General features: G+C 38.6%; 1 protein-coding gene across 1 annotated transcript; it reads right to left on the bottom strand.

Annotated features, from left to right (window-relative positions):
• Positions 1-29,961: 29,961 nt before the first annotated feature.
• Positions 29,962-59,753, bottom strand: LOC131237358 (uncharacterized). Its single transcript, XM_058235076.1, has 4 exons — positions 59,361-59,753; positions 59,078-59,236; positions 58,902-58,972; positions 29,962-30,400 (listed from the first exon to the last, which is right to left on the bottom strand). The coding sequence occupies exons 1-4, from the start codon at positions 59,592-59,594 to the stop codon at positions 30,067-30,069; spliced, it is 798 nt and encodes a 265-aa protein (XP_058091059.1). The 5' UTR covers positions 59,595-59,753; the 3' UTR covers positions 29,962-30,066.
• Positions 59,754-72,089: the final 12,336 nt, after the last annotated feature.

Raw genomic sequence — 72,089 nt, 5'->3', positions numbered from 1 at the left:
TTCTAATCTTTTATATCATTTATTAAATATTTAAACTATTTTATTTTTCGATTAGGCTGACCATAGTGCTCAAATCCTAGTAGTGTTATCTAAGTCATCATGATTTTAAAACATTAACCTATGTGTGGAACTTTGAAACTTGGGTGTTATTTTAATTCAATTGAATTACATCCATTCAAAAATCCCAAAATCAAATCATCAGTTTAGTTTTTATTACTTAGTTGGTTTTGCGTTTGATTTTCTCCTTCTCGTAATTCATCTCCTTATGGGATCGACCATGTATTCACGGTCAAGTTTTTAGCGCCATTGCCGGGGAGAGATTGAGATAGACCAGATTTGTGCAAGATAGCTAAGGTAAGTTTTTTTCTAAGGTAAGTTTTCTTCTAAACCCTCCAAATTTTTTGTAGATTTTTTTTCTTTGAAAGTAAATTCAGTTGGGTCTTTCAAGCACTAACTATGACATAAGGTTACCCTGCTTGGGATTTTATCACTCAAGTGCTATGGTTGTCCTACAGTTGTTGTTTGATCACAAAGATCATCCGCTAAATCTATTTTTCAGATTAGCATAGTTTAATTTATGCATTAGTTTTACTTTTGTTGATTTATTTTTTTTATTTTTTTGTGAATTGAACCTTCATGGACGGCCCTGCCGCTTGGGTTGTTGATTTATTTTTGCTTTGTGGATTGAACCCTCATGGTCAGCCCTGCCGCCTGGGTTGTTGATTAATTTTTGCTTCGTGGATTGAACCCTCATAGTTTGGCCTTGCCGCCTGGGTTGTTTATTTATTTTTGCTGTGTGGACTGAACCCTAATGGTCGGCCCTGCCACCTGAGTTGTTAATTTATTTTGTTTTGTGGACTGAACCCTCATAGTCGGCCTTGTCGCCTAGGTTGTCGGTTAAGTTTTTATTTTTATTTTAAGTATCATACTTGCTATTTGAATTAGTAGTATTTGTTGTGTGGTGTGGATGGTTTATGTCTCGTTGGAGTATGAATCAAAATAATCGACTCTCATCTGAAGGTGGACTAGTTCCAGGCCTTGATCATTCACTTAGAAGAGGCACTCAACATCACTTAGATTCCATGGCATACTTAGTTGATAATTCAAATCCAAATCTGTCAGATCTAACTATAAATCAAAACAGAGAAAATTAACCAAATCCTTCTCTTGAAGATGAAAATAAAATTCATAGGAATGTGTTAAACCAACCGCGGACTTTACGTGAACATTTACACCCTGAGAGATCAACTTTACCATCTTGCATAGTGTTTCCTGCTCACATAGGGAATATTGATTTTAAACTAGGTGTGATTCAATTAATTCCTAAATTTCATGGCTTAGATTCTGAAAGCTCCTACTTGCACCTCAAGGACTTTGAGAAAGTAATTGCAACGTTACAAGTAAACAATACAATAGGGATATACTTAAGCTTAGGTTATTCTCATTTTCTCTAAAGGATCGGGCTAAAGCATGGCTGAACTCTTTAAGACCTAATATCATCACTACATGGCAAGCTTTAAGTAAAGAGTTTTTGAAAAAGTTCTTTCCCGAGCACAAAACAAATTGCTAAAACAAGAAATCATGTCATTCTCTCAAAAGGGGAATAAGCTTGGAAGCACTTCAAAGACCTTTTAATTACTTGTCAACATCATGGTTATGAACCTTGGCACGTGATTGATGCGTTCCGAAAGAGGCTCACCATGAATACCCGTCAGTTCATAAAGATGATGTGTGTTGGAACCTTTCTTAATAAAGATCATAATGAGGCTTGAGATTTTCTAGATATGTTAGCAGAAAATACGCAGACATGGGATATCTCTGCTAAATCAGACCAAACTAGACTCATTCCTAAAGAGAAAGCGGGGATGTATATCCTAAGAGAGGAAGACGGCCTTTATGCAAAATTTGCTGCATTGGCTAGAAAGGTCGAAGCCTTGGAAATTAGAAATGTTGATATGGTTAAAGTAAACACTTCCTTAAATAATTTTTGTAACATTTGTGGTGGTATAAACCATGACACAAAGGATTGTTTAATAATCTTAGTTATACAAAATATCATGCATGAGCATGAGAAAGCAAACACATATAATTCAAATTGGCGTAACCATCCTAATCTTAGTTGGAGGAATTGACCACAAATTAATGCGTCCAATGCACCTCAAATGCCTCCACAAAACAACTTCTTTGGGGCATCTAATAATGCACCATATGTGCCCCCACCAAAGCGATCATTTGTGGAGGATGCATTGACCGTGTTCATGAACTCTCAAGTTCAAATGAATCAGTCTCTAATCCAATCAAATCAGGAATTAAAGATGGTTGTGGCTTGGATTGAGACTCAACTAAATGCTAGGGAAAAAGGCATCATTCCTTCTCAACCTGTGCCAAACCCTAGAAACACACATTTTATTGGAGACTCAAATCCAAGTGAGCTACATCATGAACAAGTTAAGGCCATCATTACCTTGAGAAGTGGAAAAGAGGTCGATAACAAGATAATGCAATCGGTAGAAATACCGGAGGATGAGTCACTGTCTTAAGAGAATGATAAACCGGCTATAGTTCAAGAGTCGTAATAACAAAAGGATAAAGAGACTAAGTCATATGAGCCTCAGGTTCCGTTCTCATCTAAACTTCGGAATCTAACTGTCCCCATGAAATATCAAGAGGTGTTGGATGTGCTCCAAAAGGTTACTGTCAATATTCCTCTGCTTGATGTCATTAGACAAATTCTATCATATGCTAAATATCTCAAGGACTTGTGCACTATAAAGAGAAAATTAAATGTGGACAAAAAGGCATTCCTTACTAAGAAAGTGAGCACTATCATTCAACAAAGGGTCGTACCCAAATACAAAGACCCGGGAAGTTCCACTGTTCCTTGTATTATTGGGAATTTTCAAATTGAGCATGCTTTGCTAGATTTAGGTGCAAGTGTTAACTTAGTACCTTATTCAGTTTACAAACAAATGGGGTTAGGTGAATTTAAACCAACCACGATTACACTCCAACTCGCTGACCGCTCCATTAAGGTACCAAGGAGAATTTTAGAGGACGTGCTAGTTCAAGTGGAGAAATTCTACTTCCCCATGGATTTTATTGTACTAGACACTGAACCATGTGTAAATACCAGAACTCAAGTTCCCGTTATTTTAGGCCGCCCATTCCTAGCAACTTCAAATGCAATCATAAATTGTAAGAATGGAATGATGAACTTGTCTTTTGATAACATGACTCTAGAGCTAAATTTCTTCAATCTATATAAGCAGCCCATTGATAATAATGAGATCCATTAGCTGAATTTCATAGACTACTTGATAATAGAAGAGGAATTGAAACCTAGTCTGACTAAGGAATTGATTCAAGTCTTTAGGGACTTGAAAAATTCTGATTTAGAAAAAGTGCTTGCTGAAATTTGTGATGATAATAAGAGCACTACCACCCAGGACATTGGTATGTACCAATGGAGACCGCGCACTCAAATCCTATCTATCGATGACTCGCAACCTCTGCCATCACCAACCAATGTTACAAAGTTTGATTTAAAACCACTACTAAATGAGCTTAAATATGTATACTTAGGTGAAAATAAAACTTATCCTGTGGTGATCTCTTCATTTTTAAACAAGGATCAAGAGATTAAATTATTGAATATTCTAAGGGACCACAAAGAAGCCTTGGGCTGGACTATTTCTGACATCAAGGGTATAAGCCCTTCCATATGCACCCATCGGATCCACCTCGATAAAGACGCCAAACCAATTAGACAACCTCAAAGGTGTCTCAATCCAAACATGATGAAAGTTGTAAAAAATGAGGTGATCAAATTATTGGATGTAAGAATCATCTACCTAGTATCCGATAGTATTTCGCTGAGTCCAACTCAAGTAGTCCCAAAGAAATCCAGAATAACTATTGTGCATAATTCTAATAATGAACTCATACTAACTCGTGTCACCACAAGTTGGCGTGTTTGCATTGACTATAAAAAATTGAACCAGGTCACAAAGAAGGACCATTTCCCTCTACCATTCATTAATCAAGTTTTACAGAGGGTAGCAGGTCACTCCTATAGTTTTCTTGATGGATATTTTAGATATAACCAAATAGAGATAGCCCTAGAAGACCAAGAGAAAATCACGTTCACTTGTCCATTTGACATATTTGCTTTCAGACGGATGTCATTTGGATTGTGTAATGCCCCAGTAACTTTCCAACGGTATATATTAAGTATTTTTTCAAATATGGTTGGGAAGTTTCTTAAGATTTTCATGGATGACTTCTATGTATTTAGGAGTAGTTTTGAGGAATGCCTTAACAATTTATCTCTTGTCTTATCTAGGTGTGAAGAGAAGCACCTTGTCTTAAATTGGGAGAAATGTCATTTCATGGTTCAAAAAGGAATTGTTTTGAGCCATGTTATCTCCAAAAATGGAATCGAGGTAGATCGCTCAAAACTTGACATTATTGCTAATCTACCTATCCCCTGAACTGTTAGAGATATTAGATCACTTCTAGGGCATGTTGGTTTCTATAGAAGATTCATCAAGGACTTTAGTGTCATTACTAGACCATTGACTAATCTTCTTTAAAAGGATGTTCCATTTAAGTGGACAGATGAGTGGGCAAGTGCGTTTAATAAAATTAAATCATCTCTTACCACCGCATCTATCATGTGTCTACCAGATTAAATATTTCCTTTTGAACTAATGTGTGATGCAAGTGATTATGTCATAGGGATTGTTTTGGGCCAAAGGAAAGATAAATGGCTCTATGTTATTCACCATGCGAGTAGAACTCTAAACACGGCCCAAGTGAATTACTTAACAATTAAAAAAAAGTTACTTGCAGTAGTTTTTGCTTTGGATAAGTTTAGGTCCTACTTGCTGGGTTCCAAATTGGTCATTTTCACGGACCACTCAGCTTTGAAATATTTGTCATCTAAGAAGGATATAAAGCCGAGACTTTTGAGATGGATCCTCCTATTCTAAAAATTTAACTTAGAGATAAAATATAAGAAAAGAGTAGAAAACGTAGTGGCCGATCACCTTTCCAGATTGGTGTTAGATGATTCCACTGAGGAGATACATATCCAGGATACTTTCCCTGATGAACAATTATTTGTGATCTCCAAATTGCCTTGGTATGTGGATATAATGAACTATCTTGTAACGAGAAAAATGTCATATCATTGGAAGTCACAAGATAGGAAGCGTTTTGAAACCGAAGTTAGAAACTTCTTTTGGGATGATCCGTATTTATATAAATATGGGACTGATCATATTTTTAGACGTCGTGTCCCAGAGGATAAAGTTCAGAGTGTTATTTCATTTTGTCACATGGAAGCATGTGGTGGCCATTTTTCTGCTAAGAAAACCACTGTAAAAATCTTACAGTGTGGTTTTTACTAGCCCACCATGTTTAAAGACACCTATACTTTCTGTGTTGCTTGTGATAGATGTCAATAGTTGGGAAGAGTGTCCCGATGCAACATGATGTCTTTATCCCCAATTTTACCATTGAAGATATTTAATTGTTGGGGTATTGATTTTATGGGCCCATTTCCATATTCTTTTGGATTTCTTTATATATTGGTTGGTGTGGAATATGTCTTAAAGTAGATTGAGGCAGTTTCAAGTAGGACCAATGGCAACAAAGTGGTCATACAATTCCTAAAGGAAAATATTTTTTCTAGATTTGGAACTCCAAAGGCCATCATTAGTGATGGTGGGTCTCACTTTTGCAATAGGACATTTGAGGCTTTGATGAAGAAATATGACATCAAGCATAAAGTGAGCACCCCATACCACCCACAAACGAGTGGGCAAGTTGAGATTTTTAATTGAAAAATTAAACACATTTTGAAGAAAACTATAAGGCCAGATAGGAAGGATTGGTCCCTCAGACTATCCGATGCTTTATGGGCTTATAGGACTGCTTATAAGACCCCGATTGGAATATCTCCATACAAATTGGTGTATAGGAAGGCTTGCCACTTACCTGTGGAATTGGAACATAAATCCTACTGGGCAATAAAGAAATTAAACTTTGGTATGGACCAAACAAGTGGACAAAGGAAATTAGAGTTGAATGAATTAGAGGAGCTGACTCCTATGAAAATTCTAAAATTTATAAAGAGAGAACCAAAACTTTTTATGACAAAAACATCTTAAGGAAGAATTTTGAACCTCAGCAAAAGATCTTGTTGTACAATTCCTGTCTACAGTTCTTTATGGGAAAGTTAGATCAAGATGGATAGGCCCCTTCATTGTGAAAAATGTTTATACTCATAGGGCTGTTGAAATTGAGAATCCATGTAATGATAATGTGTATAAGGTTAATGGTCAGAGATTGAATCCTTATGTGGAAAACTTTCATTTGGGGGAGGAGTTCGTCCCTCTTCATGAGATAGAATATTTAGATTGATGCTCCTAGTCTGACAGAGCATTTGTGCAGGATTTGTATTATATTCAATTTTTTTAGTGTCACCTAGCAAGTGAGTTATTTGTGGTAGGTACTATCCACCATTTTTATTTTTTTTATTGTTCTCTACATTACATTATCATTACATTGGGGACAATGTAGATTTTAGGTTGGGGGTGTGGATAGTCATTTATGTGAGTTTTTTTAGGTTTTAGTTTATTTATTAATATTATTATTTTATGTTTCAAATTTTTTTTTTTTTAGGTTTATGGAAAAAAATTTCAACATTTTCAAAATAATATTTTTATATACAAAAATGTGAACATGATATTATGTGAATTTCAAAGGCAAAGTTAATACTTAGTATAGGTTGATAGTAGTCAGAATTCTGATAACTGAAAATTATAGACTTGAGTTCAATTATCTAATCACTAGTTTAAAAGTGAGTTGTAATTTGATGTACTGAATTCACAATACACTTTAGTTAACTAAGTAAGGAATATGATATGTGAACTATAATAACAAATTTTGATTCAAACAAGGTTGAATGAACTAGTACCATTAATATATGCTTAAAAGAGAGAATATTGAAGGAAAAAAAGTGGTGGAAAAAGAAAATTTTATTATAGAGCATGAATGTAATGACCATAACAATCGTGTCAGTAATCCGTAATAAGGATACCTAAGTATCCATTACTGTTACCATTACAAGTATGATACCTTAGGTTATAAAGCAAACCCGGTAGAAATATTTATCTAAGGGTGGTCTATAATAATGAGGATATGGTGATAAAAGAAGAAATGACATGAAGACAATGGGATAACTAGAGATTTCATATTCTTGGAATGATTGAAAGGAGTTAGGATAGAGAACATGCATATTTCTCAAAGTTAGACTAGTGTCATGGAGCACCTAAGGATATTGGATCATAACTATTCTAAATTTTGATTAGATCTCTGAACTCAAGGATGTAATGAATTAAAAAATTGAGATTCTAGCTAACTTATGACTTAGGGTAAGTATTGTTTTGTTTTGGAATTCACATGATGAATAAAGGCATAATTGTATAAATTTCTGAGTGTTGAACTATTTTTTTCATGTTTTAAATATTTGTGGGTAACATATCTGGAAACCTTCACGTGACTATAACTCGTCCACTAAGGGAAACCCAAGGGTTTAAAGGCTTATTACATATGCTAAATGCAATCGAGATTACCTACGAAAGTGGTGTAGTTAGAATTTTTTTCGTTTTAATTTTGTTTCTAAAATTAGTTTTTATTCTTATTTTTATTTTTCTTTGCTTATTTTGCTCGGGACTAGTAAAATGCTAGTTGGGAGGTGTGTTAAGACTCAAATATTGCATAATTTTCCCCATTTACATCTTGGTTTTATGAACATGAATCAACTTAATGTTCTATTTTACTCATGTATGTGTTGCAAGGTGAATTTAAGAGCTTGGATTGAAAAAAAAATACTAAAAAGCGTAAATTTGATGCCCAAGAATCACCAAGGCAAGGGATGGATCTTAGGAGACCAAGATTGGAGAATTCACATGCCAAAGATCCAAGAAAACCAAGTGAAGAATAAAAAGAATCGAAGATTTAAAGGGAAGAATCCTGAAATCATCCCGAAAAACTGTATTCTAAAATTCTAAAGTCTATTTTGGAAAACTGCACAGCAAAAAATTTATTTTAAACAAACTGTGCAGCGAGAAGTCTATTTTGAAAAACTGTATAGATTTGAGGCGGTTTTTAGAGTTTTTCAACTTTGTATAAAAATTGGAGTTCTCCACTTATAAATAGGGTTTCCTAGGGCATTCCTAAGCATCATTCAAGGCATCCTAAAGCAAAATTTATGGTTTTTAAAGAGTTTTTAATTTTATTAAAGTTTTATAAGTTATTTTTTTATTTTAGATCTTTTCTATTTGCATTTATTTCTTTCTTGTTGCTTTTTATTTCTACAATTTAGTTATGTTTTTCTAAGTTTCTTCTAGCCAAGCTAGAAGGGAAGCACATGGGTTTAATAATTCTTTAAGTTATGATGATTGATTGTTTTAATGATGAGAAGAATGGTATACGCATGTTATCTATTATTTAGGTTTTGTTTTTTATCCTCTTGTGATATCCATATGTTTCCATCATATGAGATCCACATTGATGGATAGGCTTACCATAGATCAATCAGATTTCCTAAATAGGAGAGGTTCTCAACCTATTATATTTCTTTGATTTTTATTATCTCATGGATATTGAATACTTAAAATCATTGACGCTTGAGAATATATGTTAATGGTGCAAATCCATGATTTTTTAATCTTTTATGTCATTTATTAAAATATTTAAACTTTTTTATTTTCCGATTAGACTGACCATAGTGCTCAACTCCAACGGTGTCATCCGGTAGGGGGCCTTTGATATAGGCACGGTACCAGACACCAAACCAATCTGAAACTCCACCTGCCAACGCGACGACAAACCCTAGATTTCCTGGAACACATCTGGGTACTTACAAGCAACTGATAGCTGCTCAATGCACCCTGTCACAGAACCCTCGACGACAGAAGCCAAGAAACTAGATAATGGCTTTCCCTTGGGCTCGGCGACAAACTGGAATACTAGCAAGCCGGGACTGTGAAACGTAACTGTCCTCGTGGCATAGTCCAAGATGACACAATACTCTGCAAGCCAATCCATACCCAGAATAACGTCAAAATTGCTCATACGCATCACGAACAGATCGTCAGGAAGGAACATCTCGCTCACTAACACCGAGCAAGAAAGGCAGCGACGGGTCAACACTACGGACTTTCCCATGGGAGTCGAAATTGTCACGGAATACCGGTCGATCGACAAAACTGCTTGGCCACGAAAAAATGGGAGACACCCGAATCAAATAAAACATGGGCAATGTAAGCAGAAACAAGAAGAATACCCTCGACAACTCCGCCGCTCGATGACTCCGGGTCCTAGCCTGGCGTCTGCTTCGCGGAATAAAATCTGCCTTGAGCTGACAAAGGGAGCAAACCGGAAGACTATTGATCTTGAGTCTGTGCCTGATGAGCTGTAATACATACTCAACCCAGGGACTGGACATGTGCATATCTCCTCTGCTGTTGCTGTTGCTGCTGTCTCTGCTGGGGAGGTCTACCTGGCTGCCTTTGCTGCTGAGGAGGAGCCCTAAGAGCGCTGTCTGGAAGCTGCGCTCGCTGCTGATGCTGCTGCTACTGAGGAGGATGAGAAGGAGGTAGTTGCGGTGGCCTCTGCTGCTTTATGGGGAGAGGGCAATCACACCTCCAATGCCCGGCCTGTCCACGACCGAAGATAACACCGAAAAAGGGGCCGAAAGATGAATAGGTTGGCGGTGCTGATGCTGATGATGAAGCTACTGTCTGAGAAGTAGGCTGTCTAAACTCTGATTCGCCCTTCCATCTCTAATGACGGTGCTGCCTAGAACTACCAGTTGGTTCTCTCCTCTTCCGGTCTCCACCGGAACTTTGCTCTCTCGATCTTTGGGTCATAGCCCAGTCCTCCTCATAGACCAATGCCCGATGAACAACCTGATCGAACGTCTCCAAACAATGTCCCACCACACGGCTACGAAGGGCAGGACGCAAGCCAGTCATAAAGCGACAAGCCCTCATCTTCTCATCAGTGATGAGATGAGGAACAAATCTAGATAAGGCCAAGAAGCGGTCCTCATACTGTGACACTAATAAATAACCCTGAACTTGGGTCTCAAACTCAATCGCTCTTTGAATCTGAACATGCTCGGGAAAGAATTTCTGGTTGAAACGGACCACGAATTCCTCTCAAGTCCAAACAAAATATGGCCCGACCATCTTGGACACGGACAACCACCAATGACGAGCCTCACCCTGAAGAAGATAGGTCACAAGGGATATTCTCTGATCGGCTGGATACTGCATAGTGTCGAAAATCCTCGTGATCTCAGTGCGCCATGCCTTGGCGGCAGATGGCTCGGGATCACCCCTGAATCTCGGAGGGTCATGTTGTCTAAGCTCTCAAAAAATAGCGCTAACGCGCGACAAATCACTCTGATCGAAAACTGGAGTGGATATAGGCTGACGAGTAAGCAACATGGCAGCGATAAGCTACATCAGCTGCTGAAAATGCTTGGCACCTATAGGCACCGTCGGAAAAGTAGGAGCGACACTCACCTCGGGTGGAGGCACGGGTGCGGCTGACGGAGCAGGAGCCTCTATAACCAGAACAACATGCTAAGAAGGGGGGATCGGTGATGGAATTAAAGCAACTGGAGGTACGGGCGCTACAGGCTCAACAAGCGTTAAAGGAGGAACAGGTTGAATCGAAACCTCGGAAATCGGATCCTCTACGACGGGAGCGGGATGCGCTCGAGTAGAACCAGAGAACGGGTATCTTGGGTGCCTCCTCCATGGGCGCCACGACCACGGGTGCCACGTCTAGGCGGCATTGTCTACAAAATAACAACGATACAAGGAATCATGACAATCACAGACTCAATACGGAGTAAAAAGAAGGATCTCGGGACACTACTTGTCCTATGCCTTTAGCAGACATGTGATGTTATCCTGAATTATTCCAGAATTACTTGCTATGATCTAATACCAACTCATGTTACGCCCTAAACTCGGTAACCGGACTCACAGAGAACCCGATAGCCAGTTCTAATCAAGGGCCCATGTTGGGCCTTCAACCACCAATAGGAACCCTATGGGCCTACCTTAGGGCCACTAAGGAAGGTATCCAACCTCAACTGGGTCCCAAAAGGTAGCCCGCTACGCATATAGAGTAAAGTCCAAGGCCCAAGCAATCCATGGCCTAGTGGGCCAAATACTAAGCCCAATACATAAGCAAGATGGTGGGCCCTCAAGCAAGGTTTGGGCCCAACCATAAAGATAATATGACTACTCATTGTGGTGGGCTTAATGGGCAACCCATTATTCCAACATATGGGTAACCCTTATATTTAAAATAAGTAAGTTGGGCCTCACATCTCGGCCTAAGTATAGATTTATTTTAATGGCAAGAAAGGGCTTAACTACTTGAATATTGGCCCATAAAACCCATCACAATGGCATAAATAAATATAAGCTCCAAGGGTCCAATGGGCCTATTAAGAGTTTCAAGATAACGGGCCCAGGAAAACCCAATAAATAACTAAGAAGACTAGTCCAATAAAAACCCAATTGGAATGGGCCTTAAATATGCACTAATTAAGCTAAAAATCTAACTAAAATGGGGCAAGATATGTTTAATAATGTCCCCAAATTTGATGGACCATGCTGCCCCAAAACATTCATTTATGGGCAGCAATCATGGGCCTATTGCTGAAATTCAAGCCCACCCACAATCTAGGCTTGCTGGAAATTCTAAAATAATTAATTCATAAATTTATTTTAGTTTTTGGTGACCCATACATGTCACAGGGGGGTCCACCAGATAAAGGGAGTGGATTTAACACATAAATCAGATGGGGTTCACCAGATAAAGGGAGCGGATTAAACACATAAATCAGATAGGCCATGCTATTGGACTAGACATCCAGCAGCAGCCCAATGGGTTGGGCGTCCCATGTGTAGGCAGCTCTATGGGCATGAATGAACGGTGGGATATACAATACATTAAGGTGGGCCCATAAAGTGGCCTGGACGGCCAGCCAAGGCTGGACGCCCCAACTTGGGCATCCCAACCTGGTGAGCACTCCAGGCCGCACCACGAATGGTACAGGGGCCCGATGGCTTTGAAAATTTTCAGGGTGATACTTCCATAGGTGGGACAAACCTCCAAAACATTTTGTGATTTTTGGATACTTAGAAGTATTTTAATTAATTTAAAGAAAACAGTCTATCCAGAAAATCTGTTTGATCTGGACATCCCAACGTGGTGGGCCGGTCCAGCCCTTGCCATGGTGTTCACAGGGGTCCGTTGGCCCCAAAAATTGGTAGGTGAGTCTTACCCTGGGCGGGACATACCTCCACAAAATTTCAGATTTTTTTGAAATACAAAAGTATTTATTTAAAATTAAAGAAAACTGTCTGCCCAAGGTTGGCCCTGATCTGAGCTCCCAATGGGGGTGGACTAAAGGCCTCTAAAAATTGGGAAAAAATAGTTTTTATGTGCCCTCATATGTGTACCATAGGGTGGGGTCCACACAAATGGCCCACCAATGCAAAAATTATTTTATAATTTAGGATTTTAAAACTGTCATGTTGCTGGAAAAGTCCAGAAAATCTAGACTGTCTACCTCCCTTAGGCCACACCTTTGAGACCTCAATCAAGGTTAGATGGGGCTGAAATTTGGGAGACATCAAGATGGGATCCCAACATTTTAGAAAAGTATATTTGATGGGTAGGTAAAGTCCCCCAAACAGTCCCAAAATCTGGTCCAAAATCAACCAGAAAACTATCCAGAAAATTCTGGACAGCAACATACACTTAGATTAAAATAAATGTATGAGCTAATTAAAAGGGATAATTGCTCAAATAATATAAGTGGGGTGCACCTAAATGGACCACAAAAATTTCAGACCCATTCCCAATCAAAGATCTCCCAAAAAATCAAGCACTTGGGGTCATCCAACCCATACATGCAACACGCATAGGGACATCCAACCTAGTGGGCCTGGACGTCCCAAAAATCTGAGGATCTGGGATGTTTGTGGCACATCAGTGGGCCACCAATCATCAGGAGAAAAATAGAGGGAAAGAGAAAGAGGGAGAGAGATCAACGGCCATAGGGGAGGATTCCGGTACTATGAATCCTCCACCATTACAATCACACATACATCTTTCATATATCATGCATGCATGTGATCTTACAATCCAAAGAAGTTGCTGATGCTATCCTAACATGCATACAATGGTCTAGATGACCAAACAAAAATCCTAGATCAAAGAAATCCATCATGGTGGGTCCATGGAGAATGAACCACCATGGAAATGTACATGCATAAAATAGGTCTTTGGCCTCTTATCATGGAGTGATGTATGACCTCCACCATTGATTGGTGGGTCCTACATACTACCAAATATTATGGAAAGGAAATGCAAGAAGAAAAGAAGGGAGAAGCTTGATATACATCACCCACCTTCAAGATCTTCCTCAAAACTTCAAGGGCTAGCTCCCAAGCTCTAAAGGAAATAAGATCAATGGGTGAGATGGGTTTTCAATGGAGGGATTGAGAGGAAAAAGGAGGATAAGGGGCTGGAAAATGGAAGAAGTCCCACCTCTTGCAAGGGAAAGAGAGAGAATAGGAAAGGGAGAAATGAGAGGGAAAGAGAGAGAGAGAGAGAGGTTGTAACAGTGCAATCATCACTCTCTCTCCTAGATAAGAGAAAAATCATCATAGCCTATGGTGATATAAACTATGTTGTTAGGCTAGAGTAGGGATGGATAATGTGTGGGTAGTGGGTGGTGTAGGATATGGGGGTTTAGGTAGTGTATGAGTGGTATGTGTTGGAATTTGCACAAAAGAGGGTGGCTACCTTAAAAAACGTGCTCTTCACACTAGGTGGGCCACATGATCATGATTAAAGGCTATAAATGAGATGCACACAACTTATGATCCACACATCGGATGGACACACAAGACGCGGCGTCGAAATGACAACAACGATGCGAATAAGATGGCATAGGTTTCAGCTCGATCCAAGTCGGGTCTACATGACAGGACTTAGGGATGACCGCAAATACTATCTGATGGTCACGGGTTGTCGAGATTCGACCGGTATGACCGCGGGAACAAGAGAAATGAATTGTACACTCATACACACACAAGCACACACACGTACTCGGGTCGGGTCTTACAAGCAATCACATACATAATATGTCATACATGATTCACACTATTCAAGTCATGCACCAATCTGATCATGCGAGCGATCCTATCTTGTACAAATCCCTAGTAAGTCGCGAGGGATATAATGTAGGTTTGCCTTCCATTAGGCAATATAATCCATGATATAAGTACCAGCCACAATCTCGTGGCCCAAGTGTACGTTATGTACATTCACATCCATACTTAGGCAAACATATGATACATACAAGCATATGATAAGGCATGATATGCATTAAACTAAGCACATTATTAGTGTCGGCCATTTTCAGGCTAGATATACTAGCATGCTACCAATTATGGCACATACACATATGTTATCATTCATGCACATAATATAGGGGGCCCAATATATGTGACACTCAACCAAGTGGCCTAATATAAGAGAGTGATATTACCTGAATTGTGGGTCTTACTAAGAGTTAAACATGATCTGGTATGGCCCACTTATAACTTACCTTAGCCTCACAGTTGGGCCTATGCATATAAAATGGGCTAGAAAACATATGTACGACACAGATAAAACATATATATAACAAGGTGAGTGCCATGTTCTATGTTCTAAGATGATTTGATTAAAACAGATAGATGACAGGAATAAAATAGGTATATTCAGGTGAGGTCCACCACATTTAGGACCCAACCCTCATTTATGTCTATGTGATATTTAGAGCAGGTTGGATGTCAAACACATATTACAGTGGGCTTTATAAAGTGTGCATGAAAATCCCCCCCCCAAATAAAAGTGTTTTGTGGTATGGCCTATTTGAACTCCGAATCTGCCTCAAAGTGAGGGCCTGGTCATCGGCTTATGGACGGATTGGATGATAAATAAAAATTACAGTGGGCCTTCAAAAGTTTTCAATGGTAGGAGTTCAACCCCCATTATGTACGAACAAGCAGCCCACTGAGATAAAAGTTGTCTCATCTGATGGTGGGGCCATGCCCATAAATGAGCTAGCAAGGTGGATGGATGGTGTTAATAAAACAGATACATCACGGTGGTTCAGAGTTTTCAATGGTCATGATAGGACCCATAGGCTTTTAAAATGGATGAACGGTGTGGATTTCCCACATGCCAGTGGGGCCTAACAAGTTTTAGAACAAGCTGGTATTTATGCCTCCCCTTCATCTAGGTCTTTTGACCTTATCAATGGATTAAATGGCAAATAAGCATCATGGTGAACCATGGGAGGGTTCAACAGTGGACGTCATTGTCCTTATTGTTTCACTGTGATGCAATCTATTGTATTTGATGTCTTAAATCTAATTAGATTCTGCGTAATTTTTTCACGCAACTACGAAAGCACGGAATTTGTTTTCGATTTCATTTATGATTATTTTCGATTTTGTTTGGGATTCTTTCTAAAATTATATATATGGGTGTAAACGGGATTGGGAGGTATTGTAAGGCTTAAGTCATTCCTCTTTGTAATTTCTGCTTTTATAGTGAAGATTTGTCGCTTTGTGCCGTGGTTTTTTCTCGAAAGGGTTTTCCACGTTAAATCTTTGTGTTCTCTTGTGTTTGCTTGGTGCTCTTAGATTTCTATCATAGATCCATCTTTGTGTATTTCCGCAGTCCAAAACCCAACAAGTGATATCAGAGTAATCATTGAGGCACAGATTTGGATCTGCAAGATTAACATCAATGAGAAACGACAAGTTTGATATTGAGAAGTACTCAAGCAAAAATAATTTTGAGTTATGGAAGATTAAGATGATTAGTCTATTAACCAAGCAAGGCGAAGTTAAGGCTCTTGAGGAGTGAAAATCGATTATGAATGAGGAAGATTGGAATACTCTTGACATGAATGCTTTAGCTTCCATCCGTTTATGTCTCATGGATGAGGTTCTCTATAATATTTTGAGGGAGAAAATTGCGGCTTGTTTATAGGCGAACTTAGAGGATATCTATGCGAAAAAATCCTTTGAAAATCGCCTATACTTGAAGCTACAGTGGCACACCTTTAAGATGGCAGAGGGTGTAGATCTGGAGGCCCACATCAACAACTTTAATAAATTGGTTTGCAAACTGCTTGATATGAAGAAGTGATCAGAGATGAGGAATAAGCATGTATGTTGTTGAATTCTCTTCCGGCATCGTATGAGTCATTCAGGAACATAATATGCACCGCAAATAAAACCCTGAGTATCAACACTTTTATCTCAGCCCTTTAAGGGAAGCCCATAAGAAAGTTAAACGGTAGCATGGGGACATCTTCCGATGCACTGTTTACAAGGGGAAGAAATACTGAGCGAGGTACAGGATCTTCAAGACCTATATCCAAATCTAAGGGCAAGGGCAAAGGAAAACTAAAGTGCTGGAACTGTGGGATGAATGAACACATGAAGAAGCATTGAACAAATCATAAAGCAAAGAAAAAAACCCAGAGGCTTCTTCCATGGAGGCCAATATTGTCACATCTGATGAAGAAACAAGTGGAGGTGATGTTCTGTCTGTGTCTATGGTCAAACACTTGCATAACAATCTTTGAGATGAGTGGATCCTTCACACAAGAGCATCATATCACATAACTCCTTATCGGAGTTAGTTCGCCACAAGAAATGCGATGGTGGACAGGTCTTTATGGGTAATGACAATTCCTATAATGTTGTGGTTATTGGTACTATAAGCATTAAGATCTTTGATGGGATGGAGCGTACCATGACTGATGTCAGGCATATTTTTGATATAAAGAAAAGTCCGATTTCTCTCGGTGCACTCGACGTTATAGGGTGCAAGTTCAATGGTATTCATAGTATCCTTAAAGTTTCAAAAGGGGCACTTGTGATTATGAGAATGCAAGCACGGAAACATTTACGGGTTAATAGGGAACACTTCAGCAGGTGGAGCAATAGCAACTATTGCAGATTCTACGCATGTACATATGTGGCATGCCCCTAGTTATTGATCACCCAACACTTTGCTCATTGTATATAAGCAAAGAGTGATGGGATGGGGAGTGTCTAGGCAGTAAGTAAGTGTTGTATTCGATGTCTTAAATTTAATCAGACTTTGCATAGATTTTTCATGCAACTGCGAAAGTGCGGAATTTGTTTCCGATTTCATTTATGATTCTTTCCGATTTTGTCTGGGATTCTTTCTAAAACTATATATATGGGTGTAAATAGGATTGAGAGGTATTCTAAAGGGATTCTAAGGCTTTCTAAAAGGGTTCTAGGGTTTCTAAAATGGTAGAGCAATGAAGAGATTTGAGAATTGCTCAAGTCTGGTAAGTCCTTCCTCTTTATAATGTATGCTTTCATAGTAAAGATTTGTCGCTTTGTGCTGTGGTTTTTTCCCCAAAGGGTTTTTCACGTTAAATCTTTGTGTTCTCTTATGTTTGCTTGGTGCTCTTGGATTGTTATCCTAGATTCATCTCTGTGTGATTTCACAGTCTAAAACCCAACATAGTCCACCTAAGATCTAGACTTACCTCAATTTTAGGATCATGGCTTGAAATGATTTGGAAAATTGGATGAACGGTTTGGATACTGCATATACAACAAGGTGGGTCCCATGAGTGGGATCCTGTTAACGTCGAACATGGATTTTTGCCCATGAACGGCTTAAGTCCAATCGTTTTTTTTAATTTATTTATTATTATTAAAAATACCAGAAATGGTGCTGGTTGCACCGGGTTCGGTCCAAAAAGTCCCACAATTTACTCCACCCATGAGTTTTTGGCCATCACATTGTGGACCAAGGAGGTTAGAATCCAAGTAAAATTTATGTTTAATCATTATCCAGACCTGCATGATCTAATTAATAGTTTGAATGGTAAATAAATATCATGGTGGGCCACATATAGTACACGTGGCGATAGCGTACGGGGCACGCCATCTCGTAGTGTGGCTCACTTGTGGTCCCATAATAGACAGCCCCACTTCCAAAGCCCTCTTTCTAATTTTTCTTTTCTTTCTTTTCTTTCTGCCTCTGTTCTAAGTGTGGTAAATCTCTTTAAATAGATGTTTAGATAGAGAAGCGTAAGGGTAAATGGATGAGATTTAATTAGGTTTTATCCTTCTGAACCCGAGCTTGCGAGGGACACATAAGGGTTTATGATAAGCTTTCCGATTTAAGATAGGCTCGGGCGAACCAGAGTAGATGATAATTCATTGTAATTCAGGAATTGGTCCAGTGCATACCTAGTTTGTTGGTTTCTTCTGTTAAGCTTAGCTTGGCTCAATCCTACTCAATCTGACCTGATAGTTGTTTAATTGGCATGATTTCAACCATGAAATGTTTTGATTAAGTTTTCATCTAAAACCTAAGGTGTCTATAGTGAACAAAAGCGCATTTTTAAAGGTTTAAGTGTACCTGTAATTTAAATTAACATGCGTGCACATTATATATGCAAAATAATTGGTGGTTTTAATTTGCGCGTCATGTGTTTTGAAATGATTGATTTACTTTGATGTTTGGATGACCCGTTTGGCGGATATAAGTTTGATAGACAGTCAAATAATTAACAAAAATTAAAGTAGTTGGATAGTTAGAAATTCAATCATGTAAATGGATTATTGTACTGTTAATTTTGTAAACGGGTAAGCACAAAGTTAATTTTGGGGTGATATTTATGTAGTGCACTTACATTGTTAGGTTTAAGTGATCGTTGGCGTGTACAGGTTATTTAGATCATTATTTTAATAGTAGGTTAAGCATATTCATAGATGACGAATAAGATGAACGGATCCAAATCTTAATTTAATATGTATATGAGCGGATATGGACACCTAGTAGTTAGTTTACTATGATTAATTGGTCCAAAATTGATGTGAACGATTAGCTACCTTCATCTAGTGGCGAGTAGTTGATTAGACGGTTGGCTTTTTATGAGAATACCAGGTACAAGTCTTACACAGATGATTACTTTAAGAGACTTGATAAATAATAGAGGAGTTCAACGAAGCAAAGCATCTTATAACAACCCAATCAAACAAATCAAATCTACCAATTACTTTTTATGTTTCTTAGCATAATTTGTCTTTTATGTTCCTTAGCGCAACCAGTAGCGTAATCCCACATTAGGGGTAACAGTAATCTAGTAGTTATAATCATTAGCAGTAATCCAAGTATACGCGGGACGATTATCATTGTAATACAATCACTTCTTCTTTTAGAAAAGTGCTTTGCAATTACTCTTTACAGTCAACTATAAGTATTTCTTTTTTTGTTTGCTTTTGTATATGGAAATTCATTTCGTATGGAAGACAAGATGCAACTCATTTTCGGAGGACAAACCCTATCCTCCAATAATCACCCGATCATCTTAATTAGCTTACGATTGGTTGAACTGGTGGCCAATCTCCTGAGATCTTGGTCATATATAGTCAAGTTTGACGTATCTAGCTATCTTAGTGCTTGGAGTCAAAGTTATTCGGTTACAATCTAGCCATATAGTTGGTTATAGCATGCCCACACATATCACACGTGATCGAATTTGAAACCAAGAGGCAACAGTTTTTGGCACGCCCGGTGAGACACCTAATTTAGTAAACATATTGGTGTGATTTTATTCTAATTAATAAATCCAACTTCAGAAATATGAGTCGAATGGTTAACTGAAACTATTCTAGAGCTAATGAGCTTGCAATACCTTCTGCATTGCCTCCACTCAAGAAAATATAGGTGCAACCAGCATCTAAACTCTTGAGTTTACCATTAAACCCAATGCCTAATCCTTTAAACTAGGAGGGAGCATCCTCATTTCGGAGCGATCCTTTTGAGGTGATATCAATTGGATGTGCAATATATAGATGAGAATCCAGTATATTGCAGAGCGAGGGCTCATGCAAAGCAAGTGCAAGCTTGGGCTGAGTAATTGAAGATTCGGGTAGACACTTCAACGGGTGAATGGCGAGCCAGACTGAAAACTTGAACTGAATTGTGGCTATCACGGCTAAGAGGCAGCGTAATGCACATTAGGAAAATGTCATAGGCATTGACAACGTGTATAAAACAATTAATTCACGGTGGGATTCTCACAGTGGGCCCCATAGCTTGGAAAAACCAAGCTGGACATGCTGTCCAACAGGTTTCCACCTGAACCTTAGAAATGTTTCATTTATGGTTCGGCCCACTGAGGCCCAGGCCTTTTTTTGTGATCAAACGGGCGAGAGCCTTTGAGGGCATCTCTGTCGCGTCCATAGTGGGCCCCAAGCCCCTGGATACAACAGGAAAAGGAAAACAAGTGGGCCCACATGCAAGGCTGCCCAAGGCGCAGTGCTCTTGAACTTGGGTCTGCCTCAGTCCAAGTCAGCCCACCAAGGCCCATGGCCAAAATGGTGGGCCACTTGGGGTGGAGCTCGTAAATCATGGCGGGATGCTACAGTGGGCCCCATGGTCCCATGGTTGGCTTGGGAAATAAACATTCCAGTGGGCCTAAGGAAGGTTTCAATGATAGGCGTCACTCCCCGTTGTTTCCTCTGGTGCGGCCCACCTGAGAGTCGGATCTAATTCATTTTTAAGCCCATGGACTAAAATGATCTGGCAGTCCAGATGGACGGCTGGATAAATTGCATAGGTCACTGTGGGTCCAATAAAGTGAGCCACCTGCTGGGCAACGTGGTCCACGTTTGGAGCCCCCAATAGTCTTGAATCAAAGCTGATATGTGTGTTTTCCCCTTAGCCAGGTGACGTGGTAGGGCCAAGGAAGGTTTCAATACTGGACGTTATTTGTCCCCACTGCTTACTGTGGTGTGGTCCACCTGAGATTTGGGTCTGTCTCATTTTTGGGCCCTTGGCCTAAAATGATCTGGTGAAATGGGTGGACGACCTAGATGAAACACATACATCATGCTGGGGCCGACAGTGGGCCCCACCTCATTAGCCTTCCGGAGCAACAACGCCTGTTAGTAGAGCTAGAGCTGTACACGAGCCCAGCCGAGCCGAACAGAGTTTAACCCAAGTTTGGTTTAGCTTGTTTATGTGGGAAGCGGATTGACTAGTGTACCACACACCAGCTTATATAGCTGCTGTAGGTACGTGTCGTATGAAGACGAGCACTGACGCTCCTCGAGGTCCTTGTACTTACGGTTCAAAGGAGATCAAAGTTACATGGGCCCCACAGTGATGTATTTATTATATCTACACCGTTCATCTATTTTTAGAGATCATTTTAGAGCTTTGTCCAAAAAATGAATCATATCCAAAGATCATTTGGACCACACCACAAATAGCAGCGGAGAAAATGATTTTCACCGTTAAACAATTCGTAGGGCCCACCATAACGTTTATTTTCCATCAAATCTGTTCATAAGGTCACAAAGACCTGTATGAAGAGGAAAAAAATAAATAAATCATATTGATCCAAAACCTCTGTGACCCCAAGAAGGGTTTCAATGGTAGACGTTCAATCCCCGCTGCTTTTGTAGTGTGGGGTCTACTTGATAATTAGATCTGTATTATTTTTCGTGTCAAGCCTTAAGACGAGCTTGTCAAATGAATGGACGGTTTAGATATAACACATACCTCATGATCAGACCCACAGGAGTTACTGACGTCAAATGAATGGACTGGGTACGCAGTGCGCTTTTATCGCACAAGTTCATAAATGGTACACGTGCCACGTGCCGCTTCCGTGATATATGTATTTTATCCATACCTTCATCCATTTTGCCACATGCATGTTTAGGTATGATCCAAAAATTAGTAAGATCCAAGATCTTAGGTGGATAGAACACGAAGATGGGATACAACACTGGTCATATGATTGGAGTCGAGTCCGAGCCGTAACTGTTTATTTTCCATCTAACGTTAATAGGGTCAGCCTGTTTTTTTAAGATAAACACACATGTCACGATCTAAAACTTTGTAGCCCCAATAAATTTTTAATGGTGGACGTTTAATTATTGTTGTTTCTTATGGTGCGGTCCACCTGAGCTTTGGATCTGCCTCATTTTTGGGCTCATGCCCTAAAATTATTTGGCAAAATGGATGGACGGTGTGGATATAACACATTCATCACGGGTGGGGCCCAAAGAACTTTGACACTCGTGTGCTACACTTCACAATCCGAGTCCCACCTAATTCGGGCCATTAAAAAATTATACACAAGACATGTATTAACTTAAAATTTACCAATTAAATTATGGACTGTAATTGCTAACTCACAATGCCAAAACAATTTGTTTGAATACTTTTAATTGTTAATTTGTGGACCCTTATTTTTTAAAATGGGGCCTTTTGATTTTTTTCATGATTCACTATCCAATAAATGTCCACCAATTCATAAGTGGGATAATGCCAATAAATTGCATGAATTTGAGGCTGATTTGGGGCATGGATTGGTCCTCCATGTCAGCCCCAAATTGGCAGCGCCATCTACCTGAATTTAATTTCATTTTTTTAAAGAACTATTGGGAGAACTGATATCAAATTGTTAAGTATATCAATTAGATATTTAGAAAATTAAATATATGAAGTTTGTAGTCAAATTCAGGTTATCTGGTTCATAAATTCATCAGACAGTCCGATACAACTTCTCACCAAAGAGTGGACCATTACACCACCATAAACTTGTTCCAATTTATAAATGAATGCATATTTGGAATGCTTAGAATATTCCGGATTTAATCCATATTTTTTTGGCAAAAAAAAAAAATTGTACTGTTACGGGCCATCACACCCCTATATCGCCGTTACACCCCTGTATCCGTATCGGTATCGGAGGGCACCGTTACGCCAACCGATACCGATACGGGATACCTTGCCAACTAGTAGATGATTCACATCCATTGGGGTATCAATTGGCTTAGAACCAAGAAGGTCCGTCTTTGTGAGCAAATCTAAAACATATTTTTATTTAGACAAATTAATTCCTTCCTTTGATCTAGCAACTTCTATACCAAGAAAGCATCGAAGATTATCCATGTCTTTTGCTCGAAAGTGGCTTTGAATATACTTCTAAAGTTTCTCAATATCCTTATTGTCACTCTCCTGTGATCATGATATCATCAACATATACAATTAACACAATCAGAATTTTGTCGTCTCTTTGCACGATGACAAAACGATCAATATGACTTAAAACAAAAGTATAGTTCAATACAAGCTTACTGAACTTCAAATCATTCGTGTGGAGACTGCTTCAACCTATAAATTGCTTTTCTTAATTTACTCACTTTATCGAACTCTCTATAAGCAATGAACTTATGTGGTTTCTCCATATAGACCTCTGTGAGATCACCATGGAGAAAGGCATTTTTTTACGTCAAGCTGAAAGATGGCTAACCATGTTTTACATAACTGAAAGAATAATATGAATAGAATTCAGCTTGACAACTGGAGAGAAAGTTTCAGTATAATCGGGTTGAAATTTAATTGTATACACCCGCTGATAACCAACAATATGTTTACTAGTGGGAAGATAGGTTAGCTCCCAAGTGTTATTCCGATAAAGTGCAACAATTTCATCTTCCATCGCCTGATTCTATCTCTTATGTAATAAGGTTTCCTGATATGACTTAGAAACAGAATGAGATGACAAAAATAGGGGAAATCTATGGACAATGGAAGAGAAGCATTGAAGGGAAACTTATTTGGAGGTAGAATGGTTAGTATATGCATGCTTACCTTTCCTTAAAGCAATATGAATATCAAATGAATTAGGAGATAAGGGAGGAGGCATTGGATCAATAGGATCAAAAGAAGATATGGTTGATGTCATATCATGATTGGTCATGTTGTCTTCCCATTTTTTGTTGTGAGTAGACTTTGAGATGAGGCACAACAGGAAGCAAGGAACCAGTGAAATGAGGCGATTTCTTCTTTAACAGAAACATGCACAAGCACTGACGGTGAGGCTTCCAAGTCAGAGCATCTTGATCTAATCTACCTTTCTCCCTTTTATTCTATAATTCTTTTTCATTATTTTATTTTTGGTCTCTCTCATCTCTCTTTTGTTAAAAATATTTTAATAAACCTAGAGTTTCTTCTCTCTCTCTAGTTTTGGGTCTTTGTAATGGGCCATGCATGAGAAGGGGATGAAGTGTTCATGATCATAACCTTCTGTTTGTGGATGTGTGGCCTAATTGCCTTTATCTGATGTTGTGTTCTTGATCATCGACTCTCATGATTGGTTGGAACGTGTGACTTGTGATCTGCTTATTCTCTTCAAATGTGGTGTGCATAATGTGTGGAACAAGGTGTTCCGTAATGGTAATGGTGGCTGTAACGACTACCACCTTTACCGTTACGATACGGGGCATAACGGCTGTTACAGCCCTGTAATGCCCCGTAACGGTCGTTACAGTTTCTCCTTTTTATTTATTTATTTATTGAAAAAACTCGCGAAAAACCTGTATCTGCCTCATAATGTTGATTAAAAAGTATGAAAAACCTTTATTTGTCTTGTAATAGACAATTATGAGGCTATTATGGCCTTTACAGCGGACGTAACATGCCGTTAACGGCAATTACAAGTCATTTTTTTTTTTTCCATAACGGCCATTACGACCGTTACGACCCTGTAACGTGTAACGGTTGCCACCGTTACCTTTACGCAGTGTTTTAAATAGCAGTAGCGTGATGCATAGCGCTCAACCCTCTATAGCGTGTAGCGTAAATACGTAGCGTGTACCGTAAGTTGCACGATACTTCTATTTTTTAATTTAAAAATCGGACAAATATAATCAATAGTGAAAAAAAAGGAAAAAAAATATAAAAATGCTTAAAAGATGATTCATTTTATCAATTATAAGCATGTTCAAAAAAGTCATTAGTTATCATTTATCAAAAGCCAATCCACGTATATAAGCCAAATCAAATAATAATCACATCAACAACTTTCTAAGCAAATCACTTTAATTAATAATGTCTAATTGAAACCACAAGTCACAATTATGAAAAGAAATAAAAATTCTATAGGTTAAAAGTATCAAGTACAATACAAGTGTCACACTCTTCAACATTAGAAACAAAGAAAACGTGAAAAAAATAGTAAAATAATAAAATAATAAAAAATACATCGTAGCTTATGCTACGGACGCTACACGCTATGTAGCTGTAGCGTACGCTACAGGGGATTTACGCTATTTGGGACGCGACGTAGCGCTACGGCCACGCTACGCATCGTAGCGTATGCAACCGCTATGCTACGGGCGCTATTTGAAACACTTCCTTTACGTAACTGGCTTTACGGCACACGATGGTGTGGAATGTACAAGTTAGGTATTTGTTGGTTGTGAAAGGTCACCGTTTGTTCCTAACAGTTAAAAAAGCCAGCAAAAAAATAAATAAATCATATTGATCCAAAACCTCTGTGACCCCAAGAAGGGTTTCAATGGTAGACGTTCAATCCCCGCTGCTTTTTGCAGTGTGGGGTCTACTTGATAGTTCGGTATTTCTTATTTTTCGTCTCAAGCCTTAAGAGGAGATCGCCAAATGGATGGACGGTTTGGATATAACACATACCTCATGATGGGACCCACAGAACTTGCTAACGTCAATTCAGCAGCTATAGAGCTGGTGTGAGGTACACCAGCCACCCCGCTTCCGTTTATGTGACACCTCAGCCTATCCCTGCTGTTTGAGCTTGGTTTGGTCCAGATTATACTAGCCTGAGCTTTGCTTGGTGTGGTCAAATATCTGAGTCGAGCCGAGCCGTACTGAGCCAGAACAAGGGTCAGCCTGTTTTTTTTAATAAACAATATATAATATAATTTTTTTTATACAAAGAAGTGGGTTTTTATTTTTTATTTATTTATTTATTTATTTTGGGGGGGCTGCCAGGGGGGATTTCAACCGGTCATTTTGAGTTGTTTGGAGAGAAAAGAGGATTTGGGTACGGAAATCAGGATCAGAGAGCGGAGACAAACTGGAACCCAACCGTTGAGGTATTTTTTCTTGTTTAAATTGCTTAGAATCAGTATAACTGACTTAGTAATCCATGATTTTGCATATTTTGCATGTCATAGATTTTTACCTTCAATTTTTTATTTTGGGGTAAATGGGGAATTTGAGAAAAATCCAAAATTTCCTCCATTTCACACAATTTAATTTGCGATTAAAATATGGAAAAACCATGTTAAGTGCTCATATATGATCTACATATTGATGGAAATTTATAATTTAAAAAACTATTTTTAATATTAAAAAATATCGAATAAATAAATAAATAATAATTTTTAAAAAAAAATACACTAACCAACCAAAATTTGTTCCTAATGTGTGTTGATGAGTGTATCATGATCTTAACATCAACCACAGGTCCACACTCAATTATTTATTTCAAAAATAAATTTAATTTTTTAGAGATTATAAAAATATTTTTTAATAAATGCTCCATACATTATAGGATAAATTTAATGCAACTAATTAATACATTCAATGTGCTAATAAATTACGTGTTATATAAATATTATATACATTCAATGAACTCATTTTGTATATAATTGCATCACTTTGTCAGGCAGCGTATAATTTAGGATCATATACAAAGGAAACTTATTATGTGCACTTGTTTTTTGTGATCTTTAGAGTTGTAAGTGTAATAATGTCTTTTTTTAACATCCCATGAAGTTTCATTAAAAAAAAATCGATCAATTTCTCAATGTTTCCAAAAAACAGCAATACATTCCACGATACATGCGATATTTCCCATGAAATACCAATATATTTTCGTATCCCAAGGGTGTGATACATGCATCAATACCAATATTCAAATCACTGCAAATGAGAGGCCCATGGTTAGGTGATCCGGCCGGGTCTTACCATTGATGGGGACACCTCAAAGATCACCCTAATTGGAAGTTCCTGACAGTTAGATCCATTATCAACAAATAGACAACTATGAGAGAAATACAACAAAGGCCTGGAGAAAAGGCGAAGATTAGATGGATAGTCTTCCAATGTGGAAAAGTTTTGGGGCATTCCCTATCAATGGTGCAACCTGTTAGACCAATGGTCCAAGATCAACAAAACATGGACCTATGTTGGGTGCAGAGGATGCATTAGGACATGATAATTCCTCATATAAGAAAGACCTTTAATTCTTTTATAAATAAAGCAAGAAAGTGGTTTAAATGTATTGTTAGAATAAGTCTCGGCCTATCTAGCCCACTACAGTCCCACATCTGTGAGTTCCAGATACTAGTTTTAGTTTAGTCACCATTGTGGTACTGTCAGTGTACCTAGGAACCAACAACATCGATAACAGAGCACAGTATTGACCACCCCAAAAAGCCATGTAAATCGTCCATTCTTGTAGGTAGTAATATGTATTGAATGCAATCATGCAAACCTTTAGTTCAAAAGAAGAAAAAGAACAGAAAGAAAATTAATAATGATTAGAAGAAATAAGGGAAAAGATTTTGCTCACACAGCAGTGTGACGGAGAGTTGCATGATCATCTCCCTCCATTCAACAATCGCAGGAGGGAAAATTAACACGGACGCATTCAAGTTGTTCTCTGAGAAAAAAAGTATCGGAAAGAAATCATCATCATCATCACCATCTATGCCTAATCCCAACTAATTGGGGTCGGCTATTTAATAAACAATATATAATATAATTTTTTTTATACAAAGACAACACTACAAAATAATATTAAAAAAGACTAATACAATAGTAACATCACTACAAAAAATAACATAAAGTTTAATGTTAGAGCCACACATTGCAACAGTCAAACAGGAATTGGATTGGACGGTTTGGATTGCTCAATAATGACACATTTACAGTGTCCATAAATACGTAGCATGTAGTGTACACTACACAATACTTATATTTTTGAATTTAAAAATAGGATAAATATAATAAATAGTGAAAAAAAAGGCAAAAAATATAAAAATGCTTAAAAGATGATTCATTTTATCAATTATAAACATGTTCAAAAAAGTTATTAGTTATCATTTATCAAAAGTCAATCCACATATATAAGCCAAATCAAATAATAATCACATCAACAACTTTCTAAGCAAATCACTTTAATTAATAATGTCTAATTGAAACCACAAGTTACAATTATGAAAAGAAATAAAAATCTCATAGGTTAAAAGTATCAAGTATAATACAAGTGTCACATTCCTCAACATTAGAAACAAAGAAAACGTGAAAAAAAATAATTAAAAAATAAAATAGTAAAAAAAAATACATTGTAGCTTACGCTACGGATGCTACGTAGCTGTAGCGTATGCTACGACCCCTGTAGCGTACGCTACAGGGGATTTACGCTATTTGGGACGCGACGTAGCGCTACGGCCACGCTACGCATCGTAGCGTATGCAACCGCTATGCTACGGGCGCTATTTGAAACACTTCCTTTACGTAACTGGCTTTACGGCACACGATGGTGTGGAATGTACAAGTTAGGTATTTGTTGGTTGTGAAAGGTCACCGTTTGTTCCTAACAGTTAAAAAAGCCAGCAAAAAAATAAATAAATCATATTGATCCAAAACTTCTGTGACCCCAAGAAGGGTTTCAATGGTAGACGTTCAATCCCCGCTGCTTTTTGCAGTGTGGGGTCTACTTGATAGTTCGGTATTTCTTATTTTTCGTCTCAAGCCTTAAGAGGAGATCGCCAAATGGATGGACGGTTTGGATATAACACATACCTCATGATGGGACCCACAGAACTTGCTAACGTCAATTCAGCAGCTATAGAGCTGGTGTGAGGTACACCAGCCACCCCGCTTCCGTTTATGTGACACCTCAGCCTATCCCTGCTGTTTGAGCTTGGTTTGGTCCAGATTATACTAGCCTGAGCTTTGCTTGGTGTGGTCAAATATCTGAGTCGAGCCGAGCCGTACTGAGCCAGAACAAGGGTCAGCCTGTTTTTTTTAATAAACAATATATAATATAATTTTTTTTATACAAAGACAACACTACAAAATAATATTAAAAAAGACTAATACAATAGTAACATCACTACAAAAAATAACATAAAGTTTAATGTTAGAGCCACACATTGCAACAGTAAAACAGGAATTGGATTGGACGGTTTGGATTGCTCAATAATGACACATTTACAGTGTCCAAACAGCAAGCTAGACCATGGGCATGCCATAGCTCAAAAATTGAGCTGATCGACCAATCACGGTCATTGGATTTTTGCCAATGGTTCCTTCCTGACCATCTATTCATTAGCCACTAATCTGTTTGCTGGCTTTTTTAACTGTTTTAATTTTCTTTTCATGGACTCTTTTTAAAGGCAGGAAACGAACCAATATCCGTTGTTCAAAGTTGGATAAACCTACTGCTCCCATCTCATTTATTTTCTGTGAGCGAAAATGCATGTTTTTTGAGAACCCCTTTCTCTTTTCATCCAATGCAAAGATTAATATGGGCATGCAATTTTTTTCTGAAAAAAAAAATAAAAAAATAAAAAAATCTAAAAAACTCATGACATCAATGGAAGACAAAATAACTGTCCACCTGTGCCAAAATGTCACCTCCATACAACATCCAAGCCATCACCATGGGTGGGTCCCGGCATGAAAAAACAGACCAACACTTGTCCCCACTGTACTAAAACAACAGAAGACCAACAGTCTGATTAGCATGCCCACCTGTTGAGTGGATCTGATGCCTTTTGCGCTTGGTAATCTTCGTGCAGGGGACAGCATTTTGGATGGCTTGGATGTCATTCACAGGTGATAGATCTGGCCCATTAGTGCAAGGTCGATAGTAACTCATCATCCGTTGAGGGGTGTGGGTGTGTGTGTGGGTGTGTGGAATCACATGATCCAGAAAAGATGTACTTAAATTCGCTTTGACTTCTACTGAAATTGAATGGTACTTGCGGAATCAAGCAACTAAACAAAAGCTACTAATGTTTTAAGAAAGATGCATATGGCTGTGGATTAACTGGAAGCCTTTTGTTTCTTAATTTTTCTCTTGGCGAGGGTGAAATCATCATCGTCGTCGTCTGTATTGACATCCATCTTGCCTTTCTTGGATGACTTCTTGGCAGGAGTGAAGTCATTTTCACTATCCGAACTGCAATCCATCTTGCGCTTCTTGGATACCTTCATAGTAGTTTTGGATTCAACAGTTTTCTTCGTCGAGGTTTGCACTGTTCTCTTAACAGTGACAGACTTTACAGGGGAGTTGAACTTTGATAGCTGGTTCTTTTTCAGTTTTTTCTCATAGACCTTCTTTGCTTCCGCCAGTGGCAGCAAACCCCACTCCATCATCCTGCAATTGCATGAAGAAACAAACAGGAAAGAAGAATTATAGCAAGGAAACTGAAAGTGTTGGTAAAAAAGAAGACGGAAATGAAGTGATTCTAGTCAATAGACAATCAGAGAAATTGGGTGTTGCAGAACACGTTCAAGAATAGAAAATTATTCTAATGGGAACTGGCATAAATATGGCACCATAATCCACTATCTAAAAGAAAAAAGAACTATGTGATCTTTGGGGTTCGAGCCCATAGCTCAATGGTAAACAGGTTGCGTTGCAACATTGAGGTCTCAGGTTGACAAATTCATTCAGATTACCTATCAAAAAAGAAAAAGAAAAAGAAAATAAAACAATAACAACAATATATGATCTCTGAACCCAGGACATGCACGATATCCTCAGGGCTCAGCATGTATGGACCATTGTCCCATTATCCAGACAGTTGATCTGATGGGACCCACTGCAGATAGACCATGCTCCAACAATCTTTCATATTGGAAGATCCCTGCCCTCCAGTCTTTTGCCCTCTCCATGAATGAGGACTGGCTGATATATCAACCGATACCACTGGTATCACATACTGTCAATACAAACCAGGGGGGAGTTGTAAAACTCCTCCATTGCCCAAATATATTGACAATATATCGATGCATTGCGATATTTTTGAGTATTTTCAATATCTCATAGTACACAAGTCCCTGATATTGTCAATACATGTGATAATGTGATATGTATACAGCCCCTTTGCAAAAACAAGAATAATAATAATAATAATAAATCTTTTTCTCTTTTGTACGTGGAAGTGGGTTTTTATTTTTTATTTATTTATTTATTTATTTTGGGGGGGCTGCCAGGGGGGATTTCAACCGGTCATTTTGAGTTGTTTGGAGAGAAAAGAGGATTTGGGTACGGAAATCAGGATCAGAGAGCGGAGACAAACTGGAACCCAACCGTTGAGGTATTTTTTCTTGTTTAAATTGCTTAGAATCAGTATAACTGACTTAGTAATCCATGATTTTGCATATTTTGCATGTCATAGATTTTTACCTTCAATTTTTTATTTTGGGGTAAATGGGGAATTTGAGAAAAATCCAAAATTTCCTCCATTTCACACAATTTAATTTGCGATTAAAATATGGAAAAACCATGTTAAGTGCTCATATATGATCTACATATTGATGGAAATTTATAATTTAAAAAACTATTTTTAATATTAAAAAATATCGAATAAATAAATAAATAATAATTTTTAAAAAAAAATACACTAACCAACCAAAATTTGTTCCTAATGTGTGTTGATGAGTGTATCATGATCTTAACATCAACCACAGGTCCACACTCAATTATTTATTTCAAAAATAAATTTAATTTTTTAGAGATTATAAAAATATTTTTTAATAAATGCTCCATACATTATAGGATAAATTTAATGCAACTAATTAATACATTCAATGTGCTAATAAATTACGTGTTATATAAATATTATATACATTCAATGAACTCATTTTGTATATAATTGCATCACTTTGTCAGGCAGCGTATAATTTAGGATCATATACAAAGGAAACTTATTATGTGCACTTGTTTTTTGTGATCTTTAGAGTTGTAAGTGTAATAATGTCTTTTTTTAACATCCCATGAAGTTTCATTAAAAAAAAATCGATCAATTTCTCAATGTTTCCAAAAAACAGCAATACATTCCACGATACATGCGATATTTCCCATGAAATACCAATATATTTTCGTATCCCAAGGGTGTGATACATGCATCAATACCAATATTCAAATCACTGCAAATGAGAGGCCCATGGTTAGGTGATCCGGCCGGGTCTTACCATTGATGGGGACACCTCAAAGATCACCCTAATTGGAAGTTCCTGACAGTTAGATCCATTATCAACAAATAGACAACTATGAGAGAAATACAACAAAGGCCTGGAGAAAAGGCGAAGATTAGATGGATAGTCTTCCAATGTGGAAAAGTTTTGGGGCATTCCCTATCAATGGTGCAACCTGTTAGACCAATGGTCCAAGATCAACAAAACATGGACCTATGTTGGGTGCAGAGGATGCATTAGGACATGATAATTCCTCATATAAGAAAGACCTTTAATTCTTTTATAAATAAAGCAAGAAAGTGGTTTAAATGTATTGTTAGAATAAGTCTCGGCCTATCTAGCCCACTACAGTCCCACATCTGTGAGTTCCAGATACTAGTTTTAGTTTAGTCACCATTGTGGTACTGTCAGTGTACCTAGGAACCAACAACATCGATAACAGAGCACAGTATTGACCACCCCAAAAAGCCATGTAAATCGTCCATTCTTGTAGGTAGTAATATGTATTGAATGCAATCATGCAAACCTTTAGTTCAAAAGAAGAAAAAGAACAGAAAGAAAATTAATAATGATTAGAAGAAATAAGGGAAAAGATTTTGCTCACACAGCAGTGTGACGGAGAGTTGCATGATCATCTCCCTCCATTCAACAATCGCAGGAGGGAAAATTAACACGGACACATTCAAGTTGTTCTCTGAGAAAAAAAGTATCGGAAAGAAATCATCATCATCATCACCATCTATGCCTAATCCCAACTAATTGGGGTCGGCTAAAAAAATTATGTTCTGCCATTTCACTCTACAAAGGACCATATCATCAATTAAACCATAGGCCATCAAATCTTACTACTTCTAACCACATCCTTTAGAGCCTTCTTCCCCTTCCCTCATCTTATTACCTATTGGTGCTACTCCTAAGTTCCCCCAAACATGTTCATTTCTAACTCTATCCTTGTCTTGCCACTCATCCATCTCAACATCCTCATTTCAGTTGCACTCATCCTATGGACAAGTCATTCCTTGATTGTCCAACATTATAACCCACAAGGCAAGGCTGGTTTTATATCCGTCATACAAAGTTTCCCCTTTAGTTTGATGGGTATACGGTGATCACATGAAACTCCAAAGGCACATTTTCACTTCATCCGCCCATCTCTAGTTCTATGGCACCATCCTTCTCAACCCCTCCGCCATGAATTATCAACCCATGATATCAAAACTGATCATTTGGGATACTTCTCAGTCAGCAATCTTAAAGCTTGTTTGGATTGATGGAATCCAAAAAGTAATCGTGGAAAAGAAAATATTTTCTGCAGATGTGACGTTTTCTGCCAATTGCCATAATAGTAACATTGGGAAGTTGTTTTCCTTTCCACAGTTTTCCTCCGAAAATGACGTTTTCCTTTTCTTCGAAAACTCCTCATTTCCACACTTTTTGAGAGAAATATCTTTTCTTTACCACTGACTACTCCACATTTCCCTGAAAAACACGAAAAATAAAACATACAACTTTTTTAGTATTCTTTTCCACCACTTACATCATATGTCATGCCCTACTTTCCAATTTTACTTTTTACATTCCACTAATCCAAAAGGCCCTTAACAAAATCCTCATATTCACTCCTATTGTTATCAACACTTGCATTCTATATACTCCATTTTGGTCCTACTGATTTTAAAATCTTAAGAAACATATTGGAAAGAACTTTTAAAAAAAAAGCTTTGTTCATTAATTCCATTTCTAGAGTGTTCCAGTATTCAGTCATGCTGCAGTTATGTATCAGAAAGCTTAAAAATTGATCCAAAACTTTTAGGGCCCCAAAATAATCATATTTACAGCTGCACCTTTGGAGATTACAAGAACATGTTTATAACTCCCATCAGAGATACAGAAGGGCCAACACATATCCCTAATGCCGCTAACCTGTTTAATTTTGACAAAACTCGCTAGGGGCATGTCTGGATTCAGGGGGAAATAAGTGTGAGAATATTCATTCTGGAACAATGTCATTTCCAAGAAATTGGTGCATTTGAAACATGTTTCTACTGTTTGGTTTTCAACAAAAATTTCCATGAAATTGGTAGTATTTCAAAATCTTTCTTGGCAAAGATTTTTCCCAGACCATGTTCATTACTCCCATCAGAGGTACAGAAGTGCCAACATGTCCCTAATGCCGCTAACCTGTTAAACATTAACAAAATTCCCTAGAGGCCTGTCTGGATTCAGGGGGAAAAAGTGTGAGAATATTCATTCTGGAAAAATGTCATTTCCAAGAAATTGGTGGATTTGAAACATGTTTCTACTGTTTGGTTTTCAACAAAATTTTCCATAAAGTTGGTAGTATTTCAAAATCTCTATCTTGGCAAAGATTTTTCCCATGGAAAATAGGCTTGGTTAGGATAGACAATGATACCCCACATCGTTAAGATCATCAAATGATGGTCCCTGTGCAGAAATAAAAGTGGTTAGGATCGACTAGTGATGGGCCCCATGTGGAGATACACATGATTAGGATCAACTAGTGAATGGACCTCACATGGCTAAGATCAATCTAACGATGGACCCCACATGAAAATACTGGTTTGGTCTGTGGGGATTGACTAACAGTGAACCTCACATGGTTAAGATCATCCAATGATGGAACCCAACATGGAAATATATGGTTGGGTTAACGATGTGCCCCACATGGTTAAGATCGTCTACCAACGGTCCCAAGTGGAAATAGAAGTGGTTAGGATCAACTACGGGTCCCACATGGTTAAGATCATCTAATGATGGGGCCCCTCCAAAATATAAGTGTTAGGATGAACAAACGGCGGGAACCACTTTTTTTTATATATCAGTAATGAATTTTATTTGAAACACCAAGAGGCCAAGAATACAGCCAAGCAAAGATGCACCATTCTCATTATAGGAATGCTCAAGTCCATTCGGGCCAGACGCTGCATTACTAGTGCATTTCGCTAATTATCATAAGAATTTTGCCCCAAACAACACTTGAAACTGAATCCTTCTTCACCGTATTAACCGACAATGGGCCGAAAATGATGACCATCGTCTAACAATTGGCCCAATGTGCATCTAACGATGGGCCTCACATGGAAATAAATGTGCAAGAATCGATTAATGGTGGGCCTGCATGATTAAGATCATCTAATGAGGGGCCCCAAATGGAAGTATATATGGTTAGAAGCAACTAATAGTGGTCCTCACATGGAAATGTGTTAGCATCAACTAAGGATGGACCCAGCACGGTTAAGATCATGTAAGGAGTGGGCCCCACATGTTAATACAAGTGGTTTGATCGACTAACCAGGAGAATGGATTTCGGAAGAAAGGGGCATTTTTCCTGGGAATCTAACAAATGGGAACAGATATCCATTGATTTTTTCAGGAAAATAATGAATCCAAATAAGGTCATTTTGCTACCTGGGTGCTTGGAAACAACTAGAAATGGATTCCTAAGGGAATTCATTTATGTAAATAGCACTTTATTCATCCCCTTCCTCCTTCCCTGTACCCACCGAATTCCTTACAATCCTCTTTCGCTCACTTTGTACCCAAACATAGCTTCTAAATTCCTTACAATGGCTTTCCCAGTACCCAAACACGATAAACAGAATCAATTTATCAGATAATTAAGTTTCTTGGAAACACACTCTACGTTTTAAGATTCTAGTGAGCATAATGACCCCTTAAGGGGGAAATGGAATTCCCTGAAGAAAATCTATTTACCCCAATGCATTTCTGTGAAACTAAACAGGGCCTTAATGGGACCAAATTCATAAAAAGAATATAGGAAATGCAAAAAACTAAACACCCTTAGCTTTGATGGAAATTACAAAAATGTCCTTAGAATGCAGGGATACATATATAGCCTTGGCATCTGAAAGAAAGTTACTGAAATAGTGAAATTGTTCAGTTTATAGCAAATTATTAAAGCCCTCATGAAGCCATCAACCAATAGAAGATGAAGGTTCAATTATTAAGCCATGTGACCATCATTACATGGCCAAAGGGGTAAGATAATTGACCCTTCGTTTTCTACGGGCTTATTCAGTTAGTTAAAATACAGGATTGACTAGCTTCAACTTTAAGAGTTTACATAATTCTAGACTCCATATCAATTGCAAATGTTCTTGGTCCTTGTTAGCTACAATGTAGAGTTGGGTTGTGATCGGGACTTCCCCGCCTACAGCATGGTTGGCAAACTAAGGACCAATGTTCGAAATATCAGTATTGCACAATGTATCGCACCTGAGGAATACAGATACATATCGGTTGTCGCATGGGATATATCGTTTGTATCACGTAATTTATCGCACTTTTTAGGAAACATGGGGAAACATTGGGAAATTAGTTGAATTTTTCAATGAAACTTCAGGGATTATTAAAAAATACCTTAATACATACTTTTAAATCATAAAATCTCAAAAAAGAAGTACACATAATAGGTTTCCTTTGTATAGGGTCCTAAGCTATGCGCTGTCTGACTGAACTAATGCAACTAAATTCGTGGGCAGCTTTAAGTTTTACAGCTAGTTAGTGGATATTTAATTGGTTGATATATATATATATATATATATATATATATTTCTAACCTCTGAGGACACTTAATTTTTTACACTTAATTGTTAAAATAAGACTATTGGACACTAACTATTACGTGAGTCCCACATCGATTTATATGTTGTATATCTGCTCCCTCCATCCTTCTAGCCAATTCATTTTGGGCATGGGCCTAAAAATGAAGTAGATCAAATTCTCAGGTGGACCACACCACAAGAAATAGTGAGGCAAGATGGGCATTTAATCCTCATTGTTTCATGTCGTGCGGCCCACTTGAGCTTTGGATTTGCTTGATTTTTTAGCACATGCCCTCATATACTCCAAAAAAATGGATGGATGGACTAGATTTCTTATAAACATCATAGTGGGCCCCACCACAAGCCCCACAGGACCATTCGTCTCTAGCTAGTTCCTAGCGGAACCTGAATTGCCTTCTGACGTTGGCAGCAGCCAGTATCTACTGGATGGTGCTCTGTGAGCCCCACCATAATGTATGTTTTTATCTACTATGTCCATCCATTTTCCCCAATAAATTTAGACCGTAATGCCAAAATTGAGGCAAATTAAAATCTCGTATGGACCACACCATAGGAAACAGTGGAAATTGAACGCCCACCATTAAAAACTTCTTGGGGCCACAACCATTGAATGGAAATTCTTTAAATGAAGTGGATATTTGTGTTTTCACTTCATCAAGATCTTTGTGACCTAATCAACAAGTTGAATGGCAAATAAAAATTACAGTGGGCCTTAGGAAGTTTTTAATGGCGGTCGTTCAATCACAACGTATTTCTTCTTGTGTGGTCCACTTGAGATTTGGATTTGCCTCATTTTTAGGATCATGCTCTAAAATAATGCGGAAAATAGATAAATGGCATGGATATAACACACACATCATGGTGGGGCCCACAAAGTACTGTCCAGTAGCCACCTCGCAACTCGGCACAGGCAGCATCAGTAGGCAATCCGCGTATGTCCTAGTCCACGTCAACAACTATGTGGGTGGAACCCACCATGATGTATGTGTTGTATCCAAACCATCCATCAATTTGGAGAGATCATTTTAGGGCATGAGCCAAAGAATTATGCCGATCCAAACCTCAAGTGGACCCCACCACAGAAAACAATGGGGACAGTGATGCCCATTGTTGAAACCTTCCTAGGGCCTACCATGATGTTTATTTGAGATCCAACCTGTTCATAAGGTCACACCAAGGTATTCCGTATCGGTATTGGTGGGCGTAACGGTGCCCGCCGTTACCTATACGGATACGTCCCGTAACGGCCGATATGGGGTGTGTAACGGTGCAAATTTTTGTTTTTATTTTTTTGTCAAAAAATTATGAAAAATATCCATTAAATCCGGAATATTCTAAATATTCCAAATATGCATTCATTTATAATTTAGAACATGTTTATGGTGGTGTAACGGTCCACTCTTTGGTGAGAATGCTAAATCGGGTTGTCTGATGGATTTATGAACCTGACAACCTAAAATTAATTGCAAACCTTTTATATTTAGTTTTCTAACTATATAATATCTACATAAATTTACTATAATGAATGTAATACCAAAACATCTTATATTTTCAAGTTTTCCTTTTTATTTGTAGTGCTAGTGCATTGCATACTTCGTGACTAACACGCATTTTATTTCAATATATAGAGTTTAAGGACTTTTGTATCCTGTTATGTAATTCATATACCTAACAATTTAATATCATTTTTCCCCATAAATCTTTAAAAAAATTAAAATTAAATTAAGGTAAATATTGTTGTCAATTTGGGGCTGGTTTAAGGACTATTTCATGCCCCAAATTAGCCTCAAATTAATGCAATCTATTGGCACTTATCCCACTAATGGATTGGTGGACATTTATTGGACAGTGAAAAATGAAAAATATCAAATGGTCCTATTTCAAAAAACAAGTATCTACAAACTAATGATGAAAATTGTAGGAGTTATTTAATTTTGAGATTGTGACTTAACAACAATGGTCCCAAAATTTAATTGGTTAATTTTGAGTTAATATATACGTCATGTATAAATTTTTAGGGCCATGTACTGGGGTCCACTCGATTATGTATTATATATCCATGTCATCCATCCGTTTTGGCTACCCATTCAAGGGCATTGGAAAAAATAAGATAAATCCAGATCTCAGGTGAACCACTAGTGGGCCAGGCGGGCCACCTCGATGTATTTGTATATCAATGCCATCAATCTGTTTTGCCAACTCATTTTAAGGCATGGTCCAAAAATTCAGGTAGATCTAAATCTTCGATGGACCACTAGTGAGTATCCCTTTAAAACTGGGGCCCACCTCAATGCATTTGTTGTATATCCATGTGGGCCATCCTTTTTGCCAACTTATTTTAGGGCATGGTCCAAAAAATGAGGCTGATCCAAATCTTAGGTGAACCACAAAATAAGGGTTTAATTCCCACCATTAAAAATTTCTTAAGTAGATCAAGCTACTATTTGTGACCTTATCAATAGGTTCGATGGAAAATAAACATTATAGTGGACGGCATGGATATACTACACATAAATCAAGGTGGGGCCCACGTAACAAAACAGTGCAAGTGCACTGTGCGGCGTGCACTACGGAGCATTTTTAAAAATAAATTTGAAATGTGTGGTTGTGAAACAGCCACGCAGTCCATTTCTTTTTCCAAGACCCAAAATGAAAAGAAGAGAGAGAGAGGGAAACCGAAAAGAAAAGAGAGAGAGAAAGAGAGAGAGAGAGAGAGAGAGAGAGAGAAGAAGAAGAAGGGCCGCAGCAGCAGCCCGAGAAGGAGGAGGAGGAGGAGAAGAAGAAAAGAAAGAAAAAGAAAAAAGAAAAAAAAAAAAAGAAGAAAGGTATGTACGTTTTTTTTCTTTTCTTTTCTTTAGGCCCGTAACAGTTGTTACGGTACCGTAACAGCCGTTACGGGCACAAAAAAGAGGGGGTGGCCGTTACGATCCCGTAACGTGTAACGATCTCGGCCGTTACGGGCGTATCGTAACGGATACGGAGCACCCTGGGTTACACAGACCTGGATGAAGGGAAAAACAAATATTAGTTTGATTGAAAACTTTTGTGGACCCTAAGAATTTTTCAACGGTAGACATTTAATTCACATTGTTTCATGTGGTGTGGTTCACTAGATCTTTATATATGTTTCTTTTTTTAGCTCAAGCCATAAATAATCTGATAAAATCGATTAATGGTGTGGATGTAAGACACATACATATTACAGTGGGCCTCACAGTTAGGGATCCATCGAGTGGATCCACCGAAACCACGCTCGGAGTAAGTTGGGTACTCCCCAATCCGCGCTACACATGGAACTAGTGATGTGGGTGGTACCTTGATTGTGGGCCCCACCATGATGTATTCGTTGTATCCACACCGTCCATCCATTTGGAGAGATTATTTTAGGGCATAAACCAAATAACGAGGCTGATCCAAAGCTTAAGTGGACCCCACTACAGGAAACAATGGGGAAAGTGACACCCACCGTTGAAATTTGACAACTTACGATGGGACCCACCATAATGTTTATTTGAGATCCAACTTGTTCATAAGTCCATGGAGATATGGACTACGGAAAAACAAAAATATCAGAGTGATTAAAAACTTGTGGCCCTCAGGAAGTTTTTAATGGTAGGCATTCAATTCCCACTGTTTTCTGTGATGGATCCATTTGAGCTTTGGATATGCATAGTTCTTTGTCCCGTGACCTAAATTGATCTTCGAAACAAATGGATAGAATGGATATAAAATATACACATCAAGGTGGGCCCCACCGTAAGGGTTGCACCGTCTAAAGTGTAACCGGAGTTGCAGCGAATCTAGGAGGGACTCGAATAAAAAGGCGAAACCCTCGTCTTCTTCTTCGTTAAAGGTGCAATCCGCGAGCTCTGCGATTTGGAATCCATTCAAAATCCCCAAAAAAATCTCTCTAACTTCTTTTTTTTATTTCTTTTTCAAAATCCGTACGCAAATCCTAAAAACCTCGACGGAAATCTAGTTTCTTTCAAAGCAATTCTCTTCAGAAGGGAAGAAAAAAAGAAGAAGAGGTTTTAGGCTTATCAGGCGTTGCCGGCCCAACAAATCCAGTCGAAGGCCACCCTTTCAAGCATATTTGAGGTAAGAAATATTTTTTCCTATATATATATATATATATATATATATATAGTTCAAATTTGTGGAATGGTAGGTGGTTACAGGAAGATATTGACAAATATCGATGAATATTGATGATATTGTGTATACGATCAAGGGAAAAATCACGATAAATGCTGATATATAATCGATATCGGCGATGTCGCACGATATTTTAGGATATTTTTGTGATATATCGCACGATACATAGGATTCCGGGGACTTTTTGTATTTCTGATGGACTTCTTAGGGGTTTCATATCGCTGGCCATCGATAACGATAATATCAACCGACATATCATCCAATAGTATCAATATTATGAACACTGCTAAGGACTGGTAATCACCTCATTCTCCTTATAAATTTGACTCAAGTGGGTCAACAACGGTCATATTTTCCTAACTTATGATTATAAAAACATGTATGATTCTGGATTAATTACAAAATCCATGATGCATGTCTGGAATTAGCATGTGATGCAATCTAAGCTTTACAAGAACAAGTATAACAATTTTTAAAAATAAAGCACAAAGAGTAAAGCATCCTGTACATGCCGACACATGCGAGATCAGATACGTTTATCAAGAAAGACCCTCGTGAACATGTCTATCCTAAAACTAGTGGAGTTTGCAGTTCACTGTTCCTTGCTCAATTGTCAAAACTATGGGTCGTTATTCCTCATTTGTGTTAAAGGGATGTACAAGATGAACCGGAAACCTAAGTGTATGACAATGGTAAATATCAATCTTGTTGATTTTTCTTTCTTCTGTATAATTCATCCATCATTCGCACATACGAATTATATAGAAATCACCTATTCCATTTGGAGGTTGAGATGCCTTAGATCATAGCTGATTTCATCATCTTCTTTAGGATTAGACTACTTCCATCTGCCTCTGATTTCATCATCTTCCAGTATGGCAAAGGTACTCTCTGCTTTGATATGCTAAACCAGCCATATGCCTCGCACAAGAACACACTCAATCCCATGCAACTTCCAAATCCTATTTTTCTTTCTGTTTACAAACCACCAATCCCCACAAAGCCATGTGTCAACTATATTACACATGCAAAAGAAATAAAGAAAAGAGTAGACACATGTCAACGAAATAAAGAAAAGAGCAGCACATGTCAACAAAATAAAGGAGAAACGCGTACAAGTTCCATTCAAAATAAATAGGTTTCTAACATTCGGCATTTCATGCAAATAAATGCCCTTTTAAATTTTAGAAAAATTCTGATGTGGCATTCTGTAGTTGTATAATGCCCATTCTCTTCAACTAAAATTACAAAACTTCCATCTTGCCAACTTTATGTAGTTGTCAAATGCTTATTGTTTTCCAATTAAAATTACAAATTGCCATCTTACAGTGCAAATTCCGTGTTACACGTGCTTGGGCAAGAGAATGGTTGCTCCCGTTCGAAGATCATATGAGGTTTTATAACTCCTAATACATCTTAACTCACCCAAATCATGCTAGGATTCAGTCATCAGAAATAGTCAATTAGACTAGATAAGTCAAACCATTTTATTTGGAAGACACATATGGGAATTGAGGTGAATTGAGATGCCAAGGCTAGGGTAGACATTGCTCAATGAATGGTTCCATTCACTAGCTTGTGATGCATGTCTTTATCCACAATGTGCGAAGCATTTGAATAAGGGACCAGACCACAAGTCGAGGAATCAAAGACTAGTCTATACCCATATGTTTGATCAATTGAACAACGTGTTAACCAAATCTCAACAACACAATTAGGTGAAGAATATTGTGTCCAAGTAGAGCATGATTAACATATATGTACTCCAACTTGAAAAGAAGTGTTGAAGTGTACCCTATGTGCACACATATATGCAATATATTGTATTTTGTTCACACGTATGCCTTCTGGTTTTCATTTTCAGTAACAAACTAAGAAGGCAAACTCCAAATTTCTTTATTCCATAACAAAAGGGCAAATTAGTCAATCAACCCAAATTATCAACTAATTCCTTTTCTTCTCCCAACTCTTCTGATCTTTCTTCTTTTCTCTTCTTCTTCTACAAGCTGCACAAGATCACATTTCTAGAAGATCAAATTGAGCTCTCTTTCAAAGCAAAGTTTTTTAAAAAATCTCTATTGTGCTCGAGTTTCTAACATTCACATAGACCCTTGCCAAACCAAGAGGTCAACCATTATGAAGTTCCAAGATGCCTGAAAAGATTCATTGGCAAAAAAAAAGAAGCACAAAACAAAAATTCCACAATCATCAAACTGTTGTCTATCAGTTCCTCTAGTTCACCTCGGTGGTCTAGGAAGGATTTTATATATATATATATATATATATATATATATATATATATATATATATATATATAATAAAAATAAAATAAAATAAAATAAAAAATCATCAATAAAAAGTTTTTATTAAAGGAAAAAAAAAAAAAAAAAAACAGTTTTGCTACCCATTAGCACAATGGATAATGAGAACTACCTAATAAGGTTTCAATAGATGCACCTTTTGTAGCTTCCATCAGCAATGGAGTTAGCTTCCCTAGCAACTTGCTTCAATAAAACCTCATTTTATTTTATTTTATATTTTTTTAAGGATAACAAGTGGATTTTATTACAACAGCTTGAAAAAACATACAAAAAATACAACAGCAAAATGACTACTACCCCAAAATAGAATGTGCAATGGAAATGTCCATGTTACAAGAACCAGCTGCCCATTCTATAGCATCCATCTTGATTTTCCACAATGACTCTTCCCAAGGACCCCCTTTGTTGCAGAAACATCGAGTATTTCGATCCCTCCAAATATTCCAAAGTACAGCTAAGCTAACGATGATAATCACCATAGAATATGCCTATCCTTAGGGAGTTGCACCGCATGCCACATCCTGAACAATTGGCCAATAGAGGAGGGCATCACCCATACCATTCCGAAGGCTTGAAGAAGTTGAGACCACACATGGTTCACGTAACTGCAGTGGATGTATAGGTGACTGATAGACTTGGAATCAAACATGCACATAAGAAATGTTCAGAAGGATCATAGCTCTATTCTGCAAATTGACGACAGTAAGAATACGTTTTTAACTCGCTAACCAAGCAAAGGTTGTCACCTTTGGGGGAGCCCCACCAAAGGCGTGAAACAATTCATCCCTATTCACAATCCAAGGGGCACTGATCTTCTTACATAGAGATTTGACTGAAAACACTCCTGAAGGGGCAGCACTCCAAACCAGATGGTCTGAGGAATTTGGAGATGGAGAGATGTTGTAAAGTCGGACCAATGGCGTAGCAAGGTCCTCCTTCTCTGCATCATCTAGAGCTCTGCGACACGGAGGACACCAAGCTCCACCCCCACCAGAATATGAGAAACAACCTGCTATGGATATATCCTTAGAGAGGGGGGACAGCCTCACAAGAGAGGGAAATTCCACCTAAAAGGAACAATTGCCAAACCAATGATCCGTCCAGAAACAGATCCTGTACCGAACCTGAGCACAAAGGATAGATTCGATTTGACCAAAGGCACCACTGATATAACAACTTTCCATATTCTGGATGCTCGGTAGTGTAAGGATCTTTTAATTTCCCAACCCATCTCTTCCAGCCCATATTTGGATGCAACTACTTCCCTGCAAAGGCTTCCTTCTTCTACTCCAAATCCATTTGCCAAGCAATGCTCTATTCATATCTTCTCCCATGTTCCTAATTCCCACTCCTCCCTCCGAAAGTGGCTTACAAACTTCTTCCCACTTAAGAAGAAGAAACTTGTGATTATTATATGCTCCCTGCCACAGAAATTCCCTTCTCAATATATCCAATCTATCCAGAATAGATTTCGGACATTTATGCAATGACATAAAATAGATAGGAAGGTTGGAAAGAGCTGCCTTAATAAGAGTGGTACGCCCTGCTAATGATAAGTGCCTTCTTTTCCATTTAGAAAATCTCCGCACGAACTTTTCTATAACCCAACTCCGCAAGTGTTTACTGGGAGTTCCCAAGCACAAAGAAAGACCCAAATAAGAAGCTGGGAAGGATCCAACTCCACACGCAAATGAACTCGCTAAACGAGATACCTCTTCTTGAGAGAGGCCAATGCCCAACATCTCACTTTTCTGAATGTTGATCTTAAACACCGAAACTTCTTGAAAGCAACCCACAATTTTTCTTAAGTTATCGACCAAAGCTTCATCCGCATCCGAGAATAATAATGTGTCGCCCCCAAATTGAAGATGCGTGATTCTAGCCCCGTTCCTTGATCCATAGAAACCTGATACAAGTCATGCCACTTTGCCTTTAACAAGCATCCCACTCAAAGCTTCGACAACCACTATGAACAGAAATGGGGAGAGAGGATCCCCTAGCCTTAGGCCCCTCAATCCTTTGAAGACTCCTTCGCCCTAATCTCATTGCTAAAAGCTCCTCTTCCGTAAAGCACTCCATTGGTCAAATAAGCACAAGATGGAATCTTTAGAATCCCTTCCATGGTAATTGATCCTTTGAAGGATTGCGAAAAGATTCAACCCCACTTAAATTGCAAAGAGCTCAACCTACCAAAATCACCCCTTCCAATTGGACCCGAGAAAATAAAGAGAATCAAGCTTTGATCGTCGCTAAAAACTACAACTCCAAACTCACTAGGCTTGCCCAAAGAACTACAATCCACATTTACCTTCCAACACACCCAAAGGATGGTGGGTAACATCAGTCAATAATTAGACAAGGCAACAATCTTGTTGTGAATGAATAGGACCCAATTTCTATTAGGATATGTTTGGAAGGGTGAAATGTTTTTAAAGAAAAATGACGATTCTGTGGAAAAAAGATAGAACCTTTCTGTTGTTTGACTGGCCGATTTTCCATGATAAATGGATGTCCATTAGTGAACTTTTCCTGCAAATGCTCCAAAAGAAAAAGAGCTACAACTTAAGAAATGATACTTCCAAGGTCATCTTCCAAAGTATTTATACCAAATTTTACACACCCTAGCCTCATTCTCACCTTGCTCTCCAAACCTCATCACTTGTACCATCTTGGCTCTCCACTACAAACCCATTGTCTCTTGCTACTATTGCTCTACATTCTAGGCGTTCTCTTGCGACTGTATTCCTCCAAGACAACTTCGAGGTATGTTTTTATCTCAGATTTATTTTGTGATGAATATCATAGCCACTGTGATGATGATATCGCCTTTGGAGGCTTACAATATCATCACAGGGTCTGCGATTTCAGAGGTGCACTATTTCAATTGACATCAATGATGGATACCTCATTAAGGTATGATTTTGTTAAGATTGGGGTTGGAAACCTCTCAAAGTCTGATGTTGTTGTGCACTACCATATCTTTTTGGCTTCAACAATGTAATTTGAAGGACATCTCAACCCATATAATGTTATCACCATTGATGGTCTAACATGGGGTCACGAGGTCTATAATGTCAAGGGATTCCTCTTTGAATCGTCTAAAGACTGCGTCCTACATGATTAAGGAACTAGCTTGGTTCGAAACCCTTTCAAGTTAATTTTGTTGGGCTCATTTTATGTACTTAATTCTTTTTATCAATGAGATGATTCGAGATTTATCCCATCCCGTGTGATGTTATCAACATTGTACCCTATGACACCATCATAGCAGCTATGATTTCAGGCATACCATCTTTGGAACAATCTGAGATGTAATCCTACATGAGTACTTACAGTTGGGGCAGAAACTCTATCAGCACCAAGTTGTTCTGTAATGGTAACGGTGGCCGTAACGGCCACTGCCGTTAACTTTACGATATGGGGCATAACGGCTGTTACGGCCCCGTAACGGCCATTACGATCTCTCTTTTTATTTTATTTTTATTTATTGAAAAAACCCCTGAAAAACCTATATCTGCCCCGTAATGTTAATTAAAAAGTATGAAAAACCTGTATATGTCCCGTAATAGACCATTACGGGGCCATTATGGCCTTTATAGGGGATGTAACGTGCTGTTAACAGCAATTACAGGTCATTTTTTCCATAACGGCTGTTACGGTACGGCCGTTACGACCCTGTAATGTGTAACCCTTTACGTAACGGCCTTCATGGCACACCATGATCAGCAACCGTCATGATCTTATTTGCCAAAAAGTAGAATGTAGATATTATACAATTATTACTATTTGTATTGGTGATTGAATCCCATTTGTAAGGCCTATAAGAGACGTGCCTGCTCCTTTTTAGCCTCTTTGATATAGAGACTACTCTATTGAGTGGAAGCTTTTAGTTGTTGTATAATGCTTGCAATGTTCAAAGTATCGGTATCTGATGTAGGACACGTGATTTAATGCTAGCATGCAACATGGAGATTATGAAAGAGTCCATAAAGTAATTCAATTAACAAAAGATGCTAACCTACCAAGTAATTAAGAGTAAACAATAGGAAATAAAATTTGATTTAACATAAATCACATGCTTGCATACTAAGAAATCACATAAATCAATTAAAACTAGGACCGATGAAAGGATAGAACTTCCAATTTAGCATAGGCCCGTTCCACACTCAAGAGACAGATTTGTAGGTTTTATAATTAGGGTTAGGAAGGGAAAAATCTGAAATTTGGAAAATTAGGGTTCATGGGAATTGGGGATTTTAAAATTAGGGTTTTTAGAAATTGGGGAAAATATGAAATTGAAGATCTAGGGTTTAGAAGGTTGTGATGGAAGGGAAAAGAGGAAGATAAGAGAAGAAGAAGAAGAAGAATACCTTTCGAAGAAGAGATATGAATGATGCAAGAAGAAGAATACCTTTCAAAGAAGAGAGATGAACGATGTAAGAAGAAGAATACCTTAAGGAGGAAAATTCCTTCCCACAAGAGAGTTTCTCTCTTCTTCTTTTTTTCCTCCTCAAATCTCCACTAAGGTTGGAACTCTACCCACCATGTGCTTTTATAATTAAAAATTCAGCATAATTACAACTATGCCACTCACTTAAGTGAAGTGGCCCGTCATCCAAAATATGAAAACTAAAACATTTATTATCAATCTCAACCATCAAATAATTCCTAAAAATAACAAATATATATATATATATATAAAGAAAGCATGATCAGAGTCCAAGGGGTCCAGATCTAAAAGATCTAGTGGCTTAATGGCCTGATTGACAAGATCCAATGGTCGAATCGACATGAAATAGAAATCTTATGACTAAAATGATCTCCTAAGCAGCCCACATGCATCATCCCAAGGTGGAGTCTTCTTGATGCACGTCCAATGCATGTGGGGTCTTCAAAATGGCCCAGCGGGCCCCATCTGGAACTCATCTCTCATCTACAAAAAAGTTGCGTTGATGTGGGTGGTCGTCTCCATCTCTGGTACATGAATAGGTCCTCTGATGTCCCCATCAGTATTGCTACAAGTTTCGCTGGCTAGGGATACAGAAACAATATTGATATCCCCAATAATATAGTTGATAACCAGAAATGGGGGGAAACATGGGGAAAAAGGTGGAATTTTTAGTAAAACTTTAAGAGACGTTAAAATATACATATTTGCATATTTAGAAATAAAATAAAAAATTGCAAAGAGAATGCATACATAACAAGTTTCCATTTAATGGGCCCTTAAAAGCATGTGTCGTTGTAAGAAATCAGTCCAACCATCCCATCCAGCCTATTTAGCCATCCAACCTTCCATCTAAACATCCATTGATATTGTAAAATATGAACAACACATAATATTTTACCAAGAAATCATCAACAATTGTAAAGGAAACGAAAGATTATGGTCTCAATATCACGCATGTTGCGATATCGATAATATTGAGATACTATCAATATTATCAATGACAATTTGAACACTACATACAACCATGTGCCCATGAAAAAAATTTTGAAATAAAAATTTTTCTAATAAACAAAATTTTGATGATATCAATACGTTAGCAATATTATTGAAATACCGTCGATACAATTATGATACAAGCATTACCTAGAATTTACATGGTCGAAAATATTGGTAATACATTGGCGATATTAATGCATTGGCAATACAAGCGATGCCTAGAATTTACATAGTTAAAAATATTGGTGATTACATTAGCGATACATTGCTAATACCTGGAATTTCTATACTACCAACGTTATCGGTATTGCTACCGATGTTATCAGTATCGCTGAGCTGAAGATAAGGATAATATCGAAGATATTTCAATAATATCGGAGATAATTCGAACATTGAATGCTTGTCATATATGCCGTAAACTTAAATGCCAATATTTATTTTCATCTTTGTAAACTGTCTTCAATAGTGTAGAATGCCACATTCTACCATTGTGTTCTGCAAATAATTCTTACACCATTCACTATACAAAATGCAAACATCAATGTAGTTTCTTTACAGCTTGACAAAATATGACAATAGGGAAAATGTAGTTTATTTTTGTCTATGATTGTCTAGACTCTTGAATCAATATCGTATGATAAACCACAAGATCCCAGGGTCAGACAGATGGTAGTTGTTGCCACCACATCAGTTATCACAGCCATTCTGATGGCGGCTATGTTGTATTATTACAAAATTTACATGGTGAAAGAGCCTTCACAATAGAGATTTTCATAGGTAGCAATTCTATAAAAAAAATTATGGGAGTTAGTGACATAAACAACTTGAATCGATTGAAGATGTCCCCGGATTCTCTGTACCATCTATGCTTCTTGCTAGGAGAAAATGGCCTGTCATAAGACATGAAAGTGACAATGGAGGAACCATTGGCTATATTTCTAAACACCCTCAGGCAAAACCTGCCAGATCAAGACATTGGAAACTGAACTAGCAGATCAGGTGAAGTTTTTTTTCCCTTTCTGAGGTAGTACGCATGCAAATTTCAAGATTGATTACCAAGAGTACTCTCTCTCTCTCTCTCTGTGTGTGTGTGTGTGTGTGTGTGTATCTATGCGGTCGAGCTCATGGGAACTTTCCATGAGGTCAAGCTGTGTAGCCCCCACCCTGATGCATGTTGAACATCAACACCGTGCATTTGATGGGTCCCCTTTAAATTATGGAATATCCCAAAAATCAGCCATATACGGAACTCTGGTGGGCCATACCATCTAAAATCATGTGAAGACATGGCTAAAACATATAAAAGCACTTGGTGGGGCCCACCTGAAATTTGGATGCGTCTGAAACTTGGTCTGACCCCTCATCCAAGTGAGACACACATAATGGATGGGCTAGATTTGTGAACTAGTTCTCAGTGGGTCCAACAAATGATTATGAATGTTTTAATGGAGGGTAACCCCTACCAACTTTTGTATGTAGTGTGGCCTACAAAAGTCACGGATTGTCTTGATTTTTAAGCCCTAGGCCCACCATGGAATGTGCATCTAACTGATGGGGTAGATGTTCGACATGCATCATGGTGGGGCCCACACAGCTCGACCTCATGGAAAGTTCCCATGAGCTCGACCGCATAGAACCTTTTCACATATATGTGTGTGTGCGCGCACGCGCGCGTAAGGAAAAAAGAGACCGAGTGATCTCCTAACGCGACTCTAAAAAGTCATAATTCATCTTTCTGAATGGCGAAGCATTAATGGAGACAAGATTTAATGACGACTCTTCTTCCCTCCGAGAAATGCTTTCTTTCTCGTCCACTCCGGGGGATGCGGACACACTACGCGGATTACAGGTGACGGTTACAAGAATGGTGGGGAAGTTAATAGTACCACTAAGGCTAAGTGTTATGATATATTAGGATTTACGTGTCAGTGATCTCCCCTTCCTCAGCCCTAGCACCTTCTTCAATATATTCATAATTCTTCCCTCATCAAAGCCCGGTCTACTAGAGAAGCCTTTGCTTAAGAATTCATGCTTCACAGTGGTGCCAAAAATCCGACCATTCCTTTCCATTCACATGCACCATAAAACAGTAAAGACACCAATCTTCCACATAATTGTGCCTTTCCTAAAGCCAACCTTGCAATTATTCTTACAAAGGATGATTGCATTACCATCTCAATTGGAACAACAAAAAGAAACGGCACCACACCTCTCTCGCAACATGACAGTGAAGAAATATATAGCCGATAGCTTTCTCCTCTCTCCAACACATGAAGCTCAATTTCAAGAGTGTGAAGTTCTTTTTAAGAGTGTTCACCTTTAGGATTCTTGCAGTCACCAACAAAACAAAGATCTCAACTCTTAGTGGGACATCATTCCTCCACACCTTAGCACAAAGTGAGCTTGCATGCTTGAATATGATTTTGGAGGATTTAAGAGGAGAAAAGCCCACTTGACAGTCCGCCTTCCATACTCTCTTGTCTGGCTTTAAAGATGTGAGTATCAAGTATGGATGCCACGAGGTCAAGCAGATTGTGTCCACACAAGCTCAAATTGATATACATCTGATGTACCACGTAGATGGATGATACCCTAATTGATCTGCTCTTAACCCTAGTCCATTGAAGAAGAAAAGCTTATGACCACACTAAGAGAGAAGCGTGTGTAGCATTAAACAATGCATTAAAACAGAGGACTAGGATTGAGTTGGGTGTCAATCATGTGAAGAATAGTTTCTTTCTTTCTTTTTTAAGAGACAACAAAAAAAATAAAAAATTAAAAACTGCGAAAAAAACGGGGAAAGAATACAACAATGTTATTATAAAAGAAAAGCATCAAGATCATTGACTGCTTTTACAAAGGAAGCCCACTTCGAAACATACACTTTCACTAAACATATAACCTCATTTACCGAAGACAACTTGTTTCGAAAGCACCGGTTGTTTCGAATCTTCCAAATAACCTCAAAAATTCCCATTGCGATCAGCCTCCAAACAGTTTTACGAGATTTACTTGCAATATCTTCGTGCAAAGCCCACAAAAGATGGTCGACTAACACTAGCATCACCCAGGATACATGAAAAATGAGAAGAAAGTGCTCCCAAGCTTGACGAACAAAAGGGCAATGGATAAAAAGATGATTAATCATTTCTGCATCTACCATGCACGTCCAACATATGTTGGGAAGAATAAGAGATCTCCTTTGAAGATTATCGATGGTTAACACTCTCTTCCTACCCACAACCCAGACAAAAGTTGCAACTCTTGGGAGAGCTTCATAAGACCACTGATGAAATGGAAAGGAAGAAGGGGAGGACGGCTTAGAGATCAAACCTGTAGAATGAGCAAATCAAGAAAATACATGAACTATGGGCTCTCCAAACCATCGAATCTTCTCCGTAGTGCGAAGGAACATAAATCTTTAGATAATCGACCAAGCTAAGAATTTCCTCAAATTCTTCATCCAAGAGGTTTCTACAGCATGAAGGAGATGAAACCACCATACTGCCGCATAGGGAGAAGCATCTACTCACAAGAATAAACCTATCCATTGAGAGAGAAGCAATCCTCGGGAAAAGATCTTGCAAAGGTCGATCCCTGCACCAAATATCAACCCAAAAGCGAATACAATTCCTTCTCCCAAGAGAGAGAGAGATACCTTCTCAAAACCTTTGATTGGTGGAAACAATCACCTTCCAAATGTAAGAGGCGCGATAAAGAGAAGATTTTATGTGCCATATTTGGAAATGAGGAGATCCCTGCAAAAGGTTTGCCTCGAAGCCAAACCTCCAATGCCATTTGCCATGAAGAGAGATATTCATAAGGTTTAAATCTTTCAAACTGGCTCCTCCTTTATTAAGAGGCTTACAAACTTCTTCCCATCTAGGCAAATTGAATTTTTGGTTATCCGCGGAAATTTCTTCTTAATTTATCAAGCATATCTAACATCGATTTTGGTCATTTGAAGAGGGGCATAAAATAGACTGGCTTGTTGGAAAAAGCCATTGATGAGAGTTAAACGACCTCCTAAAGAGAGGTAGCGATGCTTCCAACTCGACCACTTTCTTTCAACTCTTTCAATTACCTTATCCCAAAGGTGTTTCGTCGGTTTTCCTATGCATAGAGGCAGCCCGAGATAGGATGAAGGAAAAAATCATTGCTTGCACCCAAAAACATCTACCAATTGCAATAGATCCTCATTTGATACATGAATACCTAGCAATTCGGTTTTAGAGATATTAACATTAAGGCCCTGAACTGCTTCAAAGCAAACGATGATTTTCCAAAGGTTATCAACTGAAAACATCTTCATCCGCATACTAAAGATGGCTAACTTGCACAACCACATCCGCCACTTTGAACACAAAAATTGACCCTTTTTCCTTGGCTTTGTGAAGCATCATACTGAATGCCTTCCCAATAACAACAAAAAGATACGAAGAAAAAGGATCTCCCTATCTAATGCTGCGGGAAGCCTTAAAGAAGCCATGAGGCGATCCGTTAATCAACACGGAAGAAAACCGTGAGGTGATCCGTTAATCAACATGTGAAGAATAGGTTAAAAACTATGGAGGAGCAATTCTTGCATGTGAAGGAAAATGATGCAAAATGACAAGTTTGGTTGGGATGACATTATGAAGAAGGTGACGGCATCAGAAGAAGTACATTCAAGTTATACAGAACCATATTATTAGCTAATAACGCCCATTCATGCGATTATTCACCATAGCGTAATTTTGGAGACAAGGGTGGTGATCATGGGGATCCAAATGGACTTGACACACATTTAAATGCATATAGGGAGATAGGACTCAAACTTCTATAGTATACAACCTAATACATCCCAGTCGGTACATACTCCTAGTTGTGTGGAAGGGACATCTAGGAAGGGCAAGACTCCAAATGAGATGGATCATAAACAGAGATTTTTGCCTCAAAGTAAAAGAATAAGATAAGTGAAGCCATGTCCAATTCTTTGGCAGGCCTGTCATTTCAGCTTGATAAAATGGCCAATGCTTTTGAGGTTGTCAAACAACCACTTACTCTAAAAGCTCGAGGCATTAGAGGAAGGCATATCAATGCATATCAAGGGACTTTAACACTCCCCCGCATGTGCAAGGTAGAACTCAGCATGGGAACATACTGGGCAGGGGTGGAGGGACACTCACTCACACCATAAACAATGGCCCCCCGTGGGAGAATATATTACGGAGGCATGTGTTGCCATGAGATTCGAACACTTGACATTCCGCTTTGATACGATGTCAAACAACCACTTGCTCTAAAAGCTCGAGCCATTAATGGCATATCAATGTATATCAAGGGGCTTTAACAGAGGTTAGTAGGATGAAAGTATTGAATGGCAATTAGTTCAAGCCCGGAAGGTGCCGATTTGACTTGGAGATAGTATTTGAAGGCCTGCAACATGCTGGACAAGGATCAAGACCTAAAATTGTTGTTCTTGTCATTGGACAAGTACACAAGCCAAGAGTGGCTGATGATGGTTCTATGTGAGAGCAAGTAGTTGGTTTTCTACAAATTGGACAAAAGGTTCCTTTTGTTGGAGTATGAATGGAGGGAATGGCTAATAAGTAATAATGCCTATGAGAGGTGTGCTCTCGTTGTCGATCCCAAGCCCAAGGACGAGGATTGCATCAAATTGACCATTGAAGCAAAACTTCTACAACTCTTATCATGAATCCTCATTTTCTAATATTTCAAGCTCATGGAAGCACATTTGATATTGTCCTTGCACAGTAGAATGGCGAAATAGGATTCCTATAGTTGACCCCGATTAGTTGGGACTAAGGCTTAGAGGATGGTGGTGGTGGAGGGAATGGCTAATGATGACTTGCCCATGGTGGCTTTCTTTGGGCCTTTAGTGAGTAGACATAGTTCTTTTGTTGTGTTGTTATAAATCGATTGGTTGGCATGCTTCTTTTTGTGGTTTTTTATGAATGTCTTGTTGTGCTATTTTGGTGATTGTTGTTTGGATGTGTAAAAGGATAGCAACATCATGCTTGCTACGGTAATAAGTGTTGGTTTTTTTTATCACAAGTTTCTCACTGCTAAAGGATATAGTATGGATTAATTGTTAATATATATATTATAGGTTTACCCGTAATAAGTTCAGGTTTCAATCATGGCTAGGAATAAGTTTGGGTTTCAATCATATGGTTTTGAAATTTCAAATGATACAGCATAGATAGATTGTTAATGGTGTCATAAATGTTACAGGTTTACCGATAAAATCATAGCTAGAAATTATTTTTATGTTGTATTCTCTAGTTGATGACCAAGCATATACAACTATTGAGACTAATGACATCTACATGCAAATAGATTTCCAAGAGCATGTACCACTCCTATCATTCTGCATCCAAAGCTTTATTTCACTTCACTCCTTATCACGCCCATGGTTCAGATGGCCATGCCGCGCACGTAGAAAGGCCAAGTCCCCAGTTATAGATGAAACAATTGACAAAAAAAAGAACGTATTCCAGATGGAGTAGTAGTAAAGCAAGCTTGCAAAATCTTTTTCATTTTCGGTGGGTTTACTTTTCATTGTCATCCGATTCTAAGTTTGAATGTGATTTATTAATAGTGTTTTAAGGCCTAAAATTTTTTAGAATGTTGATTTATGAATGGATGCTATAATGAAGTTACATGGCATAACTATTCAAATATACAAGTTCGATGATGTGCACTTCTGTATTTGTGAGTATTACATATTTTGTAGGTTATAATTTAACTTTGCATAGGTGCATCCACTAGGACTAGCTCCAATCAATGGAGGACTAGCTCCATGGGCAAGGTGGGGTGGCAATGGGCCAGGTTTGGGACAGGCAGAATAGGCCCAGGGCCAACCCAACACTTAAAACCGAAGGCACGAGCCTGGCATGGGCCTATCATAGCAAGCCCAAGTACGATCGAAAATATTGGATGGGCCTAAGCCCAACCCTACTCAGCCTGAAAATTGATAAAATCCCCATTTCCCCCTTGATTTTCCTAATCTATTCGATTATCAAGTGGGCCACACATCCACAAAGAAATAAACATTTTAGACAAATGAAAATAATGGTATGCATTCAAGATAGATGGTTCAAAAACTAAGGATCAGCACGGCATATTTGTAGGATACAACACGTGTAAATATAAAGTCGGGTTGGGCAAAGCTGTGTCAGGTTAGGCTAAAATGACTTGAGCCCAATGTCGACCTGAAAATTGATTGGATGCATGCAAGGCCCAAGCCCGTCCCACAAGCCAAGCTAGTAGGTCCAAGCCTTGCACAAAGTCAGGTCGAGCAGGCTACCTAGCTCATTGTGATGCTTATACATGGTATGATGTTCCAAAACATTTATAGATCCATGGGCACATGTAACGGAGCACAAATGTAAACCATATTCTAGAAACACGTAATGAGGCCCAGTCAACCCGTGGGACTAGCTCCATGGATAACCTCATGCAAGCTTCTTTGTTAGATGCTTGGTCAACGGTGCATATGTTTTGTACATAATACAAGTTGAAGCCATTTAGCATGTGTGAGGTCCTTCATGCAAGTGGAAGTTATGGCATGTACACGATGCATAGGGCAAGTGGTCGCTAAAGCATGTGGGTGATACACAGTGAAAGCGGAAGCTATGGCATGTGTGTCATGCACAATGCAATTGAGGCCTTACCAAAAAGTCGAGGTCCATATGTTCAATGCATATGGATTGCCAATCAATACATGACGAATAGTGCAACTGGAAGCCGTAATTCAGATCAAACCCTCTATTCGATCACAAGTAGAGTATGTTATAGACTGTTCAGATTATATACCACTTAGTGGGCTAAACCTTGGTTATCCTTCTAATTGAGTGTTGCTCACTCTTTGAATCGCGCTTCGGACTTGCACTCCAACTTCCTACTTGTTTATACTTGAAAACATATTGAATCAGAAGAAGCTTCCCCACTCTCATGACCAAATCTGCTGGCATTTCACGCGCTTCATGCAACTATTGACTAAATTGACATTAGAAGGTAAATATGTTTTTCCATGAGCACAGCATCCAAACAATGAATATGTGTGAAAATGTTGCTTTTCACTATAAAAAGTGTATTCACAGCAACTAATAGATACGAATTTTCATTTTCGTCGATTTCTAGGAAAGGTGCTTTTTCATGAAGCAACATTTCAATAAGTAGTTTTCTTACCTAAATCCAAACATGTCCTTCAGATTAAAAATCCTAACCCCTTTAAACTCTTCAGAAGCCATCAGCCACTCCTTTAAATGAACCTTGATTCTCTCATTCACCTTATGCAAGGCATAGGGATTGCCATATAGATGCACTTCTTTGCTCTTAATATAAACCCCAGAAAAATGCGCAACGGAGTAATCTCCACGTATTCTTGCCCCTAGATTTGACAAACCCTAGAACTACCAAAGGATTTTATAGTGGGAAAAAAGCGTTGCCAAATCTCAATAGGCATCTTGCAATAGGAAGAGGATGGTGGACAGATCCTGCTTCTTTCCAACAAAAAGTAAATGCTTAGGAAGCCATGTTCCTACTTCGATAAGTGGTCAAGAATGATCATCCAATTAGCAACCACTGTAATGCAGGGGCATTTTCACACTGGGCTCGAGTGGGGTCGCCTGTGGGATGTAGGGGCACACTCGGGGTGGGTGACCCATGCGATTTGGGGCCCACGAGGGAGGTCTTGTGTTCGACAGTCCTTATCAGGGGTGATTAATGCGCATTTCACACCAGGCTCGAGTGGGGTAGCCCGTGGGATGCGGGGACACACTCGGGGTGGGTGGCCCATGTAATTTGGGGCCCACCAAGGGGGTTCGGCTGAGGTCCTAACCCATGAGATGTGGGGCCTGGGCTATGAGATAAAGGGATTAATTCGTCATACTCTAACAGTTCGAGCTTTTAGTGCAAGTGGTTAATTGTCCTGCATTACACTGCCCAACAAAAAGCTATCACACAGAATGGGGATAAATTACCCGAACTTTTTGCGCATGATAGGTTTAGAGAGTGAGGAGGCCTTTACAAGGGTAGAAATCCGAAGGAGCCAAAATGTGCTCATCTTGGTCAACACAAGTGAGATGCTCCCACTTCGAGTCCTTGAGGAGGTCTTCCAAAAATTTTAATCCTTTGTATTCTGACATATTCCTTTTAAACACCAGAACCCACACCAAACCCACTCCCCAACACCCATCCCACCCCCAATAATATCAAAATGGTCATGAACAAGCAAGGTTCTTGTCAATAGACGTGAGATCTCTAACTACATCTTTAAATGGGTTGCCTCAAATAGACCGGACCCATGGATGCATCAAGGAATTCAAGTTGAGATCATCTTAATTTGTTCCCTCCTATATCGTCAATCCCAAGGCCATAACGCTTGCCACCACCGAGAGCGTAAAGTGTGTAATTGTTGGTTGCTAGCACTACCCAATGAAGTTTAACATTGAGATAAGTTTCTTTCCATTGTTGTTCTTGTCTTTTGACTAAAATAAATGCCCGTTATTCATCAAAAAAGAAAAAAGAAAATTTGCATGAGAATCTATTCTCCTTGCCATCTTAGAGATAGATTTTCTCACCATTCCTGTTGTATCTAAAGAAACCAAGACTGATCATCCATCTATCCAAGGCATTATCAAAGTTCTGATCAAGAAAAATCATGAGTCATGTCCTTTACTAACGAAAAAGAAAGAATTTGGTTTTATGAAAACTTAAAAAGGAGAAGAAGGTGATGCATATCAAGAAAATTTACAAAGGATTACTTTCACGGAAGGCTATAGATTGATAGAAATATATATATATATATATATATAAGATCATCTAACACAGAAGCTTTGGAACAGTGTAGCCTATTGTTGAAACAGAATCATAAAGAAAGTGCAGAGTATTTTCCAATGCATCAGCAAGAGTGAATGACATAAATTTCAATCTTTTCATGACAACCATCCATCAAGAAAAATAAATAGATCAATAGATCAAAGACAAACCACTGCAATATCCAGGAGCTTAGACATAATAGCTGCACTTGAGACCACATGCTATTCAATGACTAGGATGAAAGAAGAGCCAACAATAAATTCATGAGATAAAAGAATAAATTAAAATATAAAAATAAATACATATAAAATATCTCACCAGAAGGAAGCCATTTCACTGCTAGGAAGCTGCTGATACAGCGTCTCATAGAAAATCCTCAATGGGTCTCTCTGTATTACACAAACGGAACAAAACCCATCACCGAAAAAGAGTCGTGAAAATATCTGAGTGCAGAAAAGAAAAGAAAACGAGAGGATAGTAGTCATGAACCATACTTCCTCAGGTGGGTCGTGCTTCTGACCAGGCAAATCATACACCTTCTTCTCCTTCTTCTTATCACCGTCCCTGGCATTCTTCTTCTTCTTCGCCGCATTCTCTTCCTCTTCCCTCTGCCTTTTCTTCTTCACCTTTTTCTTGTCCTTCAATCCAACAACCTAGCAGGAGAAAAAAAAAAAAAAACAAAGAAAGAAACAAAAAGAAAGAAGAAAACACCACTCTAAAAGAAAAAAAAAGGATTCCACAGAAAAAAGGAAAAGAAAATGATGGTTGAAAAAGAACCTTTTGGGTCGTCTTGGAAACCTTTTTTATGATGGGTTTGGATTCTTCTTCATCATCTTCCGGTTCTTGCTTCTTGATCTTGACAGCTGCTTTGATGCTAGCTGCTCGGCTGCCATTCATCATCTGGGCTGTTTTCTTCTTTGCTTTTAGAAGAGAACTGAGGGTGCTGCCATCTTCTTCCTCTTCAGCCTCCTCTTTCTTCACAGCCTTACCTTCTTTTGAAGACGCTCCCATGGGTTGAGGTAAATGGTGAAATCGAAGGGAGAAAAGGGGAGAGAAATCTCTATACGGAGAGAGAAGACATTACCCCGGCCCTTGCTCTTTTCCTCCTTTATATGTGTGTGCAGTTTCAAAAAAACAAAGAGGGGGGGTTTTCTGAGTGCGGTTTGACGACCGATTCGCCGGCGAAATGCCTTTTATGGACTCAAATTCAGGCCAGTCGGATCATCAGGTGAGACATACCTGTTTGAAGCGGATTGGCTGGTGCACCACACACCACCGACCTGGCTGAGGTGGGTACGCGTGGTGAGAAGACGAGCTCCGGCACTCATCGAGCTCCGAGTTGTACGAACGGTTCAAACCAGAACAAAGTCACATGCCCCACAATAAATAATGTATTTATTATATCCCATTCGGAGAGATCATTTTAAATAATGAGCTTAACATTGATTCATACTCAAATCGCAAGTGGACCACACCAGTGTACAATGATTATCACCGTTAAAACATTCATAGGCCCACCATAACATTTATTTTCTATCCAATCTGTTCGTAAAGTCACACGAACTGGATGAAGAGGAAAAATAAATATCAAATTAATCCAAGTAACCCTCAAAAGGGCTTCAATGGTAGAAGTTCAATTCTCTGCTGCTTTTTCAGTGTGGTTCATTAGATATTTGGATCTGTCTGTCTTATTTTTAGACACAAGACTTATGGCAAGCTCACCAAATGGACGGATGGTTTGGATATAATAAATACCTCTTTATTAGGCGCACAGAACTTTGGTGACACGTCAATACAACAGGCAGGTGGGTGGTGTGTGGTACACTAGCCAATCCGCTTCCATACCTGTGGGTCGTTATTTCCTATACATGCATTTTGTCATGCAGGGGGGCCACCTGATACGTGTGTTGGATCTTTGGTTTATAAATTCAGTATAAGGGGTCTTTTGGCAACGTAGATTTCAAATCCCTGATTGTTTGGCAGCCTAAAGTAACTGGATTACACCTTGAGAGCCTATATTACACCTAAAATTATTTCAATAGTTGAATGTCGAACATGTGTGTTACCATACTATTATTCTATTGGGCACATAACCCACTAATGATATCCAAAAACAATTAGATTATCAATAGCATGACATTAATTACTTTAATATGATGATTGGTGCTGTCGAAGCATTGTCCATGTAAATCAATGGTTAAAATCGTTAATTAGTCACTCGGGCATAATCTTGTGCTTGTGGTCTATCCAAGAGTTAGAATTTCATCATTTCCCGACAAAGCATATATTTCAGCAGGCTTATTGCAACCATTTTGGCAAACACTACATATGTCACTAATTAGAGCTATTAAAATTGATTTAGTAATTAAATTCAAACCCCCATTAATATACCATGCATAGCTACTTTTGGATTAAAGTTGATTCCTAATCTAGGTGCCAAACACAATAGGAGGATCTCAAATCCAAGGGCTTTTGAATCCGGGGGTTCAAATCCACCCTCCTAAACAAGCCCCCATAATAAATGCAAGCATGGTAGAATTTATTGTGTGGGTCAGTTCAAAATAAACAACCGTGACGGTAATACAAGCAATATGTGATTAAGATCGAATAAGCTTGGTCACTTGTTCAACCACTCACACGGTGTTTTAAATAATGATCTAGTAAAACGTAAAAGTTAGGGTTTGTTCTTTAAAAAATGAGTTACACATTTATCTTCTATATGAAATGACTTTTCAATATAGATAAAAGAAAAATAAAACAACTAAAGAACTACTGCAAAAACATCTTTTTAGATGGAGAACTTTGGTTGATACTTAAAATGAATTTAGCATATGAGCATGGAATCAAATTACAACTAAAATTTAATAGTTACTTGAGTACTACTACGGATTACACTAAAGAATGTAAATAACATATAAAAGTAAAAGGATTATACTAAAGAATACAATTAACTAGTAAACTAAAGGATTATTGAAAGATATATTGGGTTTTGTTTGGTTTGGTTTGTATGAGACGAATTATTTTGCAGAATTATTTTGCTATTTATAGCATTAACCTGGTCATCTGGATGATTCTCACATTCTGACGGTTGCTATAACCGTTTAAGCACTACTTAACATTATTTGCTTCTAAACTTATCATATGTACTATAATCACTTTAGCACGATCACTCTTCACTCGATTACTTAGTGGATGACGTGGCATTGTCTGATAAACTTTAATTGTATTTGTAACACCCCAGATTTTTGCCAAATTATAAATAGACGTCCTTAGGCAATGGGTAGATCATAACACCTTATTAACTTTTCAGAACTCAATCTCAAAGCCTAAAATCCATTTTTAACCTATTTCCTTCAAAATCTCACCTTTCGCCACCTGATTCTTCAAAATTTTCTATGTACTTTCATATTAGACACTAATCCTCAAGGTTAAGTGATGGAGAACAATACTTAAGCTCAAATTTACTATACATAGTAAAAATTTATAAATAAAATAGATTTTTAGTCATTAACCATATAGAATCTCACAAAATAAATAGATTAATTGGATAGATCAGCTTCTCCTACCCTAAATTATATATTGCACGTCAAACAACTCATTCCGGTTTGCAAATGGGACCCGAAAATGCCTCAACGGACTCGGGGGGACCCGAGGTGGGTCCCGCACTTTTTCGGGACCCCAGGGGTAAGATTCCATCACCCCCAGGGCGAACCATCGCCCTAGGGTCCAGAGACCGGAAATAGCATCGCCGGATCGGCGAGGCCTCGCCGGCCCAGCAGGCTAGGTGGCCCGTTTTCTACACTTCTCGTCCAACTTTGAAAAATCATATCTCCTTCGTTATAACTCCGATTCAGGTGATTCAAAAGCCATATTGAAACTTGATAAGTTTAGTTTTATATAAAAATAATTTTAAAATATAATAAAAATTTTAATATAGTTAAATATAGGTCGTCGTGAAAACTATCCAAGAATTATTAGTTTGGACAGCTGCTGCTTTTAGAATTTTTAGAATTTTTCTACAATAGAAAATCTAATGAAATTTAGTAGAGATCAAGTAAAATTGATTATAAACTATTAAAAAAATAATTAAAATAATATATTAATTAAAAGTACCAGAAACGGGCGTAGAACTGCCCTAGGACCTTATTCTGTCGTAATTAAGGCACGCTTTAGTTAAGTACTAAACTGAACAATCAGTAGAATTAGCTTGAACCACTTTAAATATGAACTACAAGACCCAAAACTTGTGGAATCGTTAATACTACATTACCCTGGAACTTAGGACCAACCTCTAAACCCAGTTGCTCTCGGGAACGCATTAAAACTTCGTATCGGACTTGGGCCGCACGTCGAAAGTCCGATGATCGCGAAACTATACGAATATGACCGCCTTACTGGGCTTGACAACCATCTCAGAAATCAAGTCTTAATAGTGTCCAGAAACGCACAACTTGAGCCCGGAGCAAAGTGCATGAGAAACGCGAATACATTTAGAAAATAAACCTAAACTTAAGTAATCTGGACCGTCCGCTTGCGGGCAAATTCTAAGGTCTCAGACCGTCAGAATCTGACTCAATTACACCCTCGGATCAGGAAAACTTTTCAACACATGTCAGTGCACTTGTGGCCCTGATTGAGTACCGGTGACCGTTGAACTGAAATTGGTCCGCCACGGCTGATCTATAAATCCGATCAGACCGAAAACTCAGCTTGACCTAGATCCAATGTCAGAGAGCTTAAGTCCAACCGCATGCAGAAAATGGGCCTCCAGAAGTGCTTAATTAGATCGAAATGGCCGTTATTTAGCTGTATCCTAAGTATACCACAGCCCTAGGGCCATTCCCATCAGTTCTGGGCCTATATAAGGGTCTTAAACCCTCACTCTCTCATTCCATACGAATTTGCTAACCTAGGTGAGAGAAGAGAAAAGAAAGAGAAGGAAAGAGAGAGAAAGTGTGAGGGAAGTTAGGGTTTTGCTACAAAGATCGTTCCCTGCCACTCCACGCATCTAACTACCACGTCTGTATCGCTAATCCGATGATTCCAACTCCATACTTGGGTAAGAAATCCTAACCCTAATCCGTTCTAGGGATTCAAATAGTGTAATAGATGAAATAGCTAACCTATTTCGTACTGTAGGTTGTAGTTGTGCCATAAACGACGTATTATCATACGAATTGAGTTTGTTACATGTCTACCGGTGTAAGGTGCGGACTATAAATGTTTATGTTATGGTTTTCAAGGCTTTCAATGTCAGTTAATGATTTATGACTGACTTGATTACTGTCACATGTACTTAGATGCAATGATTTCCATGTATTACATATATGTGTGAACTATGTTGAAAATAATGCATTTCATGTGTTTGTTGAAATGCCTGAATGAATATGGATTCGTGATTTGTGCTTACCATGAGTATTAAATTGTGCATATAGGTTTGTTGTATGTATGGTAACTCCTTGTGAAAGGATTTGCTATAATATATGTTATAACTAACATGTTACATGTATGTTGTAATGTGTAGTCTAAGTGTTTGATAAAATGCCCGAATGAGAAAATGCTTATTGCAATGTATTTTAATGAGAATTGAGATAGGATTCTCAATTCCCTTATTTATAGTTACCGTTTCCTTCATGTAACATATCTTACTACTATGTGCTGTATGTATGGGATGCCTATATATGATAACATGTACAATATGAGTTTGTTAGAATGCTCAATGCATTTTATTCCTTAAACTAGTTGTCACATGTTGCTTAACTATTGCATAGGAATGGCTACTGTGTTTAGATGTGATTGGGGCTACGATGTAGTCTAGGCAATCGGTAATGATTCTCGAATTAATGGTCAAGGTCGTTCATAAGACACGTTCGATGAATCTGAGTCGTACGATGGTTGTCGACAGTAGTACCTTGTCGGCTACTTCAGCATACGCTCGTACCAGTCGAGCTTGTCAAGTAACCCGATTGGCCCAATGTATGTTCACCATGTATGGATGCTACTGCTTGAACCTAAGGTACCAAACTTACCAATGTAAAACCCGTTAACCTTGGTACCTCAATCCGCCAAGACTCATGAGCTGGACATAGTGGTATGGAACACCGTGGTCGAGCTGTCAGCCTATGCTGGGGTGATGAGCTCACCCGTAGTGACCAATGAGCAACCAAAGCTCATGAGCCGAATATGGTAGTATGGGACACTGTATTCGAGCTGTCAGCCTACACTGATCAGGTGACGAGCCCTTTGTAGTGATCTCAAGCATACTCTGAGACTGCGTTGGGGCGTCGAGTCTTTCCGTAGCAATTAGAGTATAAGCTAGGCCTGCACTGATTAGGTGACAAGCCCTTTGCAGCGACCTAGAACCGTAACATCGTATGAAATTTACTAGGACTGACCACCCTAGAATGGATCATTGTTTGGGAATTGATATAAGGGAGGTACCTTAGTTTCTCAATCCTTCTGTATGAAAAGGCCCAATAAGAACTTGGTAATCATGCTCATGCACCGCATTACATGTGTCATTTGACGTTGGGTAGAGCACTGAGGAAGTGACTGACATGCCGCGACCGTGAGATGAAGATCGCAGAGGGAGTGCAAGCGAGGGCATGCATCATTAATACATACCATTTTTGCATTAATCAAAGTACCTAGGGATGTTTGATTGTACTGCTTTATCATTATTACTTGACTGAGTTGATAATATGTTAACCTTTGCTTTATAGCTCCACTGAGTTGATCACTCACTCTCACGTTCTGGGATGATGTTTTTAAACACCAACCAGACCTTGTTGTAGTTTTAGATGATAGCAATGCTTGCGAAGCGGAGCCTGACTTTTATGATGGTAAGGAGGGTTCTCCTACATGCAATTCTCTGGCGGGTCTATGTAGGCCTGAAGTTGCGTATCGGGGCTACAGGGATAAGGATAGTTGAACATTACACTTTATCATTTTGTAAATTTTGAAATTATACCAGTAATTAGTTAACCTGGTGACGTTCATACTCTGGGGACTTACAATCACTTATATGCTTTATATATCTATCATAGTATTCCGCGTGCTTAATTTAGTCATCCCTGGAGTATGATATGCTGTTTTAGTATAATCTCACTCATGTTCGAATACACTCATGTTAATCATCATAATCTATGTTGCATAAGTGATGCGTTGGAACTCAGGAGTTGAGCTTTGCTCGACCCCTGATTTTCAGGGTGTTACAGTTTTACTACATAATCCTCTCCTTATATTTTGAAGATCTTCAAATACACCATGCAAATCCCTCATGATTACACGTAATACATTCTAATTGGCTCTCACAGGAATTGGCGACAATAGGGATGAACATTTGCCCCCATGCCGCTTTACCTTTCATGTCACTTCACTTTTAAGAAAAAGGTAAAAGCGACGTGTGACCCCTCATAAATGCGGTCGTCCTTCAATACACGTGGCAACGCTATGGTTACCACCTCTGACTAAGGTGATCTCACACGTCAACTCCACTACCATTTTTTCTATAAAAAACAAACCCCATGGCGACACATGTACAGATATCATATTAAATGAGATCAATTGTGCCCTAATTAATACACCGTATTCTTGGCCGATATATGTGTTGTTTTAAACATTCTTCCTCATTCCATGTTTTCTTCTCCATATCCCTCCTCTTTCAAACCCTAAATTATGATATTATTAGGGGTGTACATGAACCAAGTTAGCTTGGTTAGCTCTCTTGACTTGACTTGACTTGAAAAAGCTCGATTCGACTCAGTTCGAAACTGAGTTTGAGTCGAGTCAAGCTGATTTTTTAAGCTCGAAAATATTTCAAGCCGAGTTTGAGCTTACTTGAGCTTGACTCGACTCGGATCAAACTCCAAATCGAATCAAACTCGAATCGAACTAGTTCGGTGACTTGGTTATTTTAATATTGATGTTGCTCAGCAAGTATTTGATGAAATGACTCAATGAAGTGTTAACTGGTGGCGAGGAAGGTATGGATATGAAACAAATACCTTTGTATCTTGATTTCTATGTTGTCTACTGAGTGTTTGATGAAATACATGTAAACTGATGGTGCCGCTTTACATTCCGTGAGAATTTGAAGGTGTACTCCACTTGTTTGAGAAAATGTCGCAGAGGCTCGATCTCGGCTTGAACTTGGCTTGAAATGGCCTGAGCTACTGACTGAACCGAACCGAGCTGGCCAGTCAGGCTCGAGGACCGAGTCGAGCTAAGTTCGAGCTAGGGTCAGTTAGTGGCCAAGCTGAGTCGAGTTGTGCGAAGCTCGACTTGGTTCAACTCGTGTACACCCCTAGATATTATCAATGGTTGTTTTTTTGTCTTCTACCCCATCCTTTCATCAAGACAATCTGATCAATGTCTTGGACATACTTTCTAAAAAGCTTTCCGATGAAAAAAATATTCAAATAATTGATCAGAGATTATTACTGTATGGGACCAGCATTCCTCCCTGGAAATAAAACTTGAAGAAATCAACATGTTAGATCTCCTATTCCCCAACTGTCTAGGCAAAACAATATTGATTCAATTTGAATCCATCCCGTAATCATCCAATGCACCGAAGAATTCACAATCCTGGCCGAAACCTCTGCCAGAATGAGAAAATTGGTTCGATTGTGTCGTTGCTTAGTATGAATCATAATGAAGAGATTCTGGCATCTATTAATGCATCGAATTCTCCATATACGACTATCCATCGGATCTCGCTCTTCTTACAACAACATCAACATTCTAGAGCCCATCCAACAACACATTCATCTTTGGATACGGCCCTATAAATCCAACGATCTTGGACATTACTACTCTTACCCAACTTTTCCATTTGGCCAAGCAGTCTTCCCTATCTTCGCTTAGAAAGAACATATACACTTCACCAATAAGGCTGGCAAGACCTATTCACACTTCTTGTAAGTGTATTGCAAACATGAAGGCCAAGTTGAATAGAAAGAACATATAGCCCTATTATTGCTCTGGATTTGCTGGCATTTACTCTATGTGAATGCTATACATACCATGAATAAATACGTTCAACTGGCCGCCTGTACAGTGGCATTTATGAGATCACCACCATAAGTCTTTATCTTGGAGGAGGAGTAATATGGCTTATCCAGATGTGGATTTATAAATATTTATGTTCCTCCCTTGTATATTCTCTTATTCATTATGATGTTGTCTATGCATCCTACGGTCACAATATTATTCACTCACCTTAAGAGATTCGTACTTTTTCTAATTACATGGAGTCCTTATTCTTTTCCTCTTAATAATAACAAATGTAGTTGAACCTTCACCGCTTTCCATCTTAAAGAATTCGGCAATGCTTAGTTCACCGGCTGATACCAAAATAATGATAGTTAGTCGATAACTTAGATGCACATTGCCTAGGAGAGTTATCTCATTTTCAGGGATCTCCCCTACAGCGGCACAGTAGATACTAGCAAGAATGCCAAGGCCGGAATCAACTACTATTGTCTGAATTTACTCACTCGTCAATTTAGTCACATTCAACACATTCCTCGCCCCTTCACCCAAAGAACTTATAATTAATGCCCTTTCTCTTAGCTGATTGCCAATCAGGTTGATCTCTACTGCTCCATTCATTCTAGCTTCCAGTTGACCAATAAGAATTTTGAACTTCCCATATTTTTGAACTAACCTCAGATAATGGATACTTTTTCTAATTGGTGAGAGAGTCATTAAAAGTGATTAGTTAATAAATCTCCCCAGCTCACTATTACTCAACTCTTTTCCTCCGTGGAACCGCGAGGAAAGAAAATAGTAGCACCTCAATCGGTCATGACTTCTAGTTGAAAAATAGATAAGCCGAAGACCACATCGGCTGTTGCCATTATTTCCACAACTCCAGCAACCAAGACATCTCTGCAACTGAAGTGCCAAAAAGTTATGATACAAGGGCATGTTCTCCAGAAATCTCCACCACCTCAACCATCCCCATCTACTATCAGGAGGATCCTCGATTTGGGAACTCTCTTGGTCCAGCTTCGCAACCTCCTACTCTAGTTTTCACTCACACCGGTTCGACTCCACAACCAACACTGGTGAGTCGGTCGCTACCAACCTCAGCAAGAGGATGACAATAATTAGGTACTTTCTCGGCCGACGACGTATCTTCATTTGAAAAATACTTCAAAACTAAATATTGGTTAGGGCTCTCCATCGAAGACTATTCTAAGGAAATTAAAGAAGGCTTTGAACGTCACAAATGCTCATTATAATAAATGCTAGAATAAATAGCGGTATAAAAGGAAAAATTTCAATAATCCCAACATTCCTTTCTATGAGAAGTAGCTCACTCCATATCACACCAATCTGCCATTATTCCCAACTTCTACTTGAGTGATGATGACATTCATAAGAAATCTTCAGTCTGTGGATGGTCAATTTGTCACTGTCGTCGTCCGTTCTGATTTAGGTGGAGATTACTTTCATTTTCATACATGTTCAAGTCTTTCATATCACCTTTTTGCTATTTTTCGTTCTTTTGTAGTTGCGAAATGTCGGCTGTAAAAAAAGCAAGTTTGTTGAGGAGCAACCCCTTTAACAAGTCGAACCTGTAGTCGACATCACTGAAGCAACAGAAATGCAAGCTACTGAATCTGAATGGACAATAAACAATAAAGCCCTTCATCCTCATCCTTCTCTATAGACTACGATTGTCAAAATGGAGTTTGAACACATGGTTAAATGTCCCTAGATGCCAACCATCATTCTCAACCAGGTACATGGAGGAGAAGAAAGAGACAAGCACCCCCTGCCACAACTCCTCAGAGCTCCAGAAGAGGACCATCCTCTAGATCCACTCCATATGTTCAACATCTTCATTCAACCACAGAGCCTCTTCTTGAAGATGAAGAAGAATCACTCTCATTGAGTGTAACTCGTGAGCTCATCGCTCCTGATCAAGCAATGGAGGAGGTCCTATCGACCAACATCTCTCTCCCTCCTTCAGCATTAATTCCAAAACCAATGCTGATACCAACAGATGATCCCTCGACGTCTACCATGATGACCGAAGATGGCTCCCAGTTGAAGACTTCTCTCCTCTCTGCTACAAGCTCTTGTCAACAATATCATCATGGCTAAGTCTCCCATACCTTTAACTAAGCTACAACATCTCAAGGAAGAAAGTCAAACCCTTGTACACTTCAGAGCATCGGAGACTGTGTCAATTGAAACAATTAAGAAGCTTACCGAACTGATTGATCGGTATTAGGTCTTCTCTCGTTCAGCTAAGAGCCTTTTGATAAAACCACCAACACTTAGAGATTTTCTGGATTTGATTAGAGAGAATTACGAGCTCTATGCCATCATTAAACACCCTGAATCTGAGCACGTAACAACAACTTCCCAAGTAGCTATGGCCAGTGACATTGCTGAGAAATTGTTAGCCAGTCATGAAGAACTAAAGAAATTTCAAGCCAAACTAAAAGATGTGAGCATGCAAATCATTGCTCTAGAAGCACAACTGATGACATTGAAGAGAAGCTTCGAGGAGGAGAGTGCTTAGCATAACAAAAAAAAAAATAAATAGTCAGGGACCTGGTTGCATCTGTTAAAGCTCAAACAGAGGCAATCGGCTGGGTTCGAAATGTAATCATGAAACATCAGGCCATCTCGTCGAAGAAAAAAAGAGAGACAAGAAGAAGCGAAAGTTGCGATCTATCAATTTTCTGCTTTTGAGTTTTAGCTTTCTTTTTGCTTCTTGTAACCTTATGTTGATTAATGGAATCGACCGTCGAGCTAATTTTTAACATCGGTCGTCTTTACTTAGCATTCTCTCTCTCTCTCTCTCTCTCTCTCTCTCTCTCTCTTTTTCTTTCTTAAGCAATCTGCATAATTGATTGATGATTTGGCATGCGGTATAACAATGAATCGTGCATTACTTTAGTTGAAAGAACTGCTTTGATGGCTGCATGTTCCTACCTTTTGGAGATGCGAAACATATTTGCATGCCATAACTACCCCCGATGCATCAAATGTGGGGTTCATAATTGCCTATATAAACCACATTAAACCTTGTTATAAACTTATATTGAAACCCAAGTATTTCCCAGCTCCTTTACTTTGTAGACATGGCTTCCACCAAAACTCTTGCTCTTTCCTCGATCATGCCAGGATTTATATGAAAGAGATTTTTGACTATGGCCTTGCTGATTTTGGACAATGTTCTCTATTGTTCGATACGAATCTCTTCATTAAAGAAGCCTCAGGAGCTGTTAAATCGGATGCTCTACTTAAGAAAATCCTGGAAGTACTGAAGAGACTTCATTATCTTGGTAACTGTTACTTTCAACTCATATTCGAGTATGAGAGGATCGTTGAGTACCTGGCACAACAAGCCATTGGTCAAGAAGAATCTGTGCCCGTGGGAGATGCTTATAAATGAGCATGGAACAATCGCCTTTAGTGGAATCGAATTCATCAATTCAACCATACTTTGCTTCGAGTTCTTCAAGCACAATGCGTTGAGCTTCTTAAAGACGTCAATAAGAACGAACGTGCTTATGCTGCCAAGGATCCTTTTGTTCTAGAGGATCTTCTCACCTTCATTGATTCCCAAATCGCCAACAATTCGGCTTGGTCGCATGTGATCCTTACTGTCAAGAGGGATACTAAAAAGAAAATTTCCTCGGCCGACAACCATGTTGACCAACTCCTGTAATTCTTACCTATCTTCATGGAGGAGGGAGTTAATTAGAAGCCGCAGAAGGAAGATGTGGAGGCAGAAAAATTGTGACTCCTTGAGGAGTTCGAAGAAATTAAGGCAAAACATGTCTAAGCACTTCTACTCAGCCATTCTTGCTTTATTTTCCTTTTTATTACATGGCCATCGGCCTGCTTTTATTTTAATAAACTTGCATTTCATTTCATTTTCACCTCACCATCATTTATTTTGTAGAACATATAATAATGTTATTCGCATCTGAATTTGACATTGAATCGGTATTCTAGAACATTGAATAATGGCATCGCTACTGCAATCATCAACATTTGGGATACTTGGTTGATGAGATTTTTTTTTTTGGGTACATGTACCATGAACTAAAAAATGAACTGGATTACTCAAATGGTTACTGCCTTGGCTAGCTATATGCAAAGAAATATCGTCGATTGGATTGTTGTCGACCCTCACTCGATCATATCAATCGATTCTTTCTTCTAAGGTCGATCGCCCAGTACTTGATTTTTTTTCTTTTTTAGTTATAACCACTTGCTGACTAGACAGATAGGGGTAGGGAGTCATGAGCACCGCTTTTCAAGGAATCAACATTTATTGGGGCTATGCACCTTGACTTCTTAAAATTCAAACCGACGTCGCACTGATGGACTCAGTCATTCCAACCATCGCCCCTTATCCAATGCATGCATTAATTACTCTTCACTATTTTTATAAAATCACCACTTACTCTTTGATTTACATCACACTTCTGCTCTTTCTCGACTTCCAGACTCCAGATTTCATGGATTATG

This window comes from Magnolia sinica, chromosome 2, assembly GCF_029962835.1.
Source record: "Magnolia sinica isolate HGM2019 chromosome 2, MsV1, whole genome shotgun sequence".
NCBI lineage: Eukaryota > Viridiplantae > Streptophyta > Magnoliopsida > Magnoliales > Magnoliaceae > Magnolia > Magnolia sinica.
This window is presented reverse-complemented; position numbering and strand designations above follow the sequence as displayed.

Bases quoted from the DNA above. Each gene is read 5' to 3' on its own strand.
- LOC131237358 (XM_058235076.1), bottom strand. From the start codon at position 59,594: ATGGGAGCGTCTTCAAAAGAAGGTAAGGCTGTGAAGAAAGAGGAGGCT. The intron at 59,237-59,360 runs GTTCTTTTTCAA...TTCTCCTGCTAG, and splicing joins TTTCCAAGACGACCCAAAAG to GTTGTTGGATTGAAGGACAA. The intron at 30,401-58,901 runs GTGAGATATTTT...ATGCAATTGCAG, and splicing joins AGTGAAATGGCTTCCTTCTG to GATGATGGAGTGGGGTTTGC.